The sequence below is a fragment of the Echeneis naucrates genome, chromosome 4 (assembly GCF_900963305.1).
Source record: "Echeneis naucrates chromosome 4, fEcheNa1.1, whole genome shotgun sequence".
In the NCBI taxonomy this organism is placed as follows: domain Eukaryota; kingdom Metazoa; phylum Chordata; class Actinopteri; order Carangiformes; family Echeneidae; genus Echeneis; species Echeneis naucrates.
The window spans coordinates 11,574,339-11,644,133 of NC_042514.1; the positions used below are offsets into that span (position 1 = coordinate 11,574,339).

The 69,795-nt window shown below is 39.9% G+C and overlaps 6 protein-coding genes across 11 annotated transcripts; 3 read left to right on the forward strand and 3 right to left on the reverse strand.

The window, feature by feature from the left end:
* The first annotated feature begins 4,376 nt into the window (after positions 1-4,376).
* LOC115042599 (protein shisa-like-2A) lies at positions 4,377-8,375 on the forward strand. The gene is made up of 3 exons (XM_029500937.1): positions 4,377-4,558; positions 7,937-8,097; positions 8,209-8,375. Exons 1-3 carry the CDS (start codon positions 4,377-4,379, stop codon positions 8,373-8,375), a joined length of 510 nt encoding a protein of 169 aa, XP_029356797.1.
* Positions 8,376-12,473: 4,098 nt separating this feature from the next.
* c4h19orf44 (chromosome 4 C19orf44 homolog) lies at positions 12,474-17,849 on the forward strand. 2 transcript variants are annotated; one of them, XM_029499482.1, is made up of 10 exons: positions 12,474-12,660; positions 12,887-13,051; positions 13,145-13,275; positions 13,390-13,876; positions 14,679-15,036; positions 15,488-15,567; positions 15,835-16,327; positions 16,496-16,585; positions 17,029-17,195; positions 17,422-17,849. In XM_029499482.1, exons 1-10 carry the CDS (start codon positions 12,553-12,555, stop codon positions 17,509-17,511), a joined length of 2,169 nt encoding a protein of 722 aa, XP_029355342.1. In that variant the 5' UTR covers positions 12,474-12,552; the 3' UTR covers positions 17,512-17,849. The 2 variants fall into 2 exon arrangements, with proteins under 2 accessions (XP_029355342.1, XP_029355343.1); XM_029499483.1 differs by having other exon boundaries at positions 13,148-13,275.
* Positions 17,850-17,857: 8 nt separating this feature from the next.
* akr1a1b (aldo-keto reductase family 1, member A1b (aldehyde reductase)) lies at positions 17,858-21,197 on the reverse strand. The gene is made up of 8 exons (XM_029499485.1): positions 21,096-21,197; positions 20,217-20,336; positions 19,865-20,016; positions 19,390-19,585; positions 19,082-19,281; positions 18,596-18,668; positions 18,399-18,485; positions 17,858-18,143 (listed from the first exon to the last, which is right to left on the reverse strand). The coding sequence occupies exons 1-8, from the start codon at positions 21,174-21,176 to the stop codon at positions 18,078-18,080; spliced, it is 975 nt and encodes a 324-aa protein (XP_029355345.1). The 5' UTR covers positions 21,177-21,197; the 3' UTR covers positions 17,858-18,077.
* A 1,062-nt stretch (positions 21,198-22,259) lies between these two features.
* uhmk1 (U2AF homology motif (UHM) kinase 1) lies at positions 22,260-33,887 on the forward strand. Of its 3 annotated transcripts, none has more exons than XR_003840641.1 (10): positions 22,260-22,951; positions 23,630-23,759; positions 24,691-24,877; positions 24,969-25,166; positions 25,379-25,473; positions 25,611-25,687; positions 25,787-25,885; positions 26,296-26,384; positions 27,127-30,719; positions 32,972-32,984. XR_003840641.1 is itself a non-coding variant. In XM_029499422.1 (10 exons), exons 1-10 carry the CDS (start codon positions 22,669-22,671, stop codon positions 27,271-27,273), a joined length of 1,281 nt encoding a protein of 426 aa, XP_029355282.1. In that variant the 5' UTR covers positions 22,260-22,668; the 3' UTR covers positions 27,274-33,887. The 3 variants fall into 3 exon arrangements, 2 of the variants coding, with proteins under 2 accessions (XP_029355282.1, XP_029355281.1); XM_029499422.1 differs by adding an exon at positions 23,836-23,840 and having other exon boundaries at positions 23,630-23,740; positions 24,701-24,877; positions 27,127-33,887; XM_029499421.1 differs by having other exon boundaries at positions 27,127-33,887.
* Positions 33,366-44,785, reverse strand: mep1ba (meprin A subunit beta a). The gene is made up of 14 exons (XM_029500128.1): positions 44,743-44,785; positions 42,392-42,442; positions 42,246-42,289; positions 41,855-41,933; positions 41,629-41,746; positions 40,772-40,950; positions 40,396-40,614; positions 39,352-39,501; positions 37,567-37,782; positions 37,144-37,400; positions 36,332-36,542; positions 36,076-36,252; positions 35,691-35,953; positions 33,366-35,542 (listed from the first exon to the last, which is right to left on the reverse strand). Exons 1-14 carry the CDS (start codon positions 44,783-44,785, stop codon positions 35,498-35,500), a joined length of 2,052 nt encoding a protein of 683 aa, XP_029355988.1. The 3' UTR covers positions 33,366-35,497.
* Positions 44,786-44,953: 168 nt separating this feature from the next.
* Positions 44,954-57,172, reverse strand: s100p (S100 calcium binding protein P). Of its 3 annotated transcripts, XM_029499427.1 has the most exons (6): positions 57,114-57,172; positions 55,448-55,688; positions 47,382-47,489; positions 46,332-46,502; positions 46,027-46,222; positions 44,954-45,336 (listed from the first exon to the last, which is right to left on the reverse strand). In XM_029499427.1, exons 3-6 carry the CDS (start codon positions 47,429-47,431, stop codon positions 45,052-45,054), a joined length of 702 nt encoding a protein of 233 aa, XP_029355287.1. In that variant the 5' UTR covers positions 47,432-47,489; positions 55,448-55,688; positions 57,114-57,172; the 3' UTR covers positions 44,954-45,051. The 3 variants fall into 3 exon arrangements, with proteins under 3 accessions (XP_029355287.1, XP_029355286.1, XP_029355283.1); XM_029499426.1 differs by lacking the exons at positions 55,448-55,688; positions 57,114-57,172 and adding an exon at positions 50,485-50,635 and having other exon boundaries at positions 47,382-47,480; XM_029499423.1 differs by lacking the exons at positions 55,448-55,688; positions 57,114-57,172 and adding an exon at positions 50,485-50,635.
* Between the last annotated feature and the right edge of the window lie 12,623 nt (positions 57,173-69,795).

The window sequence follows — 69,795 nt, forward strand, 5'->3', positions numbered from 1 at the left end:
ATGGATTATATTTGCCTCTTAAATTTTCCCTGCTGCCATGCCAGACTCACCTCCATCCACGCCACAAATGCTTTGTAAGATGACATATCTGAGATATTAAAAAACATCACCATCACATCTAACCCTTGTATACATATTCAAATAGATAGAACTGACTCAGTGTTGTTCATAAATCTAATGGGCACCCCACCAAGTGTTATCTTTCGTAGTGCAGTTCAAACAATCTGATGATAGAGCACATATACATGAAAAATTCAAATCTGCATAGTTTGTCAAGGTTGTCGACTCTGCCTTTGTTCCTATTGTAATCCAGGACTGCATCTGCGTTTTTTTCTTCCCTGCTGCTCACAGCATCATCCCTGTGCAGAGTTGCCATCAGGAGCACATTTTTCCTTTTCTTTGGACAATGGGACACAAGCATGTGAAGGCAAATTTGGAGTAATCAGACTCTCACTGTCTCTGGGTCCATCTCTCCTGTTCTCCCTGACCAACATCAGCCCCTTGACCTGAATAGAGTCTACTGCCTCCCCCTCAGGCACATTTATGAGGCTGTCAGTTGATGTATTCAATTTGTCCTCTTTGGTCTTTGAGTTTTCTTCCATCTATTCTATCTAACAATTCTACGAAGAATTTCTGTTTTACTTTTACTTTACTTTTTTTTTATCTGCCCAAAATATTTATATCTACTTCTGTCACAAGCATGGCATGAAAACATTGCTGGAACAAAATTTCATATTGAGTGTCATGTTTCCACTTTACAATACTGTGGCATGTCCACAAAACAATCTTCACATTTATTTTGACTGTTTTCCTCATCTTGCTACAGAATTGGAAAACTTCTGAATGGCATCAATAAGGTCTGTAGGAGTTTTGGAATATTTTTGATGTCTCCTTCATATTAAACAGCCAGTAACTGCAGTCAACACTCGATCAAGCCTTGGGACTGCTACTACACATTCATGATTTCTTCAGGCGTTGTAATACCAGCAGCTCCGACACACATCTGGATAGAAACCCAGGAGTGATCTTTGGCTTTTACTGAGGAGTCAGAGAACTTGGCACTTCTGGCGCCCCCCATGACCCAGAAAGAGATAAACTAAGAAGATGATTGAATGAACTAACCCTGTCCAAAGGATATTGTTGACAACTCATTAGCTGCACCTGCACCTTGTGGCAGGGATACCTTCCCAAAAATGCAACTAGAAGTAATTTTATTTCATTGAACAATAAATAAGAGAGGGTCGAAGAAAATATCAAACTGTTGAAGCTAAATCCAATACATGCATGAACAATCTAAAGTATGAGTTCACATAACTGGTGCAGTTGGTGATAGGTCAGAATAGTTGACAGAAGTGCTGCTTGAGATAGTTGTCTTTGTGTGAGGAGCGGTGATGGCTGGCATTAGGGGGGTGACTCTGGGACGCCAGTGATCACTGTTTAGCCTCCTGGAGGTGTCGTGGGCCAAACTAGACGAAACGCCGGTGAAAGGAGGTTCCCACCTGATGACCCCAAAGACATGTTAGCTATCACTGCTCACTGTCCTAGTTGGATATTGTCTGTAGGGCACATAGGCAGGGCAAAGTTTGTTGTAAGGGAGTTAATCACCGAGTGTGGTCCATTTTTTTGTTGCGCAAGTTTTTGTGTTTTCTCTAAATTCAAAAGTAGCATAGCTAGTAACTGCTGTGAATAGGGCAGCTGACAACAAGGGGAAGACAGCTGACAGGAGGCAAAGACCCCAAAGCTGCTGCCGTGGACTAGCAATCCATGGTAGCAGTGGCATGGTTTAGCAGCCTTGTCACAACCAGCACGAGCTACAAGTCAGATAAGGAAATACCCCAAGGGTCAGCGAGAGCAGGGGTGGAAGATGACTCACAGGCAGACCACATGGTCACAGACACTGGGACGGATAAGACTACGAGTTGGATATGTGACTCAGTGAAGGATAGGGGCACGGACCTATTCTCTAGGACTATAAGTGGGCAGAATAGTGTGAAGAGCAAAGTGAGCGTGGCTGGAGAGAATAAAAATGGTAGGTTGGAGGGAAAGAAGCTCCAGGTTTGTGGTTTGAAGAAAATAACATCAGTTAGAGGCCTAGAAAAAGTAATAGTAGCTGGGGGCCCAGCAGGGGGAGCTCTTAAGATAGACAGACTTTAGGGAGAAGCAGAGGAAGAAATCCAGGAAGAGGAAGTGTATTTAAGTGGAGGGTGTGGCCTGTTTGAGGTTCTTTGAGACCAGGCCGTTAGTCCAGGTGAGTTGGCCTGTATTGGTTTGATTTGGTTTGATTATAGGACTGTTCAGGTGCGTTTGTTTGCTGAATCTGCTAATGTAGCTTGTCCTCCACCTCCTGCACCCTCTACACTTTCATGCCCCCTACCCGAACCAGGGTCTGTATCTGAGAGGTCAGAATAGTTGACAGGGCACATAGGCAGGGCAAGGTTTGTTGTAAGGGAGTTAATCACTGAGTCTGGTCCATTTTTTTGTTGCACAAGTTTTTGTGTTTACTCTAAATAAACAAATCACAATTCAGCCTGCCAACACCTTCATACAAACCTGTGGGAAAAGGCCCCATTGCGTATAAATGCAGCTGAAGCAGTTGGCTGCACTCAACAGGTGAAAAGAAAAACTTCTGGCAGTCCTTTATCACCACTGTTAATGGCTGTAACTACATATTCTCTGCCTAAAAAAATGATTGACGAACAGTAAGATAAGTATATCAGCGAAACCAGCTGGTCAGCAGAGTCTACAGACGGGATAGTCGCACATAAGTGATGACTGACGGCGGCAACTTTTTGTTTTTTCTTTCCAGAAAAATTGCAATGCAGTATCGTCAATGAGAACAAACTAAATTTTAATGTAAAATTGACAACTCTACTTATTTCAGCTAATTGCAGCTACAAATGTATTATTTTACAATGAAATGACATGATTTGCATTTTACATGGTAAATTTTTGACATTCTAGGTATTTGCAATGTGCACAAACTTATATGGTTAGCTAGAAAATTGCTCAGCGTAGGAGTAAATTACAGTGTTCTTTCTAAAATCTTTCAATAGAAATTGAAGTGAATGACATGATAAAAATTAAACCACATATATCGAAATCTTTGTGCTTCTTTTTGTGGCATGTCTGAGGACAGAGTGCTCACAACAGTTTTGTGTATGTCTATGCAACACGTGTCCAATGCGATTAGAAAACCAAATACCAGCTCAATCTCAATACAGTGTCCGACGTGGTTCTGCTTCACATTAGCACATACCCAACACGCTCCTCTACTCCTCACCACACTGGCTGTGCACTAATGGATTACCACAGTGTAGGCTTACACACCTCTGCTTGTCACAGCCTGGCCTCTCCCACAGTAAACACAAAAGGTGCTTATTTGGGTGGATCTACTTTGAGCATCACAAGATGATGCTCCATCAACCTTTAAATTCACGCATGCGGTTGTGAGACTGGAAAGTGCTTCAAAATATTTCTAATTCATAATTCAAATATAATTATATAAATAAGAAGAAATTTACCTCATTAAACAGCACACAAATGATTTGACTGTAGGAATACCTGCTTCATTGCAAAATATACCTTAGTGAGGTCCAAAGCAATTGTGTTAATATGAGCACTGCCAGTGCAATAATTGAAATTAATTTAACTATGACTGACTGCTCATTGAATAAATTACCATTAAACCTGAGCTGTTGGGATTTATTTAATTTTTTTTTAACGACTGATTTCATCCTCATCTCTGTGATTTTTCTTAGGGGGTGCAAATATCTGAATGTTAACAGATGCATGTAGATGTCAGTCACAGTTGCATGTGTTCTGCTTTAAAGGATAAAATTCTACAAAATTGGAGCTGGAAATATAACAGAAAACATACACAGTGCAGGCCAAAAGTTTGGACACGCCTTCTCATTCAGATGAATAGGAAAGTGTGTCCAAACTTTTGGCCTGCACTGTATACATATTTATTGAACAAAAACAAGCAGTCAATGCGTGAGGAGAGGGAGAGAGAGGGAGAGAGAGAGAGAGAGAGAGAGAGAGAGAGAGAGGAGAGAGAGAGAGAGAGAGAGAGGGAGAGAGAGAGAGGGAGAGGGGAGAGAGAGAGAGAGGAGAGGAGAGAGAGAGAGAGAGAGAGAGAGAGGAGAGAGAGAGGAGAGAGAGAGAGGGAGAGGGGAGAGAGAGAGAGAGGGAGAGAGAGGGAGAGAGGGAGAGAGGGGAGAGAGAGAGAGAGAGAGAGAGAGAGAGAGAGAGAGAGAGAGAGATGCAACTGATCTCAGCCCGACCCATCCACGATTCCGATTTTCTGCAGCTGCATGGGAACGGATGGGATGAGAGCTGGGCTTTCAAACATCTGTGTGCACTGAGCGTCCGACGGGATGAGCTCCCAGTGCGAAAGTTATTACAGCAATGAAAAGGTGTTTGTGGACGCGTTCACGTGTCCCAGAGGGGACAGTGACACCACGGCACTTTACTGCTGCGGCTTCAATGACCTGAAGTACTGTTGTGATGATCCCAACAGCTTTTACCCCTACGAGTATGGATATATGTGGTGGTTAAGGTAAGGGGTAGCTCACAAAAGCAGTTACATCTACTTATTGCAAAGACTTTATGTTTTTATTTTTTATTCTCACTATGTGTAATGGGAAGTGTAAGATACCTACAATTTACTATTATGCAGAATAAATATGTTTTCTGATGCAGCAAAGAGATAATCAGCAAAAAAAAAATATATATATTTTTTTTAGCTTTAACTGTGAATAAAAGCAAACGTGTTGGAAAAAAAAATTGCATACTGTTTATGTCAATGTGTTAAGATGAGAAACTGAAGGCAATAAAGACAGTCACACTGACCTTGGCTCAATATGTCGGGGAGTTGATGTGTTATGTTGTGACAGCAACGTAGTCAAATGTGCAGTCACTAATTCTTGAATTTTGCCACAAACAAAAACGAGCAATGAACCAGAATATGGACCAAATTATTGATCATAATAAAGGCAGAGTGTCTTACAAGGACATTTGCTTCAAGAGTCAGGTCTTTGAAGTTGATCAGGCAGCTCTTTCTCATTGTGTAACAGCTTTGGCTATTTATGGAAAGACCTTGTTAGTTGCCTCGTTTAAGTGCACTTCAGTGGTTTGTCCACTATCACACATACAGAATGTATCCACATGCCTGACCCTGGGGCATCTGGTTGGGGGGGTGCAAGTGTGAGCCATTCATTGAAATTAAATGTATTGTTGAAAGAGAAAAACATCGTTTTTGGCACTTAGAGGAAGGAATAAATGGAAATGCCTACCAGTTTAAGATCTTTCGAATCAGAGGAACAGTCACATGGAGTGTAACATTGGAGAAAAAAAAAACCAAAACAGTGGTGCACCATTTAAGCACGTAAGTCTGTACTTTAGTTGCTTTATTCCTGCTGACTTTGCTCTTACTTCCCTAAGGTTCCCAGAGCCATCACTGTTACTTGTCACTCCCCAAAGAATCAGTGCTCTCAAAGCTTATATACTGACACAGATGCTGTCGTGAATTTTGTCACGTTTATTTATTCTTCCAGTTGTCCTTGTAAATAGTCAGTGTCGCTTACTGTGACCTTAGATATATTTTGATAAAGCTTGTCTTTGGTTTAATTTATTCTTTCGAGCTTTCCTCCTTACAGCTTTTCTTTGTGTAGGTGTAATTGCAAACTCCAATTATTTAGGAAGTTGAAGTAGTGCTGCTGAAGCAAAGTGGCAATGAAGTCTTAAAATATTCTTTTAAAAAGTCCTGTGTGTGTGTGTGTGTGTGCGCGCGCGCGCGTGAGAGCCAACTGGCTCCTAGTAAGCAGCACTGCACTCTGTGGTCCATTATACTCAGTCCTACAGGCATCAAACCAAACAAACACTAGACCTGTGTTTTCTGGCTGGAACTGTATCAGCCTGTTGGGTGTTTGCTCCATTTTTGCTGGTCTTTTGAAACAATAAACAGATTTTGTTTTTTATTGACCGCATTACCCTGTTAAAAAAATCTTAATACTATTACTATCAGTAGTTATAGTAATAGTACATTTATTATCAAATCAGTTTTGATAATAAGTCCAGTAAACATGAGATACTCTTCAAGTCAAATAAAATGTATCCACATTTCCAAATCATAACAAAGTTACATCAAGGCACTTTACACAAGTAGCAGTCCAGTAATTGCAATAGTTACTGTACATTTACAGAAGAATGGCTTTTGAGTACTTTATAAAAGACTGCTGGTGGCTGTGCTGAGCAATGGATCTCAAAGTTGGACCTCCTGATGAAAGGTGGTGATGGTGCAGATGGTCACAAAGTGATCATGGGGCTGGCATGATAGCAGAAAGCGATAACATAAAGTTTGACGGCTTACAGGTCTATTTGTAAGTTTGGATCCCCAATCAATTGACACCAACCTAACAACTATCCTTCCTGGCTTTAATTCTGTGATTGTACATCTTTCCAAACTAGAGTTTTCACTTTCATCAAGCATTACGCCATTCAGATTACTGTGTTCTTTATGTGGATATTTGAGACATCTTTGAGATTTATGCAGTCAGTGTAAATACCTGTGACCACTTGTGTGTAAAATGTTCAAAACATGCAGGGAGCTGTACATTTTTACACATATTTTGATTGGTGTGGGTCATGCTGGTAAGCACACTGCAAAATGCTGCCAGGCTCTCTCAGCGGACGCTTTGGTGCAGTAAAAGCAGTTGGATTTGGAGGGCATAAAGCAGGTACATCTACATAATTATGTCATTGGGTGTAGTAAAAATACCACTGGAACTGAAATTCAGATCACTCATAGACCCCGACGCGCCATATTTTAAGCGTACCAGAAAAAGAAGATAGCAAATATATTTTTCAACATTTGTAAATACAGTTTGTAGGTACCCTTTATGCCCCCTACATTGGGCAAGAGCGGGGTAGACCCCGGACAGGTCATCAGTCCGTCACAGAACCCACAACCATTTTGTTTTGGGGCAACAGCGCTAACCGCTATGTTGCTGTGCTGCCCACGTTTCTGCTTATTTAAGAATATTCACAAAACCACAGTCTTAGTTTGAGAGCTCAACAGTGGCTATGCTGCCATGCTGCCCGAATAAAACATGGTGTTTGCTGTTACTCTATATAAATACAGAATAGTGCTAATAAATAATCCTACTAAGCAACCAACACCTGGCTCATCATCTGGACTGGAAGGAAGAGATGTAGGAAAGTTGGTCTTGCGTAGTTGTGGCATGTGTGATAAGAGAGTCCAACCTCTTTGTGAATTGAGGGTTAATATATTAATTATAATGTTTGTTAATTTACCTGCATACCAAATTAATTCCTTCCAGACAATTTACTAAGAACAGCCATAAACCAACAGGAAGCCAGCCATTTTTTTTAATTTACTGTTCAATTTTGGCATTGTTTTTGCCCCCAACAATAACACGTCTTCAGTTATTGTATTTTCTGTGTGTGTGTGTGTGTGTGTGTGTGTGTGTGTGTGTGTGTGTGTGTGTGTGTGAGAGAGAGAGAGAGAGAGAGGGGGCAAGAAGGGCTTAATGAATGTGCTGTGCAAAACTCAAAAACAAAAAAAGTAGTCTGTCGACATTCTGACAAGCCACCACCACAAAAAATTAAAAAATAAATAATATCAGCATATGAATCGTCTGCAGACATTGGTGTTTTTAAATTAATACAGGAACCAGAACTTAAATGTCAAATGTTGTTTCAAGGAAAATTAATAACTAGGCTGCGTAACAGGGTTTTTACAAAATGTCTGAAAACAAGAAAAAGTCTCATAATGGACCAAAATATGATCATCACACATTTTTAAACTTTGATTAGTACCAACAGGTTTACAGAGTCGGAGGATATATATGCTTTCTACTGGATTTTCTTCATGGGGAATCTGATCCCTCCTGCTTTTTTGTTCTGTGTTTCAAAGTCTTGGAGCCCTGGTGGGTCTTTCTGTAGCAGCTGTCGTTCTTCTTGCCTTCATTATCACTCTGTGTGTCCTCTGCTACCTGTTCATCACCACCAAACCCAAAGGTCTGGATAATGGGCTACCCCTGCGAGCACAAGGTACCTGGGGCGGTGGCGGTGGTGGTGGTGGGGGGGGGGGGCGTTCAAGCCACAAAGGTTTGAAACCAGCTAACCTGGTTCTCTGTGTTTGAGGTGAACCAGAAATAGTTTCTAACAGAATTGTCCTCCTTCCAGGTTCCACAATGGATAATACCAGCACCCCTGCCAGCCCTCATGGCTTCAGGAAGCACTTCCTGAGAGGCAAGCTGGACTGTGACAACCAGCCCCCAGATCCTGACCGCATTTTCCAGCGCTGTTTCATGGCTACTGTGACATCTATTGACGTCGAAGGTCCGGCATAGTCCATTCGACATTTTGAACAGTTATTTTCACTTTAATTGTTATTTACAGGCTTTTTAACTTTTAATAAAATTAGCATCCATTCTCTTCAGAGAGCTGCACGTTGAGATGAGCATAGCATTCAAGATGATAAGAAAATCCCAAGAATTGTTCATATTTAAAAAGTCCAAAAGTAATCTCTGAAAGAGAATCTAAGATTTAAACTTTAAGGTTAAAGGTTAACTTTAAACATGCAAATGATTTGTCTCAAAATGTGTTTTTGTAATGTAACTTTTGTAGATAGTTGCTTTAATGAAAGGGAGCCTACATTGTTTGTGTTGTATGAAACCAAAAATGGAATAAACCTTCTCGAATATGCAAAGATAAACTCGGCTCTTGTGAAAACTAAAGAGCAGTTACTGTCTGGTTCAAGCAACCACCACCTGTCAGATTCTATGACGTTAGATAGTCGTTTTGATTAGTTCTTTGATTCTTTTTGTGTCAGTTCCTATTTTATTTGAAAGTATCTGTCTTGTTTGGTGTCATCCCCCATCTCAAGCTGCACACCTGGGTGACAACTGGACCTAATGTCTTAAGATAAGACTAGATAAAATAAGATAATCTTTCATTAATCCCTCAGCGGAGAAATTTGCTTACATCTATGTGTTTCTCTTCCTACTTGTGTATATGAGGTGTGTTTACATCCCTTCCGTCTTGACCCCAGTTATAGTTGCCCAGACTTTGTACTCTCGAATGTCGCTGGTCTTTCTTAGCTAGCCTTTCTTGTGTTTTTCATCATGTTGCCTGATTGTATCTGCTTTGTGAGTACCAACTGTCTGTAAGTCTGTCTGTAAGATGAAAAATTAAAATGCCATAAGATGCAGTTCTTCAAATGGTCAAATGTTCAATTTTATAACAGAAATAAACATAAACATGTTAATAACTTTTTAAGGAAACAGGTTTTGATCCTAATAGCTGAATTCCTCATTAATGATAATTGACCCATGAGGGCAGAAGAAACTGTAGCTTTACATTGTGGCTGTAAATTCCATCTTGTATTATGGCATGTCTGCTTTCATTCATTCATTCATTCATTCATTCAGTCATCTTGTACTGCTTATCCATTTCTGGATCACGGGGGTGCTGGAGCAAATACCAGCTCAAGCGGGGTGAGGGCAGGTACGTACCGGACAGGTCGCCTGTCCATCGCAGGGCAAACACACAGAGACAGAGACCAACAACCACTCACACTCACACTCAGACCTACAGACAATTTACAGTCAGCAATTTGGGCGGTGAGAGGGAGCCCACATCTCTGCTTATTTAAGAATATTTTAAAAAAACCAGTGTCTTAGTTTGTGACCTCATCAATGGCCTCATTGTCATATATGGTTTGTCTACTAACCTTGTACTTGCAGTAATACATGTGTTTTTCAAAGGTATTAAAATTATTCCCAAACATGTTTGAATACCATCTCCTTTGAGCCTCAAATTTAATCTTGCCGAGGGATTCAGCAAAGCCTTTGCGTTTGATTTTCTTCCTACCTTACGTAATGCATATTTCATGAATGTACCAATTTTACTGTAATACCCTCGAAGCGCTAAGCTTTCCGTCCAGTGAATATGAATGAACGAACGTACACACTTTTATGACATATGTAAATATATATAAAAAGACGTGATCTGAATTTAATTGATTTTTTTGGCAGCAGCTCAAGTCTGTTGGCTTTGATCTTAAAGCTGCAGAGCAGTACAAAATCTAACAGTAAGGGCAAACAGTGGCTGGCTCCTTGACCTTGAGTCCAGGTAGTAGTAGATCAAAACACACATAAGGTCTCTATAGCTTTTTCTCATCCACTATACACACAAACATGGAAGCTTACTATTTAGAGATGTTTGGAAACCTTTGTCGCAGAGGAAGTGTATAATTTGCTTGTTAGAAACTTATTAGAGGATGATAGAATATATGAGGAAGGAATTTTGTGCACAGTGCCAACCAGCTAGATAAATTCCATGAACAGAGGGGAAAGAGGCTCTCAAATGAAAATAGGGATATATATATCTACAAAGAAAGATAATGAGGACATTGCCATTATTCGGAATTAATCAAAAATTAATTAGTAACAGAATAAATGGAAATATATATATGTATACCAGTACAGAAGAGGAAGCTGAAGTTTGCTAGGATTTGAAAAGTACCTCAATGAATATTCTCTAATCTTGCACCCATATCGAAAGAGAGAAAAGTGTTTTAATACTACCTTTCAATAAACCTGGTAAAGAGCTGAACATTCGTAACTATAAACCCATAACCATGACCTCTCACATATGTAAATATATGAAGAAGATATTAGTCAGAAGACCTATGTACTGTCCGTAATGTAGAGGACAGTTTGCGTCATAACAATGTGGTTTTCAGAAAGGACGACCAACAATGGATACCTTTGTAAAAGTGAATAAAGAGATAGAGAAGGCATTTAAAATGAAAGAATTGAGTTTGTGGATATTGAAAAAGCTTATGATTCTATGTAGAAGAAGGGTTTATAATTAAGCTGAGCAGGAAGGGAAATTAGAGGAAGGCTCTATAATTGGGTACTTGATTTTCCAACTAATCAAAGTTTGTGCATTAAATTGGGGTCAGAGTTGCCTGAAAATTGAATTATTCATGGAATATCACTCGGCCTAGGCAGTGTAATTTGTCCAGTTTTATTTAATATGATTGAATTATTACTTATATTTCTGTGACTCTGGACAGAAGGATGGTTGCAGGTTTTGCTTCCCAGGCCTGGAGCCTTTATGTGTGGTGTTTATATGTTCTCCCCATGCCTGTGTGGGTTTCCTCCGGGTACTCCAGTTTCTTCTCACCTTTCACAGACATCATGTTTGGGTTAACTGGTGACTCTAAATTGTCTGTAGGTCTGAGTATGAGTGATTGCTTGTCTCTGTCTGTTTCTGTATGTTGGCCCTGTGATGGACTGGCGACCTCTCCAGGGTGTACCCCATCCTCACCCAGTGGAAACTGGGATTGGCTCCAGAACCCCCCATAACCCAGAATGAATGAATGAATGGATAGAAGGATTGGGCAAGGCCATATAGGCAAGGTGATGATGAGTGTAATGTGTAAAATCTAAGAAACAATAAGAAATTGATGATGCATGTATATTTATAGGGATTGATGAGGTTGATAATCAATTATGGTATTGCTATGTTTATGGTGCTGCAGCCAAATAACATTTGGGGAACTTGATAAAGTACTGAGGACATGCAACACCAATTAAGGCAATAATAAAGGTAGAATAAGGAGAAGCCAGAACTGCAATTCTGTTGGGTACCTGCTCATGTAGGAACAAAAGGGAATGAAGGCACAGATAAAATATTCAAAAAAAAAAAACAAAAAACAAAAAACCAGAATTAGTGATATCATAGATATACCTGTTGGGAAGGCGAAGCAAAGGCGATAGTCATGAAAGAAATTATGAAATAACAAGACAGAGTCTCAGAAAACAGCAGAGGTCAAAGCGAGCAGAAAAATATGAAGGGATGTATAGTGGATTAATGTATAGAATGTGTAGAATTAATATATGGGATGTATAAAAGATTAACATTTTGTTTTGTGAAAAGTACATCAGATAAATGTTCGGAGTATAAATTAAGAGAGGATGTTGAACATAACACTGACACATTGTCGAAAGTATTGGGAATAAAGTGGAAAAAGAACCCAAAAGACAGTTAAAACAGAGAATGTAGTACAGAGTGGAGCCTGTATGATTATTCTGGGAACATACAGTTAAAATTAAATGAACGATTATTATTTGGGCTACCTAACTATGGCCAGTCTCTCACGCGACGCGCTCCGGTACAGTAGGCGGCCGTATGCACCCGGTACGACATTTTTGCAGCCCACCATAAAAACAGACGAAGAAGAACGCTGCTCCATGGAAACAACGGACTCCGCGGTGAACGCGTCGTTATCTTACAAGTACTATTTAAAGGGATAGAAGCAGGTTATAATGCACTCCGAGTTTAACCTAAAGTAGCTCACGAAACGCTTCCGACGAACCTTATCTTGGGCTTTTTTTTTTTTCTCAGCTTCAGTTTAACCAGCAGCTTGGTCACGAACTAGCTAACACGGGCAGGATGGAGCAGCGGGGCCGAGCTTGTGTAAAAACGGTGTGTTGATGTAACAACGTCGGTCTAAAGATGTGGAAACGAGGCAGTCGAAGTTCAGCTCTGGACCGAGCTCAGGCTCTGCTTTCCGCCAAGAAAAATGGCCCAGGAGATGATGAGTTCACACAGGAAGCACCAGCAGTAAGCCTCCAACACGTTTACTGAGCATCGATCTCAGAGAAGGCTGGTTCAAAGAGTGTTTTAGAGTCCTGTTACTTATTATGTGTTCTGAAGTCTAACAGTGTTGCATTTATCTTTAAGTATAAAGGAACCCGCAATGGAAAGTATATCAAAATGGTATTTGTTTTCCATCCATAGTCACGCAAAAACAAAATTTCAGATCTTGTCCTCTCCTTCTTCTCCCTAGGGTGCAGTGGGTGGGCCTCTGAACACTGCTCTCCCAAATACCCAGATTGTATTCTCAGATCTGAGTGACCTGTCCTCGGTCAGCTCAGCCACTAAGGATGGAGCAGACACTGCCCACTCTGTTACTTTTGAGAGAAGGCAGGGAAAAGAGGCATGCTCCAACGAGGTATATATAAAAAAAATAAAAAAATCTAACTGTGCATACTTGATATTGTTTTGCTAAAATCATAAATGCTGACCTTGCCCTGTTTGATGCCAGCAGGAGCTGAGACCTCAGGGCTCTTTGGTAGGTGGAGGGAATAGATTTTTGAAGAAGGCTCCACTAAGTGCAACAAACAGCAGCCAGTCACCTGTCAGCAGGAGTCGACTGCAACAGAGACCTGAACCAGGGTACAGTTCTGATTATATATATATGATTATATTTTCTGTAGCTTAATTTCAACTCAAATCGGTGCTGAAATTAATTTTTTCTTTTTCATGCATCCCTCTCACAAATCTGGCCAGCTATGTGTCATGTTCCCGCTCTGGCTCCCAGGCTGCTGCTTTGAGCAAATTGGCTCAAATTGAGAGCCGTTTCCGCAGCCATATGCAGGTCCAAGAGCATGCCAGGAAGGGAGCCTCCCCACAACCACCAGCAGCTCTCCAGTCAGTGGAGGCCTCTTTGCCAGTGTCAGCACAGTCCAGCAGTGACCAGGGTCTGAATGGGAAACGTTTCCTGAAGAAAAAGACTCCTGTAGCTGTTGAAAACACCAACACTGCTGCTGCTGGACATCCAAAAAGCCCAGATGTTGGTGTCAGCTCCAAGTCGAGAGCTGCTGGTACTGTAATCCCTTCCGCAAATTTGGAGATGAAGTCATTGAGAATACTAAGTGGCGTGAGTTTAGAAAGTGATGAAGAGGATATGAGGAAACTGCTCGGAGACTCTTTGGATTCAACAGAAGACAGCTTGTTAAGACCAAGGAGACCTGTTTCCGCGAGATCAGTGCACAAGGTATATATCAATATTGCATCCTGAGCTGTTAGGCTCTTCTGACAGTCACCACGTGTATTAGATAGGCGTCCTCTATATTTTTATTTACAGAATAATATCAGGCTTATACCATCAGTTTACATGCCAGTGGTTCTAAACACATTCAGGAACAGTTTTTCTAAAAAAAAATATATATATATATATTCATAAATAAATAATAAAAAGCTGCAATTCTAAATCATTTTTGATTTCAAAAAATGATTATCATTGACATGACTTAAAAATAAAAACATAGTGTGGACAAGGTTTCTTTATTTTCTTTCTGTTTCCACATTTTTTGCATCATATGTACTGTACAACCCAAATGAGGCATCGTACACCAGAGTTATAAGACCCATTACTGATGTCAGAACCTTTGTTCTGGTCAAACATGTACTGATAGTATCAATGGTTTGAGTTTGAGACATGATATCCCATCACAGTTCGGGTGATACATAGAATAATGCAGTTATGGAGTCAAATACATGCTTTTTTTCATAAGAATTCACAATGCCTTTTTCCCCACTGTGAATTTCTTTGTGCAGGGGATTGTAGTGCAATTGTGTACACTCAAGCACATTCAAAAATCATGCTGATGGTAGTGTGAATACTGATGCAGATACTGGGAGTTTAAAGTCAGAGTTGCAGGAAAATAATTTCATAATCAAGAATCTACTCAATGTTAGGGGGTAGTGTGGGACTGGGACGCAGCCATTTGGGTAAGTTGTGAAGGCCCCTCCATCCCTTCGGTATGCACTAACACTATGCTTTTCCTCTCTTACAGACATGGAGCAAAGGCAGCCAGAAAGTCCACTCCCCACCCACACCTCCTCCAGCATCATCACCCTCCAACACACCACCACCTCACTCCCCTGCCTCTCCACTTCACCGTAGTTCACCATTTCGATTCACTGGCCAGGCTCAAGCCCGCTTCAGCCCCTCTGTGCGCTCTACATCTCCCTCCCCTCCCTCTGTCTCTCCTCTTTCAAGGAGAATGAGCTCTCCTCACAGGGCAGATAGTCCACAGAATTCTCTTTCCATTATGTCTGGTCGCAGTGAGGTGGTTTCTTTGGAGGAGCTCTTTCCTGTAAGGCCTGACTCTGAGGATCCCTACAGTGAAATGAGTTTAGCTTCCTCTGAAGGTGAGATGAAGTGGAAGAGACTGGTTAGCAACAGAAAAGTAAAAAGAATATGAAACCAGTCTAAACACAATATATATATTTTTAATAATTTCCTGCTGTCAAAAAGCTCTGTCTGTCCTTTTGCTGTGAAGTAATATGGTTTGTCTGTTCATTTTCTAATTTTATCTCATGCATCCTAGATGGACCACAAGGTACACAAATCTTCTGTTGAGCATTAACAGAGTTGTCTTTCAGAGCATCACAATTTGAAAATGACATTAAGGCATCATTCTCATGTTTTTAGGATGATAATAAATTATAAAGGACAATGAAATGGGAATTGGTAGTTAAATAGATGTCATCATTTTTTGTTTGTTTCCAATGTATATTTCATGCATTAATAGTAGTTGTACACATGACTGTTTGTGTGGACACATACAAATTCTGTTATCATCATTTAATTATACTGCAGAGTTCAAGATAAATGTGATGACACTCGATGACCTTCTACCTGCCCCCTTTGGATTTACAGAGGAAACACCAGGAAAGAAGGTAAGAAATGACGGAGGAGCATAATAAATCAAGTTGCTGTAATATATGATATAGTTTAAGTTAGTTGTGGGTGTATGGAGTGGTTATAATTAGTCATCTGCTGTAATTGGAATGATTAATTGTTTAGATTATTCTGCTGTTCACTACTCTCCCTAACACAATGTGAAGTGATGGCTGCTGTTGGAAAAAGTTTGAGGCATTTCTTTTTTGGCTCAGGATCATGTTGGATTCACTTAATTTTTTTCTTGCTTTTTGCTCCATTAACAGAGAGAATATGAACATGGTACTTCTGTTCCTGGTTCCTTAAACAGACATCAGACGCCACCAAGATTGACCGAGGGGAAGAAGGAAGAGCAGCCAGATCAGGAGGAGGATGTGCTGAACTACCAAAGTGACTTTGAGAGTGAGAGCAAAACAGAGCCAAATTGCAGTGTGAGCCAGGTTTCAGAGCACTTGCAAGGAGACGAAGATGAAGAAGAGTTACTATCGGAGATCAGAGAGAATGTATCAAATTCTGACATATCCCGCGGGAGGACAGAAGATGATTTATCAAATACCTTCTCAGAGACAAGCTCACATTCCTCAGATCGCAGCCAAACATATCATCCATCCAGCAGAGGTGGGGACTCCAGATCTTCAGTGTCGCATATCCGCCAGACTTCATCTCACCAGTCGAGAAGGAGGTCTTCAACCAGAAAGGTTTTAAAGGATGCAGCAACACAGGTCCAGCCTGATAGCACAGCAATCTCATGGTCAGCTGGTTAGTCCTTTGTGCACAATATATTAGATTATCATATCATATCTTCATGTTAATTAATAATAGCAATATTTGACAAAGTGCAGTGTGTGTCAGATCCAGTAGGTATGAGCCAAGGTCAACACATAAAAGAATTATGTGCATCTCTGACCCCTGACTCCCTCTTTGCAGGTATGGCTACATCTAGACCTTCACTGGGCATGACCAATTCAAATCCCACACCGATGGCTGTTCATACTCTCAGTGCAGAAACAGTAGAAGGTAAGACCCAATCAAAGAGACTAAGATGCAACATAATGAAAGGTTAAATTCTTGAGAGCACGGACAGTCTCTCTCAATTAAGATGATTTTTTTGTTTCTTTTTTTCCATAAGAGAAAGTGTTCAGTAGAAGCCGCAGCAGATTATCAGGCTATGTCCAAATGCACGGAGATGCACAAGAGTGCCATCTACTGTTGAAACATATTTATGGAATAAATCTGTCAGGCACCTTCCTTGCATCTGTGGGCACATAGTTTAAGTACAGCAAAATAATACATTCATGTATGCAGTGCCACTGAAAAAAACTCTTTAACTGGGTGCCACATTGCACATTGTAAGGATTACAGTATTTTTTCACTGAGTTCAGTTTTGCTATCACACATGCTGTCACTTCACATTTTGCTGAGTTGCTCTTTTTTTGATGTACCCTATGTCTCTTCCTCAGCTCTCAGCACCTACAATCCATCTGCATTTGTACTCAATGAGTTTCTGAAACAACAACTTGAAATGACGAGACGCTTCATCGAGCGCAGTCGACACCTTCACTCGAGCTTGGTACAGAGCCTGGAGCCCCCAAACTACAGATACACCACGTTGGAGGACACCAAAGAGGTAAAGCATATCGCTTATACATATACATACTGGAGTTGCAGTTAAGTCTTACTTAGCAAGTGTATTATTCTGCTTGGAGGGAATCTACTGAATACAAACCTCCTGCATTTACGGACTGTAACTGGTTTCTGGTTGTAGTTGAAGATTAGCCAGATATTAGATTCATACAAAAAATAAAAAGGAAAGCTGCAACTAACTAAATTTTCATTCTTTTTTCTTTTCACAGCACATACGCAGGCAAATACCCCCAAAACTTACAATGGAGAAAGCTTTAGAGGAGGTACTGCAGGAGATGAGAGACTGCCAATGCTCATGATAGCTGACGCAGTCAAACTTGATTACTGAGCCCAATCTGTAGAGCTAGAAGTATTGTCTCATTAGATTTTATATGCAATTAAATTCAAATTTTGTACATTACAATTATTTTGTAATCATGCCAGGGAGATTTCAACTGACTCTTTTAGAGATCTTCATAGTCAAAAAAAATTACGTCTCACATTGAATTTTAGAAAGTTGAGTTTAAATCATCAGATTTTTCATGTCAGTGTATCAAATTTTTGAAACGGATTTACTGTGTGGTGAGGTCAGTGATGTACATGTAAAGCTTGGACTTTCATACATAAAGATTACATTTTTCAAATAAAGACACTACCAAATTAAGTAACAAAATGTTTATTTAAAAAATTACACCTACAGTATGTATACAGTCATACCAGTCTTCACCACAAACAGTAACTTGAAATGTTCTAATGATACATGCAGGATTTGACATGATCCAAAGACAAATTCCAATGCCAGGATCCAGCAAAATGTACTTTTGAAGTAGGAGGGTGATATTGATTTGTTTGTTGAAGGCACAGATTTGGGCTGCAGTGTAAATTCTCAGTAAGGGTCGTTGAAGGGGTAGTGAGGATGTCCTGCATCCCTGGGAACCAGATCTCCATCCACCTGCAACATCCAAACCAAAGCTGAAACATTAGCCTCTCCAAATCGCTGCTTTGTTTATCTTCATCTGCTCAAACCGGTTTTTAAAACCAGGCTCTTGCTTTTCCATCTGACAATATAACTGCTATACAATTAACTTCTTGCTGGATTAGTATTTAATTTGTGAGAAAAGTGAAATTCTATCAACCAAAATAGGCAAGAAATTAACATACACACTTACACTGTCCACAAGAGCGACAGTACATAAAAGCCACTTACTTCGATCATCGGTACAATGTAGCGCCAGCCTTTGTTGAGTGCAGAGATGCTTTTAATTTCCTCTGGCTCGAGGGTAAAGTCAAACACCTGACAACAGAAAATAATATCACCATCGTCAAATCTGATTGAAGGCGACCATTCATAAAAAGTTTTGTGATATGGAAATGAAGATTTATTTCTGTGAATTCAAATTCCACCTGAATGTTCTCTTTGATCCTTGTCTCTGTCACACTCTTGGGGATTGTTACTACTCCTCGCTGCGTCTGCCACCTGCAAACACAGACTTACGGTCACTGGAGATTTGGTCTGCTTTCTAAACATGCCAATATTAACTTGTAAAAGGAGAGGAAATTTTTTTTCCCCTCTGCAAAAGTAGCTGTGTTGTCATTCTGAGCTTGTGCTTTCATTTTAACTTTCATTGGATCACAGTTTAAGAAATTTCAGGAATATCAGCTTGAATCAGTGTAAAATGCTGATTACAGAAACACCAGTCGTCCATGCTTGTTGGACTAGACATACATTATGTCAAAACTTCAATTGTTTCAAATGCTTCTGTTTAAGAACTTAAGAGTTTTTCCTGATCTGAACAATTACAATGTCTTCAAACTTGAAAGATACACTGTGGAAATAAGTGTATTGTTTGGTTAGGAAAAAAAAAAACAAAACTTAACGACAGAAATCACCTCAAAATAATCTGAGCTGGGCTCTTTTTATATTTTTCTGCAATAGAGGCTATTGCAGGCTCCTGAAGCAGAACGGGTTCTCCTGGATGTTTCCAGGCCCGGTCAGGGGAGCCAAGAGGACTGTAGGCCGTCATCACCAGGCCGCGGTCCCGACAGTGGGCCAGCAGTTCTACCTGGGACAGGTAGGGATGGCTCTCTACCTGTCCGACAAAAATACAGGGATTCAGGGAATTTCTCACCTAATGTGCTTGGTGCAATTAAAGTAGCTGTTTTGGGTTTTTTTTTTTTAATCATTACAAACACAGTACCTGGAGGACAGTTGGTTTGATGCTGGCAACAGACAGGATGTCATCTATTTGTCGACTGTTGAAGTTTGACAGGCCAATCGATCGGACAAGACCTTTCCCCACCAGCTTTTCCATGGCAGCCCAGGTTAGCTTGTAGTCTATGTCATCGTAAATCAAAGAACCATCCTCCTTTCTGGGGAAAGGAACATCTCCTCGTCTGATAATTACAATGAGGGAGTGACAGAATGAAGGAAGTAAGAGGACAGCAGTGTCATAACTTCATTCTTTTTCCACATTTAACAATTTATACATCATAAAAAATATTTTTAAAACCCATAGTCAATACTCAAAATAATTAGCTTATTATAGTCTAACAGTGAACTAAAGATCTTGTTATTTCAGGACAAACTAGATGTTTTCTCCTGACATTATCTCGTTATCTCAAGAAAAAGTTTCTCAAGATAACCAGTAAGACCTGGGAGTGGGTTGAGCTCACTGGAAGGCATGGGGCCAGTGGATGAGGTAGAGGTCCAAGTACTCCAGCTTCAGGTCCTTCAGGGTCTTCAGCAGAGCTGGCTCCACATCTTCTGGGTGATGCCGGGTGTTCCACAGCTTGGAGGTAATGAAGACATCCTCTCGTCTCAGCGACTGGCACACAAAAAAAAAAAAAAAAAAAAAATCAGCTATAGTTCAAAGTTTTAATTTCCTTAAGTCCTTAATTTTTAAGGATCAAAGTGAAATTTCAAGATAATAGGGATGAGAAAGCACAAGCTCAAATCTGAAAGACAGACATCTATTGATGGTGATCATTTTTGACTGTTTGAGTTTCTAAAGTGATTGGATATTACCTTCCCAGGGCCTAGAGTCTCCTCAAGGGCTTCTCCAATCTCAACCTCATTCCCATAAATAGCTGCACAGTCAATGTGGCGATATCCTGCCTCCAAGGCCCAAATGACTGCTTGCTTCACCTGTGATTAATGTAAAACAGGACTATTGAAATTAAACAGACTTAAAAAGTAAAAAAGGCAGATTATTTAGTGACAGGAGGAAATACAGGAACAAACATACACACACCAATACAGATTTTTTTCATATAGTATATGCAACAGTGAAATATTATTACCTTGTAAAACTGATATGATACGTTTATTAGTGACATTTAGCAGACATGGAGCAACATTAGCATTCATTTATAGTAATCTAATGTAATACTGACTCTTTTTGTTTTTGTTTTTTGAGCCTGTGTTTCTTTTTGGGAAAGCTGTTCTGCTAAATTTGCCATTTCATCACCAGTTAAGTCACCAACTCTGCCAGTTTTATTTGATGCGATGCAGTAGCATCCACTACACTATTCTTCCTGCTGTGGCAGCGACTACATCGAGAGTGCTGTCAGACTAGAACAGCGGGTTTGTGGGGAAACCATTACCATAGCTGAACGATAATAAAACACACCATTGAGTTTGTAGAATGAGACATAGATGGCAGAGTCTGGTGATAATTCCTTCTGAGCACAAGCAAGCAACATCTTTATCATTACACAAAATAATTTGATCTATTGTTCGTGTCAAAATGGATGTTGATTGTGACTTAAAGTGATTTAATGGTTTAAACTTTGATATATATTTCTGCTTTTGGAAAAAGGACATAGAGGAACGGAAAGGGCAGAGATTTTCAAGACAAATTAATCATAACAAGACATATCATTACAATAAAAGTGCATCCTATACCTTTCCAGGCTCACTTTTCCAGGTTCCCAGTCCAAGTAAGGGCATCTTTCGCCCAGTGTTGAGAACTGCAAAGTCATTCATGCCTTTCAGAATCACCTTAAAAGGATGATGAGAGCATAAGGGGCGTTTTCTGCCAACTGTTCAAAAACACCACCTCATCTTGTTGATGTTTCCCTTTCCGGGACGATGACTTGTGTTTCCGGTGAAGAAGAGGAGGAGACATCTGCCTCAGCCGGGAAAGTGGAATTTGGTTTTGCGTCTGATAGATTTATCAGTTTCTTAATAATGATGCATTTTGTGACGTGAAGAGGCAATCTCATATGCCTAGCAATGCAGTACTTGGATATAGGGTTTAGGAAATGGTGGTTCAGATGTTTTCAAATAAACCAATAAAGCATGTAAAACAATTTATTCTTATATTTAACAATATGAGAGCCAAAAATAGAGCGATTATATATATATTATATATATATATATATAATGTAGTGGCGATGCATAGTCATCCTGTCCTGATGACGCAGTTCATGCTTTTGTCCCCACAGGAGGAGTGAGAAAGGATGATCTATTATAGGCCTATAAATAGGGAAAAGTTCCCATATTGACATATTTGGGTTTTAATGTCAAAACCTGCCAACTCTGCAACATGAACCCTATAATTGAAACATGTATATCTTTACATTAGGTACAGCGGTTTAAGTTAGAACTGTAAGTTTGAGAGCTGGACAGAGTCACGGTGGGTGGCCATCTGCCTCAGTGGGGTTGAAAGAGAGAGAGGAGAGCTAAAGTGAGAGAAATATCTTCTCCAAGTTCTGACGATGATCTTTCCACTTAACTAAAACCAAAGATGAGATATGACAGGAATAGGACACAATATGTTTCTTTCCCAAATGGACCAAACGCCAGATTCATTTGAATCTACTAATCATGAGTGACATTTAAAGGTAAGACTTCTTACTTCTGCGTGTGATAACCTACAAAGCAACAACTCATTTAACTCTATGTAGTTGTGTTTATTTGTTTACTGATTATTGTAGTGTAGCAAACACAATGGTTCACAAAGTTCAAGTTGCGTGATTTAGACGCCTTCGTCCGGGTGCACTCCGGGTGCACTCCGGGCCGGCAGGGGGCGCCCTGCAGGGCAGCACGGACAGCGGACGTGCGGGGAGCGGAGCCGAAACTGGAGTTAGATTAATGTCAACAACCCGAGTTCACAACTCAACGTGAAACTCGGCTGAACTCTCTGCTATGTTCAGCTGAAATGCCGTAATAATGTCCGGTCGCACAATGGGGGACAGGTTTGTGTTTTTGTGCCAGTTTAGCCATTTGGAGCAGCTAAGTTAGCTAACTTTTCCCCAATTAGCCGGAGTTGACTCACTCTGAGGAAACGGTCGTCTAATATGCACAGACGTTGCTCCGTGTTTAGTTTTATAAAGGTTGCGGGTGTAGCTGTCGAGTCGTCCTGGTAGCTTTTATGTGGCGGTGGTAGAGCCCGGTAGGATCGCAATGCTCCGGCAGCTGCTCCCACCTGTCAACTAGCCGCTTCCCCCTCCGCTCGTCTCCCGTCCGCCGCCCGATGGCTCACTGCGGCCCCTCCGAGCCCGGCGCCAAGACGCAGGCGGCGCCGCAGTGTAGCGTGGACCAGAGCATGAAGCCGGTCCTCTTCGAGATCTTCGGCGAGATCTGGACCGTCCAGTCCCGGCTCGGCCAGGGAGTCTCGGCCTCCGTGTACCGGGTCAGCTCGGGCAGAGCCACCACCGCCGCCGTCAAGGAGTTTCAGGCCGACACTCAGGGAGGAGATTACGGGTATCACAAGGAGAGGTCCGTGCTGGAGGACATCCAGGGACATAAAAACATCGGTAACTTTTTTTTTTTTTGGTCCAAACTTGTGAAGGGAAAGAATGGATTCAGACAACCTCCATCACATGAAAGTCAGCTATCGAGACTAATGATGAGATGAAATTTATTATAAACCTCTCTGTAACAGAAAAACGCCAGATCCAAGTGAACAGAGTTCCCATTTAACATGAGCCTGCTTATCATCAGTGGCTTATCAGGCTGTGACACAGTTATACATAAAGTTTTTAACTATGTTAATTTTTGTCAACGTCACAGATTATTGTAGTTTAGAAGACACAGTGGTTAAAAATGTGATCCTGCTGTTGAGGTTTTAGACGTCTTACGTCAGGAAGGCAGAATAATGTGATCCTCATAAGTACTTCATGACGTCAGTGCCTTTTTTTTCTTTTTTTTTTTGAGTCTGCATACTAGTTTCCCGCAAGATAAGGGAAATGTATTAATATAGCCCATTTCATACACAAAGGCAATTCAATGTGCTTTACATAAAAAGAGAGCATATAGCGATAAAGGAAATCAGGGCAGAAACAATAAAAGATCATGTTAAAACACAATTGAAAGGACATGCATAAAATCATGATACAGTATATAGACCAGTAAGGCTGGCCTGTTTGAGCATTAGAGGAATGTGCCAGTACAGGCCTCGGTCTTTGAAATGACAGCTTTATTTCTCCTTTCAGTGACGCTGTACGGGGTGTTCACCAACCACAGCTGTATGGGTGTTTCTACTCGCTGTCTTCTACTGGAGCTCTTGGACGTCAGCGTGTCGGAGCTGTTGGTGAGAGGCAGCAGTGGTACCCAGGGTGGTAGGTGAGTGATGTGATCGCTCCTGACTCTTGGCGGTGTGCCTTTTCATCAGACTAGCTCCACCGTGCACAGACTCCAGATAAAGTGTTATGTACAACAATCAAGTGCTGTGTATGCTGCATTTACACACTGCTGCACTTTTTTTTTTGCACTGTGCTGCGTAGTCACATGCTGAACCCATGGCCTGATTTCTGGTGTCTGTGATCTTTCTGTACGGGACAAAAGTTCAACCAAAGGGGAAAGAGGGAAATGTTACTGGGGTCTGTTTGAACTTAAATGCACCTGTAAATCAAAAACTATGTAGACGAATGAATGTCTCTGATGTCATTTCTTATTTTCTCAGTTTTGTATTAAAATTTCAGCATCATCTCCATCATCTCCCTTTCCTAATATATTGGAGATACATAGAATGCTGTCTCTGCTCTTAGAAACCTAAAAAAAAAAAAAAAAATTACGCAATGGAAATTGTATAATAAAGCATTGTATCAATGGTCAATTAATTTCTCATTTGAAAACAATGCGTATTGCCCCCTACTGGTACAACAAATACATAGCATATAGCCTGCACTTTCAGTCTATATTCAGGGCTTAAAATTATTTATATATATATATATATATATATAGGCTCAACTTGGGGGAGGGGATTCAGTGGAAGACGGTCTGGACTCAAATAGCACTTCAGCCAGCTTTTTTTACATTAACTCTAATTACAGTACAACATTGCAGTAATTCCCTTCAGGGAAGTCCCACTTAATGTGTACTTAATTTGCAGGATACAAATAAAATATGCATAATTCCCGCAAGCAAAATTCAAGCCCTGACTTTCTATGTAAAGCCCCGCTATTTGCTGGTCAAGAGACAACGAAGGGTCACACAGTTGTAGGCTTGTGTTAGTCATGGAATTATTTAATCAGAAGAGCAACTTTGTTTGCAGACCTCAGCAGGGCCACTCTATGTGGCTTGTTCAGCACTGTGCCAGAGATATCCTGGAGGCTCTCGCCTTCCTTCACAAAGAAGGATACGTCCATGCAGACCTCAAGCCACGCAACATCCTCTGGAGCGCTGATGATGAGTGCTTCAAACTCATCGACTTTGGCCTCAGCTTCAAAGAGGGAAACCAGGTAAATGTGCCTGAAAATGTTCAGGCCAGCGAAATAGGAGCTGTGCCGATTAAAGTTTAGTATTTCACAGTGACATCATCTCATCCTCCAGGATGTGAAGTACATCCAGACAGATGGATATCGCGCTCCTGAGGCCGAGCTTCAGAACAGCCTCGCTCAGGCCGGAGTAGAGGTAGACGGAGACTCAGGCTGCACGGCTGCTGTGGACCTGTGGAGCCTGGGCATCATCCTGTTGGAGATGTTCTCAGGAATAAAACTTAAAGACACTGTCCGCTCGCAGGAGTGGAAGGTATGACATAGATTGAAGAGATTTGATGGGATCATCAGAATAAATATTTTAGGAAAAAGTTGCGGCCTATAATGGGACCTGACCGAGTTCCAAATAAATAAATAAGGTGAATAATTAGAAATACATTAACATTGTTTTTGAAAGCTTAAGTAAGTGATGCAAATATTTTTTGGATTCTTTCACTTTTTTTTTTTTTCCCCTCTCTCCTTTAGGATAACAGTGCTGCCATTGTTGACCATATCTTTGCGAGCAACAGTTTGGTGTGCCCTGCAATCCCAGTCTATCACCTTAGAGACCTTATCAAAAGGTAAATTAAATTTAGTATACTTTGAGCTGTGTTGTACAACCACATAATCTTGGCTGCTGAGTAAAGCGAAGGACTAAGGTTTTGTCTGTGTAATATCTTCAGTTATTGACTGTGCCTCTGTTACCTTGATTTTGCAGCATGCTTCTCAATGACCCAAAGCCAAGATGCACAGCTGAAACTGCCCTGCTGAGCCCCTTCTTCAGTATTCCCTTCGGTATGCGTCAATAAATGTGACATCCACCAAGTTTCCTGGGCATTTCAGTGTGTCACGTTTCCTTATGTAATAAGGGTGTTTATGTCGTTTGCACCGCAGCTCCTCACATTGAGGACCTGGTACTGCTGCCCTCTCCTGTTCTGCGTCTGCTCAACCTGATTGACGACAGTCATCTGCACAATGAAGAAGAATATGAAGGTACTACATAGTTTTTATTCTTCTCTTTATCTTAATTTAAATATTATATTTCATTAACTATTTCATCATGTGTAATTATCATAATGCATGTATATTTTGATTTACTAGGTATATGCTTATTTATTTTGTTTTTGTTTTTTGATGTTTTTTAACGACACTATATTTTTATATATCATTGTTTCTCTATTGGAGTACTCTGGCACAAGGATTTTCTTCAGGACTTATAAAGCCTTACCTTACCTTGCTGTACTATGAACAGATTAACAGATCAGTTTATTTCTGGACTGTTTTCTCTGTCTTACCTCGAAGTACATCTTTTTTATCCAACAGCAATGGAAGGCTTGTTGCAACTAGGTTGCTTAACACGCTGTTAGTCTGAAGTAAGTAAAATATGTCATTGTTGTTCCTAGACATCCTGGAGGACATGAAAGAGGAGTGCCAAAAGTATGGCTCAGTGGTTTCTCTGCTCATACCCAAGGAGAACCCAGGGAAAGGACAGGTGAGACTATGTAATCCACCAGGATCTAAGTGAAGACCAAAGACTACAGGGATCCTGAAGCTTTCATTGGATAGTGACAGAAGAAACTTTAGGCACATTATTGTGGTAAAAATAAGTATTAAATATGTCTTATATTGAGGGAAAATAGCTCAATGCATTCTTTTTTGTGCTGAACTGGGGCTCTAAAGATAAATTTTTTAGGTTTAGTTTCAGTCTGTGCAGTTATCATTATTATACCATTCATTATTTATCATTTCAGCAGATCGCGTACTTCTGCTCCACTGATAAAATGTCCCATCTATATTTACTTCCTGTGTCCACTGGGTCCAGTTGCATTGCCTTTCAGTTCTGTCTGGGGTTCTGGAGATGACTCTCTACCATTCACTTTTGAACATATATGAGGACTCGACACAGTTGATATTTAAAGTAATAGAAGAATGCATTTAGTTAATTACTTATATTGTCTTGGAAAGGAAAGGTAAAAAAGACACTCAAACACGTCTTTTTTTTTTCTAGAGCTCTAATATAGATCAAATGATAAAGAGATAAGCCAATTTGGCGGTAGTGACTGAACTGTATAAAGCAAAATGAGAACATACACAACACTGAACAGGGTAGAGTGCTACTGAGCACAGAACCATGGTGCAGAACATGGTTACCCACATCCCGTGTACATTCAGCTTTAGATACGCTCACCCAGATTTAGTCACTAATTCATCCATGGCCTTTTTGTGTCCACCAGGTGTTTGTAGAGTACGCCAACTCCAGTGACTCCAAAGAGGCTCAGAGGTTGCTGACAGGCCGCACATTCGACGGGAAATTTGTCGTGGCTACTTTCTACCCCCTCAGCGCTTATAAAAGAGGTTATCTATATCAAACTGTGCAGTGAAGTCCTAAAGTTCAATTTACACCTCTGCTTTGTTCGCATGAAATTACACAACTGCAAAGGGCACCACATGGGAGAATTCATTTTCTCCCTATAACAATCGCCGGACCTCACAGTTATGAGTGGTTACCCTGCAGTAAAAAGTGATTCAGTTTTCGATAAGTGTAGTATAAAGTTCTGCATGTTAGCCATGTGGTTTATTACCGTAAATCTGTGTTGCATTCAGAGTGTAAATTTAACTAGGTTGTGAGGAGCATATAGCAGCACTTAATTTCTGCTGTCTCCAGCTGCTCCTTTCAGTAGACATCCATCTAGCGCTTCAAGGTGAATCGCATTTGTTTCAGAATATGAGTCTGGCCACAGCTCCTGCTCTAGTTTCCATTGAACACTCATTCATTATCACTTCATTCATAGTGATCACCATGCTGAGAGAATGTGTGATTACTAGAAAAATCTATAACGTGGGCAAAAGCCTTTATTGAAAGAGTAATGCCTGAGAATCTGTGCTTTAAATTACATCTAAATAGGTGCAATAGCTAGATAAAATTGAATGAAACACTTTATCTCATCGGTTGAGTCAGGGATGTGAATATGAACGTATCGCAGCATAACACTGATCTCCCAGTTTCACGTTTCAAACCTATCCCTCGAAACACAAGATGTCCTCTGATGAAACTAGTTTTCTACCTTGTAATAATTGTAATGAATGATAATAGTTATTGTGTCATTGTTGCCTATTTATATTTGTCACATCTAATAATGAGAGGGAATGGTGTGGTATGAGAGGACACACAGGTTAGTCGTTGCTGGCTTCTCTATTAGAAGTAGTTTCGAGTGACCCCATCTCTGCCACGATCTGAACAAGCCAAGGGCCCTTGTGCCCTGTGCGGTAGCCTTATGCTTTGTAGCTTTTTAGTTTCTAAATTCCACATATTGAGAGAATATTTTTTTTTTTAGCATCTGCAGACATGCTGATGTCTGAGAGACCATGCACTGGGTTTTTGTGTCTTGACTGCAACATTGAAGGGGCGTACAAAGAAGTTTTTCAGAAGTTATCAGGCTTGCTACAAATAATGTATGATGTTAATTAAAATCCCTGAGTCTGTGAACAAAAAAAGCAGTAGTTTCAAGTATGGTAGAAAAGTGTGTTCCTTTAACAATCTAAAGCCAAGCACACTTTCATTTTATTTCATAGATTAGTGTTAATTGAATTGAGTTTATCGCTGTTGACAGTCTCACCAAGATGATAGAGAATGCAGATGCTCAGTGATTGTTGCTCTGTCAGGTAAGGGGTAGTTTAACGCCACTGTGTGTCAAGTTTTTTGTTTCAAATTACTCTAATGGCATGCTGTTTTCACTATTCAGTGGCTGTGAAGGGCAAGTCCAGTGGCTACAGATAGTGGAAGTGTAACGGTATCCAATTTTCCAGTTAGGCTCTTAGTTGTGAGTGGAAACGTTGACTCCCAGCCCAACAGTGTAGCACTATAGTCCTGTGGGAATATTTTTCAGTGTCTTTGTGTTTGAAGTGCCCAAAATAGAGGACATAAAATCATGCATGTGACAAAAATGTCATCAAATATACAGTCCTGATTTTTTTTTTGTTTGTTTGTTTGTTTGTTTGTTTGCTTGTTTGTTTGGTTTGGTTTTTGAGACAACGTAATCATATAATTTTGTAGTTTTGTTATATTTTAGGACATTGATGTATTTCAGTGGTTAGCACTGTTGCCCCACAATAAGAATGTCGCAGGTTTGGTTCCCAGCCTGAGGCCTTTCTGTGTGGAGTTTGCATGTTCTCCCTGTGCCTGCGTGAGTTACCTCCCACTGTCCAAAGCCATCATGTTTAAGTTGATTGGTGACTCTAAATTGTCCGTAGGTCTTAGTGTGAGTATGAATGTGAGTGGCTGTTGGTCTCTGTCTGTCTCTGGTGTCTTGGCGCTGCAATGGACAGGCGACCTGTCCAGAGTGACCCCGCTCTCGCCCAGTGAGAGCTGGGATTGGCTCCAGCACCCCCCCCCCCCACACAACCTGAAAGTGGATAAGCAGTTGAAAATGAATGAATGAATGAATTGATGGATTTCCTAATGAAGTCCAGGAATGAGCATGCTTAGGTTGGAAAGCAGCGGTAGTCAGCAAGCCTGACATTATTGCAGTGAATGTACCTTTTGTTGTAGACCCATTAATTCCTTCGCTGTCTTGGATCTACTGTAACAGTGAACATCTCGTACCAGTTGATCTTTCTACGTCACGCTGAAGCATCACACACTTACTACACAAGTGCCCTATGATATTCTCAAGCTAGTTTGCTAACTAACCAAAATGTTAAGATCACAACTGGTCCTACTACACCTGGGTGCGACAATTCCTTACATATCAAAAGCCGTTGTAGTTGCCTTAGAAAACATTTCTTCCAGCAGATGCAAGGCTGCCCAATAGCAAGACCTACAAGTGTTATGGAGAATTAAAAAAAAAAAAGCTGCTCATAGCTCAATTTTCAGTCAGACTAAGTAATTTTTCTGTGCCAGCAGCCACAGCAGGAATGTGAAAGTGATTGCATAATACTAATGCTGGTATGAGCTAAATGCTACATTAAATGCAAAAGTTTTGTTAACATTCAACAATACAGATTAGTAATTCAAAAAGAAAATGAATTGTACTTGTAGCTGATTTAGTAGTCTGTTTCTGATATTAGATGCTACTATAAGTTAACTGGCTAAACAAAGCCAAATAATGCTGTAGCAGCAAAACCCCCAGTCTCTAAATTAAGCAAGGGTGTGTTTTATTACTATGAATTGAACTGTCATTAGTGTAGGAGGAAGAATGTGTCTGAATGTTACATAGTCTTGCTTTCAAGTGCAACGTGTAAAGAACTGCACTAAGGTTGTAGAGCACAAAGACAGTCACACTCCTCTGAAATGGATTATGTGATTTAAGAATGTGAGAAAGCCTAAATGTTCAAATGTTGCACAAATTTTGAAGCTTATAAATCTTTGTTTGTTTTAGATCTGTTCTAATTTTGATTGGCTGGAGCACAACAGTGTTGCTGGCCATATAACCAAGAATCTGACTGACTGACTGACTGACTGTTTTAATGAATCACAACTGAGACATGAAGTTAGACCAGTGGCACAGTTTGGTTTATTTGGATGTTTACAGTCTGCAGTATTGCTGACCTTGTACATTTGTTGCTAGAAAAAAAAAAAGCACCAAGCAACAAATCCAACTACCTTATCTCCTTTTATATGGGAGATTCATCAGTAATGTTCTTGGACATTATGTCCAGTGAGCAGCAGAGAGGTGGAGCAGTAGGTTGTTAACCAGGAGGAACCGGCACACTGTAAAAGACCAAATAAGGAAGATATTGTTTCTTCTCTTTTTGCATCTCTCTGAATGATGATTTTACAAGTGAAGGACAATAATTTATATGTAAGTGTGTGTGTGTGTGTGTGTGTGTGAGCAGTGTTTCAGTTACAGGTTTAGTCATTTGTTTTGTTGTCTGGCACCAAAACAGGAAAACATATAAAAAAATAACAACCAAAGAGCAACTCTTTTGGGCATTGGGCTGTACACTATTAAAATTTACTATGACATATCAAAATTCTGCATCTGAAATGATAAAAACTAGAGGAAATTTTGGCATATTGTGTCATCCAATGAACTCAAAAGACAAAAATTGTCCTGTTAAAGCAAATTGCACAGTGTCTGCTCAAGTCAACCACTAGAGAAAAAAAAAATCTTGCTAACTTGAGTTAAACTTAACCCGCATGACACGCGTTTAATTTAGCAACTTGTGGTACATAAGAAGGTCAGTGTTGTCACTCCTAACCAGTGACATTTAAATAGAAGCACCAGGCTGTCCCTCAATTTGTCAAGGATCTGGTACATACAAATTAAACATTAATAATGTCAAGATATTAATTTCAGGCATTTTCTATAGCAGTGCAGCTATTATGGCTCCTGACCGGGTGCTTTACAAAAATAAACTCACCACGGTCGGTTTGCACCATTTTAAAAGCTTCTGCAGTCTTTCTGTGGCTTACAAAGCACTAAAGGGAGAGTCAGGTCAGGAGAACTTTGCTTGTTTATGTGTTTTTAGGCCTGACAAATGAGTGTGTGTGTGTGTGTGTGTAGATTATTGAGATTGAAGCATGTGGGAGAGAGAAGTATGTCACTATGGTCTCTGGTGGAAATCAAACCAGAGACCCAGCAGTTATATAATATCGCTTGGTCACCCTTTTTGTTGCCCATGGTGGGTTCACTTTAAAATGTCATCTCCCTAAATTTCCCAGACTGTTTCTAAGATGTAGGACAGTTACAAATTGTGGCACAGGAAATACGTTAAAAATCGTTACTTGAAAATGACTCCAATGAAATTCTTATTTTTTGATTTAGATTTTTTATTTTATTTTACCCCCTCCCCTCCATATAGCCACATGTACTTAATGCATGTGGTCCTTCCTGCCTAAACTGCCTTGTTCCATGTTAATAGCTGATGGTTTTTCTGGCAGCATGAATGCAAAACTACAATAAGTGATAAAACGGATGCAAAGAGCCTAAGTCCAGAGAGATCTGACCGAGGACTGAACCAAATGTGACTACTGCATCATTGCTAGTGACATAATTAACAAGACCATCCACTGAATCCACTGTGTAACGCTTCACTGCCATAGTTAAATGCACTGAAACATGATCACTTTATAATTGATACATGTCTTGGTTTGTTTGTCATCTTGTGTCACAGACTGAAGGATGGTACGGACTCAGGTTGTGTTTGGTGTGTGTTCATTTTAACTTTAGGTTAATGGTTGTTTAGACTTGTGGTTCGCACTGATTTTAGTTTAGGTAAAGCAGATATAGAAAGCACGAAGTGGCCGTCCTGCCTTTATGTTATATGAAGAATTCTAACTAATTAAGTCAAACAACTTTTTTTTTTTTTTTTTCATGCTTGCAACCTTTTCTCCTTCAACTCTGTATTTCATAGCTATGCATAACGTAGCCTGTGCTTCCATCTACCATCTCAACGCAGGTCAAGCCAATAGATAGAAATGTCTGTGAATCACATGCCTTAAGAGCTCTGTCTATTAATGAATCGACAGCAATTTTCTTCCTGCTATAATTTGAATATTTGCTTAAGGATGTGTGGAAGCTGCCTTTCCTTCACCTGTACTGGCTTCATGCCAACAGGACAGAGGGATCTATTGTTTACTGAAGTTTGTTGTTCTGTTTGTCCATATATTTACCTCCAATTTCTTTCTGCCTTCCCTTGGGCTGCTCCATCATGGGGTCTGTGGCTGCATGAGACAGGTTTTCACTGGAGTTCTCATATGTTTGAATTAATATCTGTTTTTCTTTTCCTGTCTTTGTGTAAACCAGAGGGAAATAGTCTCTGCTCACAGAAAAGAATGGCAAAATCAAATAGTCTAATGCAAATGTAGCAAAATGTACTCCATGCTTTCTGGATGTTTTATCTTTGCATGTAGAACACCTGCTGCCATTTAAGTCTGCCAGTTAGCTAAAATACAATTTTACGTCAGTTTACCTTTCATTTACCTGTCATGTAAGGCTTACTGTTTCTTTTTGTCTTTGCTGCTCGTCGTGGCTCCATAGTGCACATATAGATTCAGGGTTGTGCTTTAACTTTAGGCCTAACTTTGATAAGCTCTGAGTACATTTGTGCATTAGTGTGTGTCTAGATTTGGATAAGGTGTGTGTGTGTGTGTGTGTGTGTGTGTGCTCACATTTAAAGAAGTACAGATTTTTTTTTTTTTTTTTTTTTTTTTTTTTTGAGAATGCATTTATCAGTTCAAAAAGTTCTCTACCTGTGTACTTACAAAGTGGATATGTAACACTGTATGTTTGACAAAAAATGTTTCTCCTCCATTAGCATGTAATAATTATTGTAGCTGGAGCAGGTTATACCTGTACATTTGCAAAAGGCAACCTGAAATCCTTTTTTAAATAATAAGGATGATGAGTTAATCAGTTTAGATTTGAAGACTTAATATGCAAAAAAACAGCCTGTCATTTCTATGCTGTGTGTGTATTTATTATCCATTCCTGTTAGCCAGCACACACAAGACGGGCTTACCTTGAAAATCTTTAGAAGAAGCAAAATAAAAGATGCAGTTCAGTGGTAAACAAAACTTTAACTAAAGTTCGACAAGAGTGACAGCTTTTTGATGAAATAGGTCAAAGAAAGGTCATTCATAATAAAAGCAATGACAATTTCATAGAAACTACAGTGAATAAGCATTGAAATTCACTTTGGTTGATTTTTCAGCTGCCATTGCAATTCATGTGTAGCACATTGACACAGTGTTGTTGGTGGTTTAAAAAAAAGCACCATGATTTCATGTGAATTATGATTTTTCTCTAATGGTTCTGACTTAAAGCTACAATTAGTTTAATAGCTTTATAAGCCAGAAAATGAAAATAATCCGAAACAATGAAAAAAGCTGGGCAGTCTAAAGCTTAAAGAAACTCTAAAGTTGGTTTATGTGGTTTTCTCACTTGGATGTGGATTTAATCTGCTGCTAATAGTATTGACTAATGCAGCTGTATGTGTCTGTTAGGTCGGAATATCAAGGTGTTTTTACATTAAATGGGTCTGTGAGCCTGAACTCTTGAGTAATTCTGCAACATAATTTAAAACCAAATATGACCTGTTACTGTTTTCCAATCAAGTTTGACATATGATCCTGCACAAGCTCTGTGAGCCTAGAAATACCAAAATCCTGATGGGCCCCCCAGACAACCAAAACAAAATGTTTTGATGAAGAGGGAGAACTCGCACAATTATTGTTTTCATTTGAAGTCTCAACTCTTCTTCAATGTAATGTTTCAAAATATCAAGACAATCCTTTAGAAAGTTAAACAAAAAGAAAAATCATCCTTTTGGTTTCAACCACTTTGAATAAGGAGTAGTTGCGGGACATTGGGAAAGTGGGATGTATGATTGGATAAAATAAATATATTTTTTACTGGAACATCAAACATAATTTCTATTTCCAGCTAATAAATCTTCACTGAATGATCCCACTTGATGAAATGTTCCTCAGGTCAACTGGATAGTTACTTTTTGCTTTTGGTTCCTGTCAATGTTTTGCTCAAAAGTCAAGGAAGGTCATTGTGTGCAAGACAAACATGTTTTGAAATAGTGTGAGTCAGTCCATGCTTTACAGCCTTTGAGTTAAGAATGAATAGCACTCACGATGCTGTGTTTGAGTATCTCATAATAATAAAAGCGATGCTTGAATTGACTTGACCTGATGTTTGTCTTGTGTTTTAGGCACATGGGCTGGAAAAATTGTATTTTGTTGTGTAAAGACACATAACGTGTGAAGTTGTATGTGCCTAGAAGAGTCTTTCACTGCATTTCTTATTTCCTGCAGCCTTGTCACAGAGAAGTTTTACTTTTAGTTTGACAATCAACAGAGGATTTGCAATTTACCTTAAATCATTTGTCAGGGCCAATATGAACTATGATGCATAGTACAAATAAGACCAGAAGACAACATTCCACAATTACAAATTCAATACAAGTTCCAGACAGTATCTCTTTGTATTTACTGCTAATCTACATTTTAATGTGAGGAATTAAAATGAGTGTGGTGCCTTTCTGTGGCTGTCTCTGGTACTACACTCTAGTGAATGAGGATCCGGACCTTGAGCGCAGCTCTGTGCTTAACCCTACCACAAATCTGACTACAACTGAAGCAGGTAATGCGTATGGTGAAAACTACTTTACTAGTTATATAAAAAGGGTTGCCATACAAAATATATTTCCACTCACTTAATTTGTCGGTAAATGTATTCAAAATTCTGTCAACGTTTCGCTCAGATTCAAATACATTTATGAATGAAATGTTGGAGGATTGTCAAGTAGTTGATGTGTGGTAACTATTGCACCGGTAAAACAATGTCTTCAAGTAAATACAAAATGAATATTAATTATTTTTAAGTCCTTGAATCTAGAGGGATGAGCCCTTCCTGAAATTAAACTTAGCGTGAGTTTCTGCTGCGCTTCAAAGCAAATGACAAGAAAGTAAAGTTGGCATCTATCTACAGCTGTTAACTGGAAATTAGCAATCTCTTTGAATACTTTGTGTACCTTGTAATTTCATTTTCATTTTCAAGTTTTGTTGATGGGGGAAAAAATGAGATAAAAGCTGTAAGGTTACATTTTTTTAACACACAACTTTAGATCCATTTGTTCCCCCTCTTCTAGACGTTATGGAGTGGTGAGAGGAGCAGGTTCAATTCCAGCTGACTTCTCCTGTAATTGAAAAATCGCATTCATTAGCGAGTCTTCTCAGACTAACAGAGTGCGTGACAGCTAGCTGTGGTGCATTGGTGCTAATGAAGGGCTAGCTTATATGTAGTCTTAATTTCGTCTGATTCTTAATAGTACGACTCGTACTCACTTCCATGAATCCAGGCATGTCCCGTATGATCACCACGTTGTCGCTCTTCTGCTGTCTTCTTGTCCTCCTCCAGGTGCTCACTGCAATCAGTGTGGAAACCACCAACACAACTGCTCCCACAGACACGGCCAGAGTTGTGACAATAGTGGGGTTGCTTGCGTCTCCCTCCTTTGGAGCATCGTGGTCTCCCGCCTTCAGTAGTTTGACCTTATCAAGGAGTGCAGCATTGGGCAGAGGCTGAGGTAGAAGCAGGCTGGATATATCTGTAGATGAACAGACAACAATCATGATGTTTCAGAGACAGAATGAAACTCGGATACTAAGAGTAGTTGTGCGTCATACTCCGATCCCGCCCAATCCACGGGTGTCTGACTGACTCCCATACCTTCCAGACTTAAGAGGAAGAAGGCATCATCTCCTTTGATGAATTTGCTGCTCCTCAGTCTGCTGTGGGTGATGAAGGAACTTGTTCCAAAGCCTGGGCCTCGATAATAATAGCTTCCATCCAACTCGGTCACTTTGGAGCCCACTTTCCTTGGACTGTCCCAGTAGTATTCGCTACCTGAGACAAACAGGTGACCAACTCTAACTCGCTGTCCAGTCGAGCTTGTTCCACCAAAACGTCGGCCCCGTTCTCTTACCATCAGATGACATCTTGTTGGGGTCAGTAGTGATCATTCGGTGCATGTTCATTTGGTGTCTGATGTCAGGCTGTTGATCCATCAAGGCCATGGTTGCCTGATGCCATGGACATGGCCACTTGAGGCTGTGGTCGTTGGGGCCTGAGGTCAGGTGGAAGTAGACGGCCACGTAACCCGGACGGCTGCTTGTGCCATTTAGATACACGCCGACCTGCAGACCACACAAAGGCAGTTACTTTTCTACATGTAAAATTGAAATTTTGTTTCAAAATTATAATATACTAATGATGATATCCTAGTGCCCAAACAGACTTTATCAGAGTTGGAGTTCATAAAAATATTATGCTTACAGTAATGTAAAAAAACAAGAAACACAGAAAGTTTTCAGAGATTCTAGAGACCTGGACCGGCCACCTCCCTCCTGTATCTGGTCTGTTCCTGCACCAGTTTCCCAAATCTTTTTAAGGATGACATCATTTTATGAACTGGTCTTACCTCTGACCTCATACCTCACTGTGCTCTGCTTATGGCTCCAAGAATACACTCAAACCATACAATGTCAGCACTATTTGTTCATGTGTACCTCCGAGTGGCTGTCTTTGAATTTAAAAAGCATTTATTTGAATTTATTCCAGTGTGTTCCACAGCACCACAGTAAATTAAGGTAAATAAGAGAAGAGCAAGAAGTTTAAATCAATATATCCACAACGCAACACACAACTGTCATTTTCTGCACCATTAAATTAGCGATTACAGTGTCACACTGTCTGTTTCACTAAGATGGGTGTTTCCTTGTGCTGTACTTCTTTTACCTGAAAGGAATAGCCTGCGGGAGACAGGAAGCGGGGGCTGTAGTGTTTACGTCCTGCTGGTGTGGTGGCCATCAAGCCGGTGATGTTGCGAATGTGCCAGATGTGCTGAGGGCACTTTCCGGACGACACGTTAATGTCATCCAGAGCAAAGCCCCCCTTCAATGGACCCTTTCCTCTTACACCCTCAAAAACCACTCTGGCCTTCTTTGTCACGTTCAGAAGGATATTATGAAGTTCCCAGGAGCCCATGACACCTCCTGTAACCGAGAGAGAGTAGATATAAATCCTGAAACTAGATTAAAGGTGGAATTGTTAGCCTGTATATGGCACTGCTGTGTCTACTCTGTTTTGTAAATTAATCTGCTGCTGCCATGTTGCTACTCAAAGAGCCTTTACCCTGCAAACACGTGATATTCATTTTACCTGAAACGCTCTTGAAAAGTTTCAGTTTACCGCCGGGACTGGACTTGTCATACTCTCGCACCCAGATATTGAGAACATCATCAGCAGCTCCGGCGTTATGGAGGAAGAACTGCAGACACTGGGCTCCGGGTTTGGGGAAAAGCCAACGACTCTCCAGAAATGCCTGGTCACCAGCTTCAGCCAAGGCTGTGCTGAAGTGCATGAAGAATCCGTTCCCTTGGCCAAAAGAGCAGGTGATATTAAGCATCTGAAATTGTTCATCACAGTGATCTGCACAATCAGCTGTAAACATTTTGTGTGTTTAACATATTTGCTCCTTCTGTTGTGCATACTGTATTGAAAACAACCCAGGTTGGTGCGTAATATCTGTGTCTGAAGATCTAAAATATTTCTCATGCTGTTTTGCCTAAAATATGAGTGACAGTTATTCACAATTATTTTATTGTTGCCATATAATGAAGATGGAAAATCTATTGGCCAGCCCAGCACTAAGGTATAAATAAAATTGCTGCTGTTTATCTATGGATAGATAAGACATCATAAATTTTATAAGGTAATTAATCAAGTCCTTTCATGTTTATCTTACAGCATCAATATGAGTTTAAAGCCTGTCTGTACTTTGCACAGGTTGCTTCAGCTGCTGCCAAGGTCAGGTATCCACAAATCCAGATAAGAGGAGACGCAGTGTTATTCATATTCACCCAAAACAACACAGCTACGTGCTGATTACGACACACACTGCCCACTCAGGCCGCAGCGGCCATGGGACAAGTGAATGGGAGACTCTGGACCCAAAGGCCCGTAGTTATGAGCCGTGAACAAATCACTCAATGCTACACTGAGCCTGCACTATCACATTTATAATATCGAAGTAACATATTATTGCACATTCCCCCCAGAGACTATGCACTATGAACTGGGATTCAAATGAAAGTACAGATGGAGGTTGCTGATCTACCAGTTTGCCTTGGCGTAGTGGTTAGCACGGTGATGTAGTGGTCGCCCCTCAATAAGAAGGTTGTGGGTTTGATTCCCGGCGTAAGCATGTCCATAATGTGAGTGATGGTACGTGGGTGTAGTGGTTAGCACAGTAACATAGTGGGCGGACTAGACCAGACCCCCCTCCCCATAACCATGTGAATAATGAACGAAAGACCCGAAGACCCTAATTTCGTGAATGAATGAGCCATTCCTACACAGAGAATATGCGGCAGAAAGTCCCGTTTGTGAACGAGTCTGAGCCTGTGGCGAAAAAAGGAATGAATCACCCACTGAAATGACTGTTACTCCAGAGTCATACAAAAGATTTGTTCAAAATGAATGAATCTTTCACGACACACAGAGACCCTTCCTGCTTTGTATGTATAACTACATAATGTTATATTAGGAGCCAGGTGGTCCCAACATTTCATGAGTTCATCATCAATTCTAACGTTATCAATTCTAACGAGAATTTAGAAATAAGTAAATATCAAGCTCGTAACTCAAACAGTTTTATACACATAGAAATGTATTACATTTATTAAAATAAAATATAAAATAAGTAATCAAAAGTAATAACAGTAGCCTACTTGTTATGAAAAATATTTTGTTACATATGCTACCGACTGTACTTTAAAATATAACCCTTTAAATGCAGGAGCTTGCTAAAGGTGGAGCTACATTTCAAATATGACCAAGATAAGTATTGGTAACTATAGCTATTAGAGTTAATGCAGTAAAGGTAGAAGGAAAAAAAAAGACAAAAATTTCCCAAATAACGAGACAAGAAGACGTGTTTGTCACCTTTACATTGTCCCATGGTGGTGAAGTCAGTCTGAGGCCCACCGCTCACACTGCTGTGGCGTTCCCAGTTTGCCTTCCCAGGGCCCTGAATCATCCCACAGATGCTGTCCTCCTCGAAACTGCAGCTGTCCACAAAGGTCGATGACTTCGCTGCGAAGAGGAAACAGTTGAGAGGGAACACTTTCATCAAGACACTTCAGGAAAGCAGATTGGAAAAGATGGTTTGTTTATTTTGTTTCATCTGATTTATGGCCATTTCTGTATTAGTCCTAAAATGATAAAAAAAAAAAATTATCAATAATAATTCACATGATATAAAAAATGAATGAAACAAAACACATTTTCATCCCTTTTTAAATATTATATGACCTCTGCTGATAATAGACCCATTAATAGCTGTTGCAATATGTACAGTGTCAGTGAGGTGCTTCAGTCTCAATGTTGATTTGATGGAAAAATCTTATGTAAGAGTTTTGAATTAGGACGCATTCAATCAACTGTTATCACATATCCAGTATTAATTTGTCCTGCATGGGGAAAGTAAGAAAATGTGCATGATGTGTGATAACTAAGGGTGACCTTTTAGTTAGAAAGCAAATGACCTGAATATAAGGAAATATAGACAAAGACCGGCAGTGATCAGTGATTGTTGTAGTTAGATGAGCTCAGAGAGGACGCTGGCAAACTGCAACCTTTCACAGAGTAAATTATGTACTCCGGATCAAAGGAGCCTACCACTGGAGGTTTATGCAGCCCACATCACGTATACTTTCTTTTTTTCCAATGAGATTTTTCCAAAAACGAAAAATTATTATTATTATTTTTTTTTTTTTTTTTTTTTTTTTTTTTTTTTGGTTACGTAACATTAACTATTATTTAAGTTTTTTGTAACCACACTTCGTCTCACCATGTGATGCTTCTCATCGTTTGCTTTGTCTTTTCAGTATGAAATTGTCAATAACCTTTGCAAGACAACAACAAAATCACTAGCAAAGTAACATATGTTCTAACTGATGTGCCAAATGCCAAGGTGAAATGCCTTACTGCAGTTGTAGAGACGGTTGAGTTTGGTTAGATCACTTGCACTGAACCCCATCCTTTGACCAATCACATCCGAGAATTGTGGGATCTTGGTGACAATGGTGGGCTCGGAGCCGATGTTGAAGGCCGTCTTACTGTAGTGCATTACAGAACCGTAGTCGTACGGGACGCCCAGAGCACTGGATACTGTGTCATCACGTATATTGAAGTTGTGCTCTTTCCCTGAGAAAGATGTATGTATTTTTAAATGGAAAATAAATTAACCATTAACTTGGATTTTGATGTATATGGATGAAGCAGCACGTGTTGCTTCCTGTGTGTGTAGAAACGCAGGATATTGTACCAGTAAAGCTGGTCATAAGGTTGCAATGTAATTTACCCGGTTCAATGAGATCCCACATGATGTTGACATAGTCATCACGGTCAGCTCTGGACTGCTCGTGCCAGAATCCAAGAGCGTGCAGGAACTCGTGTTCGACCGTTCCCAGGTGATCACAGTTCCTGCCAATGGAGAGCTGCTGTTTTCCCACATGCTGGTTGCCTATGAAGGAGTAACATCTGCAGGGGGGGGGGTTAGGGTGTGTGAATGATGGTCAAAGCCCTGGATGCAAGGCTGATATTCAAATTCTGTGTCAGTATGAGCATTGACCTTGAATTCAACATTAGTTTTAATCTGAAAATTCATCTGCATTCACTTGGAGTCGCGTTTCTGTTAACCTGACTACAGCAACAGAAACACCCTTTAAGCTCTGTTTTTTTTTTTCCCTGCGAAAAAAAAAGGCATTTCCAGGTGCTGGTTTAAAACAACTTGTCGGATTAGTCAGATTAATGAGAATGATGAGACAGAAAAAAAAATTAGCTGGGGGATGCTAAAATGCCCCATTTAGGATAATTGGTGAATCCTAATTGTCAAATGTGTGAGTGTGAATGTTTGTTTCTCTCTGTACTGTATATCCCCATATGTTGGCCCTGCAGTACACTGGCTACCTGCCTGGGGTGGACCCAACTCCCAACCAACATGCCAGCTGGGATTGGCTCCAGCACCCATCATGACTAATAAGTGGTTGAAAAAAAAAAAAAATTATAATAATAAATGCTTTACATGAGTAAACTGCAGAATTATAAGATTATGTCATTAAATGGCATCCCAATAACATCACACATAATAATACTGTAATCTCTCAGTACGAAATGAAAACTGAAAACAGCATTTTTGGATTCATGGGCTGAACTCACCCGCTACCTTTGAAGACAGAGATGTAGTTCTTCTCTCCTTTCCAAGGTGTGAAGTCGATGCATGTCTTCAGTCTGTACTGGTCAAACGCCTTCAGGATCACTCCCTTTGCATTCATGTCTGCATGTTGCAAAGTGCAAGGCAAAAGATCATGATACTGTATGTTCTCATTTGGTGTTCATCCACTGGTATTTGATACAATTTTGCATTTTCGTAACGGTGTCTCACCCAGACTGTCCTCCAGGTAGTAGGGAATGGTTGTTGGCCAGCGGTACTTATCGTCAATCACTGTGTTTCTGTGGAGCGTCTGACAATGACAAAAAATAACAAGATGCAACAAGGTTAAAAATCAGACACTGATGAAGGCCAAACAGAGTACTAACTTGATTGATATAATCCATGTGTTAGCAAAATACCGACCTTTTATAATTTTTTGTAAATTTGATGACATAAAAACAACATGGATTTCGCAATACGTAAGCCTGTAGTTTTATAAAATGTTTAAAATGATATTATAGGGTTTGATATTAGATCCCATCTTACCCACAAAGTGCAACATTTAAATTGGTCTGAAAATGCCCATTAATTCACAGTATCGGCCTTTGGTGTATTGACATACTTCCCCCTGTTCAATATCTCCCTCCAGCAGGTCCAGCCCAGCAACTGCAAAGGAAATATTATCAGTTAATGAAGCTACTCAGAGACAAAGACACACACGCGTATAGCAAAAAAAAAAAAAAAAAAAAAAAAATAGATTCTGCAAACCTTCATTGATGTTGAAGATGTCCCAGTCATGATCTTCATCAATATCAATTTCTGCAAAACATGATTGATAATAATGAGATTTCAAAACAATAACTCACACTCTGCTTTGAGCAGTACAATTTCATGAGGCAGACATGGGGACTTGAAATGTATTCAGCATTTTAATATATATTTACAGAGAAACCTACGTTTAGTCTTCAATTTTAATGATTAGATTCAGCCTCAGCCTCACCTGTTTCTCCCGTTAACTTGCCATATGTCTGTAATATCAATTGAAAATAAAATAACAGATTAAAAAAAAAAAAAGTTTTAGTTTTAAATGTAAAACTTACGTAGCTCCGAACATTGAATAAAAACGGGGGTGTTGTATTTACATACCAAACACAAGCCAAAGAGCAGAATAAGAAACCTGAGTGGCATCGCTCCAGCAGCAGGCACTTGTTTCTCTATTCAGCCTCCGTGTGTCTGAGCCACGGCTGTGGATTAGTTCTTGTACAGGACAGGAATGCAGCAGTGCATGCAACATTCACAAGGTCCCAACATTTTTATGACTTCGAAGCGATTACCTGGATGATGAATTATTAATTCAGTAGTCATGATTATCTTATCAAGGCGATGTAATCCCTGTCATAATCATACAGTACAGCTTTACACAGACGTGACCTCAGTCAGATCTGGGAAGGACACCGTTCATATTCTAATGGAGTCGCATGACATATCATTTTAAAATTCAATTTAGGTTTGATCATCCGAGAAGCTAGATGGAAAATTTAACTGGTCGTCACGATGAATGATCCCCTAATAATGCTGCACAGTTACAGAGAAAAACAGGTACAAAGTTTAAATGGTGTGTAAACAGACCCAGAGGTATTCTGCAGCAGCTCAATATTAGTCAATGTAAAACTGGGGAATATAAATGAGCCAGTACAAAAAAAAAAAAAAAACAACATTCAAAATAATTTTGCTCCATCCTGCTTTACTTTGTGTGCTGCTGAGTCTGTGTTGTTGTGAAACTTGTCGGCAGTGAGTCTTGATATTAGTGGCAAAAGAAAGTATAAAATATAAAAGAGGATTGTTGTCATTTATCTGACAGCCCAGCACTAATTCACTTTGAAAGATTCATGCTGCTTTAAAAGCCGAGCGTCTTTCCCAGGCTATCTTCCTAAATTTATTGTCTTCACTGTAATGCGATTCTATTCTTCTTTAAGTCATCCGACATTTTTCTTTTCCTCCAGATCTATTGCGATAATATTGTATTGACATTCCAGCCAGCCACTCTGTCAAGCATTATCAAACGGACTACAATTGTGAAATTTCAGCATGTCACACGGTGACTATTGCAAAATAATGAATAATATTATGTGTTCATACAACAAGTGACAAAAGGAACAGCGTCTTTATTGGACAGTAAACTCATTCACATAAAACGGGTTGGAAAGGAAATCAATGGAAGGCAGCAGTGGCCTCATGCATGAAGCTGCGAGTGAAGCTTAAATGAAACCTGGTTGCAGAAAACAGACTTGGTTGGTATTGTTTTTCTTTTTAGGTGCCAATTAGTTTGTTTAAAGCAGCTGTAACTGTGCAGAACAACAAACCCAACGTAACCTTTCTTCCTGCAGCTTCGGCATGACACGATGAATAGAAAATACTGACTGTAGAAAGACAAGTGACACGAGAGTGAGCTGCTTCTTCTTTCAGTTTGTGACTGTCTGTTTGTGTTTTCACTCTAACTAACAATTCACATTCTGTCATCCCAGAAACAAATCTAAAAATGTCAAATCAACTAAAAAAACAAAAACAAAAACAAAAACAAACAAGCAAACAAAAAACATTTTCAGTGAAATCGTGCAAGTGTGGAAATACCGAGCCACTACCTGGCAGTTAAGTCAGAGGCATAAGTTTTAATTTTGGATTTAAAGGCCTCAACAGAGTCAGACAGTTGAGTTCACAGTGTTTTTTTTATATATATATATATATATATATATATATATATATATACATAGGGCCCAAACTGCTAACCTCTAGCAGCACAGCTAGAGTAAAACATTAAAAGAACGTTGTTTCATGGACCAAGATGGCTTAAAATATATGTTTTGGTGCCAAGCTACAATTTAGGTTTGATTATTTGTGATATCCATATTTCATAAATCTTTACAGAAACACACTGGGAGTCAAATTCATGGACTACAACACATGACAACAATCACATTACTAATGGTAATTGAGAAAAGGATGTCCCATAGTGAAAAACTGTCAAATTATGGAAATAATTAATAATGAATTTCTTCCATTTGATCAAGATGTGTTGCTGTTTTAATGAGCGTCACAGACAGTTTTTATCACTATTATACTTGTTGACACTGGACTCTTGACTCTCGCCTCTCGCCTCTCCATATACGAATGCAGAATAGCAGCTTCACTGAGTTGTGTCCCATGTGCGTCTATTTTACATGAACGTTACTGAGCTTGGACCACCAGCACCCCCCCCCCCCTCCCCACCACCACCCCACCCCACCCCCACAAAATCTGCATATCAGATATGTCTGAAAGGCAGATGCTTCTTTTTGCTGCTTTTGCATTATCACAGAGAAACCATCTCTGGCCCCTTGAAACTGCTTCAGCTGTCTCCGTCTCCACAGAACTCACAGCCTTTCTAACCTTCACCTCTTGATGCGGCTTAGGCGCTCGCACATGATGGAGAGGTACTGGGTCAGCTTCACCATGGCGATGATGAGGGTCCCTCCGATCAAGGTGCAGGTCGGCCAGAATAGGGAGTGGAAGACGGCAACCCTGCCGTAGAGCTGAGTCAAAATGGCGCTGTCCATCCTGTCAGTAGGATCCTTGAAACACTGGACTGTGTGCTGAGAGCGGAGACGCTCAGAAATGTTCTGGACTATGGCATGAGTGGCTGTATAGTCTTTATGGCACTTTGGGATGTAGAAGCACTGATGCAAAAGGACAAGAGAGAAAGCCAGAGTGAGGCAAGGGAGGGAGTTGTATTTGATTTTTCCCAATAATAATAATAATCCAGAAGAGTTTTGGACGTTCACTCTTTGAGTTCGCTGTTCAAAATACTTAGTGTAGATGTTAAAATAATTAGGATTGTTTTCTACACGTTTCCTCATGTATACATTCTGAATAAAGATCTGTGGCCTGCAAATCAAACATTTAAACTACATTACTCTTTAGTTATTAAATTGTCGGACTTGTTGAGTGCTCAACATGTCAGCACAGTTCTTACTATGCAACTGAAACACAGACTTGCAGTGATATCAATACTGAACTAATACATGATCCAGTAAGTCATGTCATCAGGATTAGCAATGACAATATTAATCAGGAATGATTTTTTGTTTTTGTTTTTTTCACACGAAATCTATAAATCACTATAAATACTTTGTATTGTAAATATAATGTTGAAAACAAAAGAGTAGCAAACTGGCTTAGTGGGACACATAAATATATAATAATTATAACAACAACAATAATAATACTATGCATTATACCGTATATAATAATATTATTATTGATGTTGGTGCTGTTACTGCTATTGAGCTCCTTTGCTGTTTGAGTTTTTCTTGGTTGAGTGTCTGTAAAAACATGAACTGACATCATTTCAAAGTTGTGTTTCAGACCTCAGGATTGCTGTCCTGCGTGTCCTCGTTGTGCAGGAGTCGCATCACCTTTCCTGAGGAGTTGAGGCTGACGTAGACCTGGAGACAGGGGTAACGGGAACTCCTCCAGCACTCTGCCCCACAGCTGTAAGAACAGTTTACATCCCACGTGATGCTCGCATTCACAATAGTGCAGGTGACCTCATCTGTCCACACACTGTGCAGAAAGAACACCCGTGTGTGAGCATGCAGTTATACACAACATTTTATCCAATCATCACAGGTACACACAGACAAAAACTCAACACGCATCTGTTTCTAGTCACCTGTCAGAGTAAGAGCGCAAGATGGTGATTCCCAGGACAAAGTACATCATAACAGAGAAGAAGACCATGCTGAGGCCCAGCAGTATGGCTCTGTCCTCTCCTGCCTTCAGAGCCGTCACAGTCTTCCTCTTGTCCAGGACGTCATACTCACGAATCCTCTGGTAGATGGATCTTAAAAAAAAAAAAAAAAAGGTTTACATAAAAGCTGACCCATCCTTTGTGATTGTGTTCGATTACATAAGAACATGATTTTTAAACTTTGGACTTATTTCATATAAGTATATAAATACATATAAACAATGTTTTACATACTTGTGTGTTCGCTGGACACCTTCTTAAATTATCAATTTAATTTATCAGGTCCTCAGATGAGATAAGACTAAATGTAGAACGAACCATTTGCCTTCTTGTCAAATCACTTCTCTTTTTGTTTTTCCTTACAAGAAATAAACCTAATCTTAATCTTGAATTCATTATCCAATTGACTGCATTTTAATTAGATATTTGATCCTTTTTTTATTCCTATACATGAGGTGACCATCTGCTTTTATCACAACCCTTCAGATGATGATTTGACTTTGGTCCACTCTTACTTTTCAACTGACAGGTGCTTAGACACCTCCTAAGCACCGACTGACCTTTGGACTCACTTTCACCCTACAACCTACTCTCCTACAACTGTCACTGTACATATGACCAGACACAACTTTCCTTGGCACTTAAGCATAAATTGGAATTGTTTTCCAATTTTTCTCCAATTTTTCTCTGAAAATGACAGCTCTTCCACTGCTTTTCTAAAATACAAACAGTGTTTGGTTTTGAAATTAAAACACAAATCAAATACTCTTTCAAGGACGCTTTAGATCTTGTCAGCGCAGAAACTTTAACTGACTACAACTCAATGAACATCTCACACGCCAATAAGGACATTTTAAGGCGTTCACCCATTTCAATGTGGAATTTCCAGCAAGTTTCTCCGAAAATTTCCCCTTTTTTGAGTTTATATCTTCACTTTATATATTAACACTGATGCAAACACAGATTTAGTACCTGCGGTCACTTCTTCCTTCCGTTGCCTTACTTCCTGCCCACAGAAACATCCTATCTGAGGCATGTGGGAACTGTAGTCTGCTGCTGCTGAAAGAGGTGCTGACCCACCTATGAAACATACAGATAAATTTATGTTATGAATCTAAAGCCTCCAGATCCTATACAGAACATGAGTCCAGTTGTTCTGATGGTCTATGCGACAATCAAAACAGGCTCAGATTTGCAGAAAACAACGGTACAAGCACAAATACGTTTAGCACCTACAGTAAGTTTTGCTTTTCTGATGACGCATTTAAATCAAGAGCATACTTTCATGTTAACAATGGCAAAACATATCAGTGCATTTCTATCATGGTCATACATCAGTCGTACAGGAGTAAACAGACTTTGGGTGATGTCAAAAAGGTGAAATCGTGCCCAGCTGGCTGTCAAGATGTACCTTCATGTGTCAGCACTGGCCAAAGACAACATGCCGCATCGTTATTTAGAGGCCGGGCCAAAGAGGTTTCTTTCATCAGTCCATCATTCCAGTCCGTTGCTCACTCTGAATGTCAGCGAACAGGACAAACCCTATTGTCAGAGAGTCCTTTAACCTGTTTTCCTACATGTGACTGCAGCAGAGTGGTGAGTGAAACAACTCACTATAGAAAAAGACCAACACGAAGATGACCGCAATGCTCTGCATACTGTGGCCATTACTGCTTTGCAAGAGTATAACATACATTAAGAGATGGTTGTGGTTAAGTCCACAGCAAGAAATTGTGGTGAAGTTGAATAATATTTGAATTGCAGGATAAACAAACTCCAGTCAGACTGAGGACACACCACTCAACCACCTTGGCCTCCATTTATGATGATCCAGTTCAAAGTTATTGTCCAGTAGAAGAAAAACAAGGTCTGTGTTAGAGCATTTCAATCTGCCTGCATACCTTTCCGTTACAGTGGAAAATTGTGTAACCTAAAATAAGTAGAGGGTTGCCATGCGAGTGTGGCATGTCTTTCTTGAGAACATGTGCAGCCTTGATTTATCTGAACTGTGTATGTTGACTGGTTGCGTGCCTAAACGTGTTCCTGAGTGTTATATATGTCTAAAGAGAAAACAGGGAAAAAAAAACTAAGCAGAACACTGACTGAAAAACTAAACAGAAACTGTTTAGTTTTTCAGTCAACGTAGACACTTTATCAAATAGAAATTAAACATTGAACATTATGATGTCAATTTCTCACCTCTGAAAAAAACAAAACAAAACATATGACATCATTGTTTTCAAGCCTGTAAGGGAGAAATTAGACACAACTCTTGCTACTTCTCTTTGAAACATCAAATCAATTGATGACCTTAAAAATGCTTGACAGAAAGCCTGGGAGGACAATGAAAGATGAAAGTGAAGCATCAGTTCCTACAAGCAAATTTGTACTTTATATCATTATTGTGTCATTAAAATGCCTCCTGGCTCACATTCACGTCCGTGCTAATACATTGAAGGTAAACTATATTGTTGACATGCCTACGCTTGACTGGTGAAAATCTCCTTTTCTTCTATAGTTTAAAGTCTGTATTACCAGCAAAGTTAAAGTAATATGTTGACTGTAAACCCTTTGAAAAGTGTATGGTTGTAACAGTAGGAGGGGAATACTATGAGCATAACTTACTGACACTGACTGTATTTTCTCCAGTTATTGCATCTCTTTAAGATAGCTTGGTTGCATTTATTGCACCTGATTTAAAGGTTATTCGAATGCCAAATACAACATATTGAATACTTTAGATTAGGCCATACAGGCCATCTGTGTATATCTAGGTTAAGGGTTTGGAACTAAATAAATATTTCCTTAAGATTAGAGGTCCTTCACCATCATGATTGCTCAATATAATCTTTTCTACTCTAAATTACCTGACAGCTTATATCAATTATTATGTCCAGTTATTATCATTGTTTTTATTTTTGGCTTTTATTTGTTTTTAAGTTATCACAGTTTACCTCTCAATTTCAACATGCTAAATTCCAAAAAGTTGAACTGACTCTGGGAGACATACTACATGTCACTTTCAACCAATATATCATGATCAACTATGAGATGCTGATAAGAATTTCCAATCACTTTGTAGATCAGTAAGGTTTCACATTTCAGACAAGACATGAATCCACGTTTCTTTCAATTCATCACAGCATACCTCGGAATTTTAACATGTTAAAGTCACACAAGTCGGTCTGAATCCCAGAGACCTTAAACACACTAATCAATATCAATCAATACATCATTATTAATAGTAGGATGCGGACAGAAATTTTCAATAACTTAATAGAGCAATACGTTTTCTCATTTCACACAAGACATGAATCCATGTTTTAGTGGATGGAGTGCAGAGAAAAAAAAAAGACCAAAACACCAGGAAGCTGGTTTCACCTGGTTACTAAATCAGGGGCGGTCAACTTGACAGGAATAAATATTGATTCAGTACCCACACATTCACACACAGACATGCTCAGTCTATAAAAGTAATAGGGCCGTGAATAATGTACCGCCTGATGGGTCCCTGAGTCAATATTTGCTTGTCCTGTATGTGCCTGCTGTGTTGTTGGTTGTTGGTCACACTGGAGAGGTCTTAGCTGCAGCTTAGTGACACCAGAACTGGTGAGGACATAGATAATACTTGTCGGGAAGGAAAGTGACTCAAGAAAAGAATCCAAACTCGCTCTTAAAAGCCATTTTGGTGACAAAAGGGGGTCAAGACTCACAACATGAATCAGAGGGGTCACAATATTAACAACAAAGCTGGGATGCATCACAAATGATGCTGCTAATTTAATTAATAATTCACATTTTCTCACTTTAAGCCACTTATTATAGATCTGGGCACTCTTGGTTGTCATGATAAAGTGTGCATATTTTTAGGCTGAAAAAGATAAGTTTGTCTCAGGTTGATGCAATTCTTCGTTCCAACAACAAATTTAATCAACTGGATATTTGAATTTTCACCAGTAAATTCAATGCAGCAGTAGAAAGAGAGTGAAATTAAAACAAAACACAAACCTGAGTGGAGTTATCATGTCATGGTTCAACACAGTCATATTTGTATTGGGAGTGAAATGGAGCTCACCTGATTTCTGACTGTGGTGTTGGACAGAAGTCAATGGTCGGACTTTCAGACCAGTTGTCGTCTAACATGGCACCTTCCACAACATTTCGATCCATGTGCTCATGGTAACATTTACCCAAACAAGTGCTGCCATTTCATTTACTAAGTCAGTACTGTTAGATAAAATGGCTCCCAATTTCAAATTTTAACAAGCTATGTTAACATTTTAGAGGAAAAGAAAAAGGATAAAAAAAAAAAACAACAACAACAACAACAAACTGCAATACCGGTTTCAAAAAGTTTCCAACAAATAATGCAAATCACTCACGAAAAAATTAGCAGAGAGCAAATTAGGTACAACTGAGGGAAAAACAGCAGCTGGTCAGTATCTGTCCATGGCAGAGTTTCCTCCACAGGTCTGTGGCTGAGGTGGAGGTTTGCTGACGGCTGCTGGTCTGTCTGATGTGTTAGGGGCATCTGCATCTGTGAGACAGGCTGGGGGAGGTGGATGGGTGTGTGTGTGGGTGGGAGTGTGGGTGGGAGTGTGTGGATGGGTGTGTGCGTGGGCTGGGGGTGAGCGCGGCATCAAGGCCAATTCCTAAAACACCAACATCCAGCTGGGAACTCTCACCATTCAGTATGAAATGCCTTTGTTATTATTTACTTTAACAGATGCTAAACTAAACTGGGCGGGGGAGGGGGCTGACTGAATGTAAATAAAGCTAATAAAACCATCTGTGACTGTCACTTAGTCATGTTAATTTGAAAAGTGATCCATGTGATGATAAACTTACTCAGATAAAATCTAAGTAATAATAGTTCAAATAATTAAGTGGTTTTACAGAGTTCTTTTATTTTTTGGGACTTTTTTGGGACTATACTGTCCCCGGTATATTCGATATATCTACTACATTCCCATAACCGTCTTCGTTACTCGTTACTTAAAAAACGACGAAGAAGAAAGTCAGCCCTCCCCCGCGCGCAGGTGACGTTGGACTTCATCTCGCGATAGCTAACCTTTGCGGAAACATGACGATGACGTGACGCTCTGCGGCTGCTTACAAACAGACTCCCAAATGAAGAAATGTGAGTCGGTATTTATTTTATTCACCAAGTTATTCATTAGTCCAAAATAAAATAAATGGTCCAAATAAATCCAAAATACATGGTAGTCTTATGGTTTTTGTGGCTGGAACTGTAACAACCTGTTGGTCGTTTATTTCATTTTTGTGTGTGTTGTTGGAAAGTATGCTAATTGGTAAGATGTCCTGAAAACACGGCTTATTGTCGGCATGAACTTGTTGAAAATACCTTTTTACTTGAAGTATATTTAATGTACATTTAATATGAAATTACTTTTGATACTCACGTACAGTAAACATCAGGCACTTTTACTCAAGTATGGCTTCTGGTTACTTCTGCTTACTATGCAAGACTGGGGAAAAACCATAATGGCGTTTATATATATTTGTGTGTGTGTGTGTGTGTGTGTGTGTGTGTGTGTGTGTGTGTGTGTGTGTGTGTGTGTGTTAGTTTTAGTTTTATTTTGTTTTGTTTTCTATGAATGGAAAAGTGGCATGCTTTTCCATTTGGGAATGCCCAAATGTGCACTGCTGTTGCTGCTCAATATGGCTGCCAGTGTTTCAGTTCTACCTTAAAAGCGTCCTGAATGTGTCCTGACATCATATTAAATTGTGAAGTTTATGAATGACTTGTAGTTAAAACTAGAAAAAACAAACAGTAATCTTGCTTGAGCAGCTAGAACACAGCTAAAAGTAATATTTAAAAGACATCTACCCTCCACACTGTCACATTCTGCTCTGAAATCTAATTGGCTTATCCTACAAACAAACATACGCAGCTACAAAGCTTTTCTGAGGTTACATTATGGCATTATGGCAGTAATTATAAGGAATACCATAGTTTCTGTAAAGTATCATCTTGACCCTCTACTTTTTTCAGGGGATGGGAGTGAATCTAGATTATATTGTCACCCTTTTTTTAATGTCACATTCCTGTGGAGAAAGACTGCCTTCTACATTGAAATGGATGAGAGGTATCTGAAATTATAGCTTTGTTTACATGGAAGTGTGGTATTTTCATTGTCAATGTAATTTGTAAAGGTGATGTAAATTGAGGGAAACTGTAAAAAGGAAACGGAATGAATTCACAGTAGTTGTTGCTGTGTATGCACTCAGTATGTACTTGTACGTATGTTGTACAGTTCTACAGCATACAACTGTTCGACAGTATGTGCGGTTGAGTTTCACCTTGTGTGCAACAGTTGAGGTCATGGGCAGCGGATTTTACATTGTTAAAACCACATGAAGAATGAAACGTAGGATGAATGACCACATGAAAGAACATGCTTGTACGTGCTACAGAGCCACATGCTACACTACATCACACACAGATTCATCTTCGTTGGTTCATGAGCCATTTGTCTCTCTCTTTAACACTTCAACCTCACTGCTTTCCTGGAAGGTGGGACTGTCAGGTGCCTGGGGGACGTCAAGGGTTCTCTGTGGCCGGGCTGGAGGATTCGCAGACAGATCTTTTACACACTCGTGCACACAGAGCATTTCAGAAATGACGTCATGGTTCTGTATCTGGAAAGTTATCTGGTGGGCAAGTGTTCAGCTATTTAGCCTGCAGTTGTCACTTACTCACTGCAGGACACAGTGAGTCTCTCTCAGCTGTTCATCCTGGTTTAGAATCAAAGAATTGTGGCTTAAGAAATAAAGCCGAACTAAAATGAACTTCTAATAAAACTAATAATGGAGATGTAATACAAACTGGATAGCTGCTGTCACTTTCAACCCCCTTACACTTGCAGTATTTAAACATGCTAGCCTCTGCTACGGTTAAATTGTAATCAGGCTAAACCCCAAAATTAAACTATTTGCTTTTAAATCTGCATTTAAACCCCTCCCAATGTATTTTGTGTTTTATGCGACCTAATTGAGTTTGTATCAAAGACTCTCTTTCCAGAGAAAGAAAGATGGACATCAGGATTAAATACAAATTAGGCTCCTTCTCTCCATTCTAAAACCAGTAAGTTGATTAACTACTAACTTTTACAAGATTTTGAAAGCATTGTCGGTGTGGTATAGTAATCTGACTTCAAAATCTCTGTATGAATATCTAGAAATAGCATATCAACTGAATCTGAACAGCAGAGTGGTAGAGAGAATCGGGCCATTACCTTTTTGAATGTCTCCTGTTCAAGACACACAGCAAGCATTTTTTTTCTAATCCTAGATTAAAAAAAACAATAGAAAAAGCATAAATTCATTCATAGGTGTACAATTTTTTTTTAAGAACAGGAGTGTGTCATGCTTTTTTCCGTTTGGCAATGACCAATTGTCTATTCCCGTTATTGCTCTATATTGCTGCCGGCGTTTTTATTGCAATTTAAAAGTCAATGTGTCGTGACATCATATGAAAAGATGTAAATCTTAAATGAAAGTGGTGCACAAGGGATCGCAGGACAGAAAAGGACAATGAGACATGGGTGGAGCCGGTGTAATGTACTGGAAATCTGACACATGTTTTGTTGTGGTGTTCGACTAAGTGCTAATGGAAAAGGAGTACAGGCAGCTGGTGTTAATGGTCCAGACCAGACTTTGGGGCACCTCAAAGCGAGGTACTGTTAGTGGAATGATCCAGGCTGCTGAGCAGTCACATTATCATCCGAGTAACAGTTTACAGTACTTAACAAAATTCAAATTTGGAGAAAGTTTTGTTTTTTTGTTGTTACTTTTCAAATTTTTCGGTATGTAATTTTCAATATTTGATTTAAAGAAATTCAATGAAATGGCTTAATATCAGGCCACAAGGTGATGGATTTAAAAGGCTGATGGCTCATTGATCCATGTGTACTAGCAGTGTCACAGCTCAGTCACTGGCCTCCTACACTTGACTCTTAAACATCTATTGCTATTATTTCTACAATTATCATATTCTTCCCCATCTTTCATTGGCTTACACCTTAATATTTGTAATTGTTGTACAGCTATATTTGCTGTTGTATTAACTGAAATAACATCACTATATCATTCAACCCTGCGTCTTTTCATTCCTGAAGATACTGTGCACAATTATTAGAATTATTAGCTTTTTTTTTTATGACCAGTTGGCGTTGGGCAAAAGTAGATTCTAATGTCATTTATGCCAAAGAACATTGTACAATGCAATGAAATAAATTCTGTAATCATTTGTAAGATTTATCTGCTCCAAATATTGTTTTGGGTGGTGATTGTTGCTTGAAAGAAGCTGTTGACCATTGTTGCGTTAGACAAGATACACCCTCTGAGCAGCACCAAAACTACTGGGAAGACTGGAGGCTACAGTGATTTGCTTATGGAATAAGATGAGATGGTAGTTGAATAGTTTGCTGATTTTAGTTGAAGTCTTAGAGAAAAGAGTTTACATTGGTGGTGCTTTCCATCACTTGAGACAGCTCTTTGCACCTAAAAGAACAAAGTTTGGTTTTGAACTCACGTTACCTCTACACTGGAGGTGTTGGAGTCATACAGTGTTGTTTTGCTGTTGTGGGTCATAAATCATAGAAGCTTTTTCTTCAGATGTCATCTGTCATAAAGCAGCCAATTAAATACTGAATATATAAGAATCAAAATAAGTTACCTTGGTGTGACAAATGCATTACACAACAGGGATTGAAGATGTTACTGAAAGTATTTCTTGGTTTGGTCTAAAGAAGGTGTGCCTGTGAGTTAGGTCTGTGCCAGCATTTGGACAATAGTATCATGGACATGAGCCTTTACACTTTGATTGACAGCCATTGTGCAAACAGTAAAGGGAGAACTACTCTTATAGTTGCCCTTCAGTTACACTCAGCACTTCCTCAGATTTATTGCCAGCTTAATTAAACACTTAAATGTATGCCAAAAAGCATCAGAGACATTAGACTCTACTCCACCAATGCCTTTTACCTTTTGTCATGCAGTCTATCTAAACTTACCTTCAAATGCTGCTGCAACAAAAACTTTCTTGGCTGCAGGTGTGCATGTTTTTATTGTAATCCCAACGTATGTTAAGAATTGTCCTCTGGGCCGAGCCAACATTTGATATCCTGTCTATCAGAGCAGGTGCAGCTCCAGCAGCCCTCAGCATGCCTCCCATCGTGCAGACTGACTGACAGCCATAATATCCACACTGCCTTTCACTGCTCACAGTTATAATCAGTGTGTGATGGTGATTGTCTGGGGGATTTGGAGGAGAGAGACATTGTTTGGTGAGGGATGGAAACAGTGAAAGTGTGCAGGAGCAGCTGAAAGACTGAGAGGGAAACAGAATAACAAACGGGATTGCCAAAATTGCTACAAAAAACATTTTAAAGATCTTCTATTTGTTTGCAGTTGAAGTATGTTGTTGTTTTTCTCTGGTTTTTTTTTTTTTTTTTTTTTGATAAGTTTTAAATGATCAAACTCCAAGGGCATTGTACGTTGTAACTTTCCCTGAGATAAGTTTCGGATTTGCGATTATTGAGGTAAAATGAATTGAAAATATTTGGAAGGCTGACCATCCCTGTAATCTTGAATGTCCCTGACTGACTGAATTACTGAATTTTCGAATTATTCACTGACATTACGTAGAGTGCTGTGGCAGAAAGTGAGGGATCAAACGCCGAGACACAGGTGTCAAATGGGTCCCCTTTTTTCATAGCAGCCCTACTAATGACAAAGTCGGAGATAACCTCAAAGTATTACAGAACCCAGAGGAGTCGCTTATACACTGACAATAGTGTGTGTGTGTGTGTGTGTGTGCGCGCGCGCGCGCTCGTGCATGTGGACTGGGCAGGCTTCATCCTGTTTACCAGATTCTCCATTTTCCAGTCCCAAGGGCACATGGCCCATCCTCCAAGAACATTTCTTAATAATATTTATCCTAGAGATACAACATTGTGTGTGTTGTGCTGTCCTTTGGACAACCTTAATGTCTTGACGCAAGTACAGTAGAGGAGGTTTACAGATGACTCAACACAGTGTTGTACTTTGGCCTGCCAAAGTTTTCTGGAATCTCACTGCACTGTTACACCAGTGCCCAGGCCATGGGGACCAATCAGAGTAATGTCCAACTAATGTCCTCCTGTTATTCAGTATTCTGATATTTTCATTGACTGACTGACTGTGTATGAGCCTAGTGCTTGTATAAAGGGTTAATAAGCTTGTTATAAGCCACTGTGTTTAGAATCTTGTGAAAATGTACGTATGATATTGTCTGTTTTGTCACATGCTGAATCATAACAGTGGGCACGGAGTAAAGAGTGACCACTAAAGCTCTATCAGACACTGTCAGGTACAAGCCCGCAAACAGCACAAACATATGAAACATGCTTCGCATCTGCTAGGTGCCAACTTTACTCCTCCAACCTCCAGAGGGTTCAGACAAATTCTGACCCCATGTATTGATTTCTAGTTTTATTAATATGATAATTTGCATTTCTTGCCTTTAGTTTAAGGAAGACACTGCGGCCAACTAATGACTAACATCTTATTCTATTTTAAAATAATAAAAAAAAAAAAAAAATCAAGCTACCACACATAAAAAACAAAAGTGTGTGCATCAGTCAGTTAGCTCCTTCTCTATTTTTGCTACTGGACATAGAAAGAGATCACTGAGCTCACCCTGAGGTGCAGTGGGCGCTGGCCTTTATGAAGCTCCTCTGGTTCAGCATGCTGCTGTTGTGTTAATGTTTGACTGTCTGGCAGGGAGGGCTACACACACACACAGTAAAATCACAGGATGAAGTGTAGCCCAATAATCACAGCAAAAGAGAATAGGAGGAAGTGGAGGCTTTGCTTTCTTTCCTGGTTGTAAGAGAGGGCAGCTGAAATTTAATGTTTCCAGTCCCTTCAAACAATGAAACCACCGTGAAATTCCTTTTATTAAAAACTACAGAACTTACACAATAACAAGTAGTTGGTTAATGTGTTACAAAGAGTTATATAAATGTTTCCTCTATTGATAAAGTGTAGATGATAATGACACTTGTATTATATGATAATACAATACTGCAGAGGTGTCATGGTCACAAGTTTTACTAAATCTGCAAAAAAAATAAAATAAATAAAATACAGTATGAGTATGCTGTTACCATTCCATTCAAATATTTGTATGAAACACATATTTGTAAGTGTGGATATCAATAGGAAATTGAGTTTTGAGAGTCAGGAAGCCAACCAAAATAATTTCCTCTGCTACAATGTATTGATTTGGTGCATTCAAGCACAGCTGAACTCAAGCAGCCAAGTGGGGTCATTCTGCCTTGAAAATTAATCTCAATTTACAATCAACTCTTTTCCTGTTGACCTGCTCCAGAATCACCACTTTACTACTTGGACTTAAAAAAATTTTTACATCCCTGTTCACATGGTTTGTTACTCGGATAAGTTTGTACAGACAAGTACAAAAGAAAATGAGCCCATTCATTTGACACTGCAATTGTTTAATGTATTAAATCTTTTATCTGTCCTGCACCTTTTTTGAGCTTGGTCCTTTACACTGGGATCATGTTCACCATATTATGAGCAGAATTTACCATGGGCGGCCTATCTATAATATTTCATCACTCAAATTTTAGGGTACTTACAAAAAACCAAAGTAGAAAAATAGTAGTCACAATGATGTGACACAGGACAGGAAGGATAAGAAATCCACACTTGAAATCCAAAATGAATCATGGCAAAAGAATGAAGTAGCTTCTTTTCATTAGTATTCTCCAGTCTGTAATCATCCCTATCTTTCAAACTCTAAAACCAGATTGTAATTTACTGCTGCCTACCACAAATTACAGGCAGGAGCGCAGACTTTTGCGTCACAGAAATTTTACAGGGTATTTGAAACAGTTACAAATTCATCAGCTGTACATATAGAGGCATTGGATCATTTCTGAGCCAAGATTCAGCATGTCTGGAAAGTATGGGTGGATAAATGTTGACAGAAGGCATTTGTTGTGGTCATGCTGCAAGAAGAAGCTTATATTTGATTAAATGTCAAACGATCCTGACCTAAGTCCATATTCTAACATCCTATTAAAACTGATAACTGATTTTAATAGCAAATGCTGTATGGCCAAATAACTCATCACTTCTAACACGATACATTTACGCAGGACAAGCTGTGCAGCTGCTTTCCACTAGCTGGAAGTAGAGAGACGATCTGACTAATTGCACGTTGTTGTATTCTTGAGCAAGGCTCAAGAGGGGGCAGTGCGGAGTCATGCATGTCAACATGGAGGGAATGCTATTTGTCCACAGGAGGCACTGTATCCTTAACCTTCCTTTCTCTCCCTCTCTCTCTCATAAACACACACTCATGTGCACACCCAGAAACACACAAGCAGTGTTTGAAAAAAGAGTTCACTCAGGGCTACTTACCTTGGCAATCTGTTTTATAACTACACCCTCACCAGCTCTAAATGCACTTGGTGACTCCACCGCACCCCCATCCCACTGTGTCCTGTGTGTGTGTGGGTGTGTTTATTTTAATGTGTTAGGGAAGTGGGAAAGAAGAAAAGACAGGGAGGCATAGGGGCCGAGATATCAAGAGGAAATGTAGGTCATACTAGATAGGGGGAAAGAAGAATGGAAACAGAGGGAGGCAGACGGAGGAGGACAAGATACTCAGCCTCCGACAACCCCTTGTGTGTCCTCAGGCTAATGAACAGGAGAGAGAAACAGAGAGATGGAGAAAGCACTGATTCGATCACAGTTGCACCTCTGTGTGTGTGTGTGTGTGTGTCTTCTGTCTGACCAGTGAAAAAAAACAATCTTATTGGGATGGTCCTTTCCTCTTTCGTTCCTCCTTCCACAAAGAGGTGACCTAATTACAAAATCCGCCAAACAACAAAATCTAAAAGATACCGATTGCTCTCTCTCGCTCTCTCTTTCTCTTTCTCTCTGTGGATGAGAGTTGCACGGGGGTTATGGTAAATGTTGCGTCAGTCATGAAAGCCATAGTACTGCAGCTCTACTGAGGCTTTATTCTCGCCTGTTGGCATAGCAACGACTGAGTCAAACCAGGATGATCAAAGCGGACCTGATTATCCAGTTTGTATGTGTGTGTTTCTATGTGTGCACATTTTGGCACACGTGTGTTTGAATAATGCACTGCTGGATACACATAGAGTGAAATTATATTATGTGCCAGCTATGTGCCATAGCTTAAAAACAAACGAGCTATGGTGGTGTCAATGGTACATCAGTGCTGTCATTTATAGTAGCAAGCTAAAGCTGTCATTTTCATCCAGTATTAGTTTTGAATTGTATCTCAGCAGCACAGCAAGACTCCGACATATTTATCATTCAGAGACCAACCAATCCCATGATTCATTATGCGTAATGAAAATAATATGGCAGAAAGCGACCTTGACTGAAAGCCTGAGGATTACACTTTCAGATGTGCTGAACTGGTGCTCAGCTGAAAAAGTAATATGTTGTCAAGGTTGCCGTGCCAAAGGACCGATGCTTTGTGATGCAGTAATAAGGGAGAGGGCTGTACAAATAAGGCAAAATCCTCTGTTGGCCATAATGCCTTGGTTTGGCCTTGGCAATGAACTGGGATGCATCTAGTTAATTTTTCCAAGCTGCTACCGATATGTTAAAACCACAAAATGAAGGAAATCAAAGATTGCTGTGGTTCAGATCAAAAGAAACTTAGCCTATGTGCACTATAATACTTCTTATTTTAGAAATCTTCCCATCTTAATAACTCCCATCTGTAGTCACCCTGCTGAGAACAGATATCATCTGACTGTGACCGTAGACAGTGGTGTGGAGACGAGGTTTAAAACAGCAACAATGTTGGGTTTTCAAACTTAAAGGTATGAGTGTGCTTGTAGTCACTGACTGTGCAGGACACAAAACATGGGCATTAGTTCCACATTCAAATAGCACATCCAAACATCCACCCTATAGCATCCGCTCCAGTGCTTCGTACAGCAGAACAAACTATTCTCTAACGTTTATCGTAGTTGGCATAGCTGTTCTGCATGTTCTGTGAGGTTAGGGGCTTATTTTACACATTTTCATAGCTCAAAGAAGGCGCTGTCTAAAATATGAGGCAAGAATTTGCCACTGTGTGTGTGTGTGTGTGTGGGGGTGGATTCAGGCGCAGTTAATGGTATGATACGGTGCCAAGATGGAGCAGTTTGAAAAGAGACATAAACATGGAGGCATATAGATACAGATATATTTGACGGATCCCTTTTCAGTGAGAGGCTAAAATTCTACTCTCAAGCTTTTGGTCCCTGTACATCTTTTTTTTTTTTTTTTGTTTGTTTGTTTTTTGTCACTGGGATTCAGTACATGCAAATATAGTGGCCAACACCTTTGTGAGCATCTGTTCTCTCTCTCTGTTGATGCAGAGACTCAAAATAACACAGTGTTACTTCAGCACACTGCTCTGCCTCTAAAAGGTACAAATTATTAAAGAAGGTTTCATGGCTCAGTTAAATTTTCAGAAAGGCTATCTATAAATTTTGAGTTGTGTTTAGTAAAATCACACATTTGGCTCTTGTGGTGAGGACAATATATCTGCATCATCTATATTGTAATAATAAGCCTCATTTCCTGCTGCATTATCTCATTTCTGCAATACAATCAGCATGCACACAACTGACGCTGACCCTGTGACGTTTTCCACATTTTGGTTTGCAGTCTGTCCGTTTTCTCAAGCAGGTAACAAACATGTCAATCAGGAAGACCAGTGTTGAGTTCATGAACATAAACAGGTTCCTCGCTTCGGTCAGTTGAGTATAGAATAGAACTGTTTGTTTATGTGAAGAAGAGAAGCGAGTATTTTAGTGGTAGAAAATGTGTACGTGAGAGTCAAAGGGTGAGCCTGGTGTTAGAGAATTATCGGGAAAAAAAGAAAAACGTGCCATCATTTCTCAGAAACCACAGAGCTGGTTGCCATGGGAATGCTGCAGGGAGCTCCTCAGCCTCCCACCAATGGGCTTGGACGATTTGTTACCGCGGGAAACCTGGCTTGTTGCCTAGGAGACCAGAGGCTGTGTGCTCCTGCACAAATGAATAGTTGTTCCTGCTTGGCCATTTATTAAAAATGAAACACTCAGTCGTGGGGAAAAAAAAAGAAAGGTGTACACAGATATGTTGCTTTATTTATTTTTCGGGTATGGGGGGGGTATTGATCTGTTATGTGATAATTGGATATCAGCCAGTGCGTGCCATCTATATCCAAGCATATTGATTCTGTTTTTATTGTACAGTTTGTCAGTACTGTTGTATTCTGTGTCTCTCTGTAATAAGACCTTAAAGGAAGTGGTAAACAAGTAGCACGAACAAATTAGTCAATAGTATAAGACCCAATTATCCAAATTATGCTCCACACTTCAGTACATGCTAATCTTTCAGCCTCTAATTGAAAGCACCTGCTAATATCCCAAAATAATAAACTGTAACAATAAATGTGTCCAGATTCATCTGTTTGTTTGGTATAGCAGACATAAAATATTGCACAAGGCAAAATTTATTCATCTCAATAAAACCTCTGTGATCTGTGGATGGGCGCAGTCATGCAAATGAGTTGATTTGCCATTGACGTGACACTGCTGACTTTTGAAGAGGTTATAAATCTAAAGTAAAGGCGAGCTATGATACTTTAATAAGTGTTGCACCATCCTTAAAGTCTGTGAAACCTGTGAAGGCTGTTCCCCAGTGCACATGACCTTTTGCTCTGCCTCTTTCTTACAGTACCTCACTAACTTCATAATGCTGAGTGGAGTTGCAGAGAGCTGCCACGGTTCAGTCGGCCAACCGCCGAGTTCAGCCGAGTATCCTGCTGATATGTCGAAGAATAGGTTACAGGATATCAGGTTCGGGACACACAGTGAGATCAATTAACTGGTGGATTTGTTCTTTTTATTGGGAAAATACAGAATCACCAGACTTCCATTTCCAAATCATGCCAACTATGAATATGGGAAGTGTTACAGTTAGTCACAACACAGTCTTGACTAGTAAGAAATTGTCTTCCCTCTTTTCTTTGGTTTGAAATTACAACGTCAAAGCAACTTTGTGTTCCACATTCAAGGAGGAAGATTTAAAGTCAGATTTCACATTTAGATGTTTCAGAGCAAGGAATGTTAGCGTGAGAGAAAGTATTCAAAACACGATGAATTATTGATAAGTGAGCCATCTGGAGATGCAAATAACCTCCTACTAATTCACCAAGGACATCACCTGAGTGCAAGACAGTACTGCAATGCAGAGGGAAATATCAGAAAGTATATTATTTGACTGCCTATTAAAAAAAAAAGAAAGAAAGAAAAAACGGCTCAATTAACTTGTTTTCAATCGTGTATTTCACTGTTCACATCTAAGACCGGCTGATTGGATTGATTAATATTATGTAAATGTTAAATCAGCAGTGTAAACTACATTTTGTAAAAGTGGTATTTGTGTTCAGTATAACCTATTGCATTGGTGATTGTGTTTCTTTCTATTTACTGTTGTTAAAAGGTTTGGCCGAACAAATCCTTGAAATCTTTTGGTCTGGTTTTGGTTAATGTTCATTTTTATGTTTTGTCTATCACATGCCGTGATGTGTTTTGCTGCACAGTGCACACATTTATTTGTACCACATAAAAAAGAAATTGAAAACACCTTACACGTGTGGAAACATTATTTAAAAAATTTAAACCATCATGTTAAAATAGAAAAAAAAAAAAAAAAAAAACATCTATTCAAGGCATCGGACTCGAAAGGTCAATGCATCTGTGTCGCGTGTTTCATGAGAGATTTTAGCATGTGGTGCTCACGGAGCATTTCTGTTTTCACAGGAAAGAGGTCATTCTGCTCCCTTGAGTATTTTTCCAGTAAAAAGGAAAGCTGCTAAGGCTCAACTCCAGACCAGTGCATAAAGACAAAACTGCTGAACCATCCACTCCAGGAGTTCTGTGATTAGATGGAGATGCTGAACGTGTAGGAGGTGAGTCTCTTGGTCTTTTCTCTCCATCTAATACTGCTTCTCTGCGGCTGCTCGAAAGGTAAGCAGGTGTTAAGACACAAATTTTCATAAGATTTTTGAAAGAGAAGGAGTTGCCTATGTAAACTCTGCAGACCTAAATAGGAAGGACACATCCTTCCTAACGTAGAAATAAAATAGAAACAGTTTACATGAATAACTAGCAGTATGAAATGTGATATTCTTCAATTATGAACAGCATATATCTTATAGATAGGAGTATTAAATAAATAGCAGTCTTAATTCATAATTAAAGTGCAGTGTGGGAGTATTGCGCAAAAAGGGCAGTAATCTCTCAGTGCTCACTTGAGTGTAGTGTGTTAGAGGGCTCAGAAGAAAGAAGTTTTTATGTTCACAGACCTGCAGTTCCCACCAGCAGTTCAAACAGGTGTTGACCGACATGATAGTGGCTCTCCTGAGGTAGCAGGAGCTTGCGAAATCGTCCAGGGAGGACCACTAAAGCAGCCAAAAGTCATCTATGCTGCAGTCTCTGTCTCTGTGTGTTGGCCCTGCGATGGACTGGCGACCTGTCCATGGTGAACCCCTGCTCTCGCCCACTGTGAGCTGGGATTGGCTCCAGCACCCCCCGCGATCCAGAAACGGATAAGCGGTAGAAAATGAGTAAACGGACACTGGTAGCAGCTGAACACTGTCTGTCAAAACCCAAATAGTATCATTTTGTATAATTCATAGCTGTGGCTGGGTATTTATGGATATTTTCAGTGCTTGATTAAGCTCTTGATTAGGTTAGGGAAGGACTGTGGCCTGGTTTAACAGTGACTTGGTTGTCATTTCCCCTTCCAGCACGGACAGTTTTCAAATACACTTGTGGTCCTCTGATTGCCCCACTGGAGCGTTGGACTTAAAATGAGGTTTGTTGAATTGTTAGTCCATCGCTATCTTGCCACAGTGGAAGCAATCATCCAACTGAAACCTGTGCTTAACTCATTGGTACAATATTTCACTGTTGATTTAAAAGGCAGATCACCAAGAGTAATATGCACCTACACAAAGAGCAGTGTGGCACAGTGTTTTCTGTTCATCACCAAGACCACATTGTCCCATAAGACCTAAAACCTGCCATTGTGCTATTGTCATTATTTAACGTTCTTATAACAACTACTCGCAGCTCTCAGCCATGCTGTCTTGTTTTTTGGAGAAAACCTGGCAGAGGAGATGTAAAACTGTGCTTAGGTGCTTTTTGGCACGTAAAACCACAAATATATCTTCTTTTGATATCAACGCTTCGAATAAGTCACTGTGAATGTGTAAAATATGGGCTCCTTAAATGATCCTTGACAGTGGTATGACTAGTGGGGTGTTTGATCACCATGTAGTCATGTGAGAGGAACTTCGCTCTCACTGTTCCTATACCTCCCACTATTAGAGGTAAGGCGAGGTCATGCATTACTTAATGCCCCTCTGGACTTCATTTGACCTCTTTCAGACTGTAATAATGATTGGGGACTTCACAACACCACTTGACAGTTGGGTGGAAACGGCTAATGATGCTTCAACAGTTGGACCAAAGCTGTGCCACCGGCCTCCCTCTGACTCCCTGCCTCCTGTTGAATATTTCAGGTTATCACTAATGAAGGAAGTTATGTCTCTCACTGTGGCAGGAGCTTTAAATAGAAGTGGAACATCAGTTCGCTGCCAACATTCCCACAGCTCGCTCACTTCCTCTTAGTGTGTGTGTGTGTGTGTGTGTGTGTGTGTGTGTGTGTGTGTGTTACGCAACCTCACCAACTGGCCTGGCGTGATTCTCACACAAACACAAATGTCTGGAATTATTGAGCATGTGAAACTGATTTTTTTTTTCTGATGATATAAACTGCTAAGCCAAAATGAGGACAGAAATCAAACGGAAGATGAGTGTGAAGCTGTGTTCCAGATAAATGGAGAAGATGGCTCCCAATAAAACCCCACATAGGTGTCTCATTGCAAGTTTTTTACATTAAGACAGAGTTGGCTAAAACTTTTCACCTATTTTCAGCAGTTATGCTGAGCCCATCACATATTTAATGAGAGATTACTTTTTTTCTCCTTCGATTGTCAGAAACTCATTTAAAAATTGTCTGACAATGACTTTAAATGGAAACAGGGCCAGTAAATCAATGGTACATGTTAATTACACAAATACACTGTGGAATTTCTGAGCATTGGTGGTGTAGTGGTAGATTTCAGATGCATTTCACAAGGTTCAGTTTTTGTTTTTTGTTGTTTTCATTAAATGACTGATAGTGATTTTCATAAAGAAGAAGAAATGTGAGTGTTGTCAGTTGTGTGGGACTGAAATATTAAAAATCAATATGTTTGGAATCAGGGTTGGTCCACGCCCATGAACTGTTAATTCTTTTAATGGCATAAATATAAGTATGAAATAACATGAGATAACAGATAATGTCATGAATTTAAAACCTTCATTGGATGCATAAATGGATGCAACAAAGTAATATCTTAGCGATTTCTGGGTTGAGGAGAGAGAATTGATTCACTGTCACACTAATGGAGGATGCTGTAAATGCTGTATTTGATTACCCCAAATGTATATCTGGATGTGTCGTAAATACTGAGCATACTATTAAATTTTTTAAATTAAGCATTATAGAATTGGCAAGGAAATTCTAAGTATTAGGAACTTTATCACTGGAGCATATATCATCCAGGAGTCCACGGGCTCCATTCTCAGCCACATTTTAAAATCCCTTCTTAGCAGAGTTACGCAGACAATATGCAGCTTTATGGATGCCCTTCAGGCTCATCTGTTTCCCCTGCTGCTCATCCCTCACCTGCACCAATTCAAGCAATAAAACAACCTCTCTAATCAGTAGAGTTGGGCCACAATATCAATTCATATAAGAATCGCAATTCTCATTTACTACGATTCAGAATCGATTTAAAATGTCCCAAAATCGATTTTTGGACATTCTGGTCTACTCTCTGCAGGGGTCCGGTCTCTGGGGGGGTCCGGTCTCTGGTCTGTCTCTAGGGATGTCCAGTCTCTGGTCTGGTCTCTACTCTCTGCAGGGGTCAGTTCAAGTCTTTCGGGGAATCCGTTGTCTGGTCTGGTCTGGTCTGGTCTGGTCTAGTCTCTACTGTCCGTAGGGGTCCAGTCTGTCAGTCTAGTCTGGTCGCCGTTCACCCGGGAATCAACAGCGACAGCGTTAACCACTGCGCCACCGTGCTGCTTAGGTCACCATCAATTAACCTAGACATGTTCAGGTGCCCTCACCGGGAATCAAACCGCACCCATGGGTAGGAGGGCGTGCATTATTAGTGACCCCCTGCAGAACATTTTCCCAACAGATATGTTCCTTCACCTGAGGTTGACTTTCAAAAAGAGAGCAGCTAAAAAAGAGATCCTGATGTAGTTAGATGATCCAAAATATGGGCAACCTGAACAGATCCAAATGCACCGCATTGTGTAGCCTCATAAATCATGTTTAAATTCAGTGACTATAACAAACTCACTTTGATCCTCTCAGTTGCAGACATAAGCAGGTCAGTGGGCTGCAGTAATGCAGCCGGACTTAACCCACCCAGTTAGATAGGAATCAGATCTGTCTCTGGGTTCTGTTCTCAGTTACAAGGCACCAAGTGGATCTGAAAAGACTACAAATGGCACTCATGAACAACATCATCATAGTGGCTTTCAACGAGACCTTTAAAAAAATTGTGAAAAACTGAACCCCATAAAAGTCCGCGTTCTTTCTAAACCCCGACTGTGACTGAAACTTGCTTCAGTCTTCTTTATCAGCCCTCCTCCTTCCACCTAATCCTCTGTTTCTCTCTTTTTCTCCAGAGAGAGGGCAATAGTCTTCAAAAGTGCTCAGTATCCAACAGAGAGACAAGTGGAAGAGGCAGACACACGGGGGGATAGCTAGCCTGCACAGATAAAGGCAGGCAGAGAGGAAAATATGGCATTTCTGCAACAGAAAGATTTCCACTAGAGAAAAAAAAAATGAACAATGATTAAAAGAGAAGCCTGGGTGCATTAAAGTTCATGCAAAGTTAAGATGTCCAAGCAAAGTTCAGCGGAGCGCAGTGAACTGAGATGCCCTGATTTCATTTTTCCTTCTTTTTTTTTTAACTGTCCAATATCTCCCAGCCTCACAACCCAGTTTTGGATCTATAGTTTGACACTGTAGAGCAAAAAATCTTTATGATGTAATTCAATGTCAGACCCACCACTTCTGTTCAGTCCCTGAAGTAAACTTACTGTTCTCAGAAATAAAATATTAAAACTGTTGTGCCACAAGAAGGTTAAACAAGTCAAACCAGATGCCAACAGCTGAATAGGAACCCTCGGTCATTACTATGCAGAATCCTCAAGCCTTGCTGTGGACTGTGTGTGTGTTGTGGCGCGGCGTGTGAGCTCTAAACACCCCAGGCTACAACGCTATTTTTAACTGACATTGGCAGAGTTGCATAAGGACAGAGCAGACAGTGAGACAGAGAAGGAAATGTTCATAGTGACCAACAAATTACAAAACTGCCCCGAATTCTGCTTTGATGCTGAATTTTCACCTCCTTTTTGTTTAAAAAATGCTCATGTGGTGCAATCTCATCAGCCGCCATCCTTCAGTCCTTCAGGACAGAGGATTCACCTTGACTGATCAAGCTTGACAAATATTTCACAAAAGCCAAGTTAATATGATTGAAGAGAACATTATGTTGCCTGATGGAGTGGGTGGGAATTTCCTTTTCCCAGGAGCAGTATACCTGGATAATATCAGTCGTGTAGGAGTAACAAGTTGATTTATCTAAAAGCTTAATGCTTTGTATGCAGAGGTATTTTGAAAGGCCCACTGATCACTAATCTTTATGAATAGAAATTCTCAAATTACAAATAATTTGAGATTCGGAGGCTTGTTATTAATAACCTTCAAGGTTTATGAATTTAATTAGCCTCCTTTATCTGGAAGTCTTGATTTTTTTAAGCTTGAAAATAAAGCCGCGATAATGATGTTATAAGCTATATGTCATCTGCCCGGCAGCGAAGACCAGAAAGACAGTTAGAGCAGCCACAGGAAGGAATTCATAATAGAGAATTTGAACAATGTCACTGTGCTGGCCTGTGTGGCTTGAAAGGTGTAAGGCCGCACCCAGCATCACAGCTGGGTGTGACCATGTAGCCCGCTGTGATGTAGTGCAGTCCAACATCGTGCATCCTGTGCATCACAGCTGTGCTGCATGTTCTCACCACCAGCTGGCAAGGCAAACCGTATACGGCAATAAAGTTCAGTGCCATGTAGATATAGCAGGGAGACAGACGGAGTTCAGCAAGATTAACAAGCTGGTTCAGGGATTCCTACCCTTGATGCAATAAGCTGACATGCATTCACATTTAAAAAAATTCTAAAGAAGAAACCTAGTGGCTGGGATTTGAATCATGAAAGTTTTCGTGTCTCAACTTGCAGCAAACAGGCCCAAAGTGGGTCAATGGACTTAAAATAAATTGCGTAATGGATTATAAAAGAATGACACAGTGCCACTACATGCCAGGCGAAGTAATGAATATTGTTCTGTTGTTGAGTTCTTTGAGGTAGATGGTTAGACATTGTTCCGGACATAACTTTGAGTCCAGGTAAGGTTTCACATTTGTTTCTTCTGTAAAAGATTTAAATCAGTTCTCTTCTTGTGCCCTGTAATCTCTGGTCTCCGCTGGGAGAAGAATAAAATGATCAGCACTACTTTGGATATTATTAATCAGCATCTGAATTACTGTGTTTCTAATTAAAGCTCCGATGGGATTGCAAGTAGAGGAGGTCGCATTTCTCTTGACATATTAACTCTGCATTTGGGGGAAAAAAGACTGCTCAAGTTTCTGCATCTGTATTGGTAAAGCTGAAAATGGAGAGTGGCAGCTATGTTCTGAGGCAGTGAACACACAGGAAATGGCTTGTTCAGAGATCAAATACACAACAGCATTTTTTTTTTTGTTTGTTTGTTTTTTACTGAACTTCATATTCAAAACGTACAACATCAATATGAATATATTAATAGATACTTTTTTTATTATTATTATTTCTGGCAGCCTAAACGGGGACGGGGCTAGAAACCTGAAGGCATGGCATCTCCCTTGTATATTTTCACGAAACATTGTTCTCATGCATTTGTCCTGCTTTTAAATGGTTTTAAATTCAGTAAGTTGGTTTTAAACACAACCCCCCCGCAGGGCTCCCAAGCTCTCCTCTCTGCTTACACTGATAGTATCTCCTGCTGCAGTGAGGGAATGGAAGTTTTTAAGTATGCAGACAACATGGCCTCGTTGGCTCACATGACCGGCACGCTCTGTCCCAGTACCAGCCGGCAGTC

Excerpts from the sequence above, each read along its gene's own strand:
- LOC115042599 (XM_029500937.1), top strand. The coding sequence starts at position 4,377 with ATGAGCTCCCAGTGCGAAAGTTATTACAGCAATGAAAAGGTGTTTGTG. Across the intron at positions 4,559-7,936 it reads GGATATATGTGGTGGTTAAG|TCTTGGAGCCCTGGTGGGTC; the intron begins GTAAGGGGTAGC and ends TGTGTTTCAAAG. Across the intron at positions 8,098-8,208 it reads CTGGGGCGGTGGCGGTGGTG|GTTCCACAATGGATAATACC; the intron begins GTGGTGGGGGGG and ends TCCTCCTTCCAG.
- s100p (XM_029499423.1), bottom strand. The coding sequence starts at position 50,579 with ATGGATCGAAATGTTGTGGAAGGTGCCATGTTAGACGACAACTGGTCT. Across the intron at positions 47,490-50,484 it reads ACACCACAGTCAGAAATCAG|GTGGGTCAGCACCTCTTTCA; the intron begins GTGAGCTCCATT and ends TATGTTTCATAG. Across the intron at positions 46,503-47,381 it reads GAAGGAAGAAGTGACCGCAG|ATCCATCTACCAGAGGATTC; the intron begins GTACTAAATCTG and ends TTTTTTTTTAAG.
- akr1a1b (XM_029499485.1), bottom strand. The coding sequence starts at position 21,176 with ATGAATGACTTTGCAGTTCTCAACACTGGGCGAAAGATGCCCTTACTT. Across the intron at positions 20,337-21,095 it reads GGAAAAGTGAGCCTGGAAAG|GTGAAGCAAGCAGTCATTTG; the intron begins GTATAGGATGCA and ends CATTAATCACAG. Across the intron at positions 19,586-19,864 it reads CACTGGCCCCATGCCTTCCA|ACGAGGAGATGTTCCTTTCC; the intron begins GTGAGCTCAACC and ends TGTAATTATCAG.
- mep1ba (XM_029500128.1), bottom strand. The coding sequence starts at position 44,785 with ATGGAGAGGCGAGAGGCGAGAGTCAAGAGTCCAGTGTCAACAA. Across the intron at positions 40,951-41,628 it reads TCTGTCTTCAAAGGTAGCGG|ATGTTACTCCTTCATAGGCA; the intron begins GTGAGTTCAGCC and ends CCCCCCCTGCAG. Across the intron at positions 39,502-40,395 it reads CAACCGTCTCTACAACTGCA|CGAAGTCATCGACCTTTGTG; the intron begins GTAAGGCATTTC and ends TCCTCTTCGCAG.
- c4h19orf44 (XM_029499482.1), top strand. The coding sequence starts at position 12,553 with ATGTGGAAACGAGGCAGTCGAAGTTCAGCTCTGGACCGAGCTCAGGCT. Across the intron at positions 15,037-15,487 it reads GAGTTTAGCTTCCTCTGAAG|AGTTCAAGATAAATGTGATG; the intron begins GTGAGATGAAGT and ends ATTATACTGCAG. Across the intron at positions 16,586-17,028 it reads CAGTGCAGAAACAGTAGAAG|CTCTCAGCACCTACAATCCA; the intron begins GTAAGACCCAAT and ends TCTCTTCCTCAG.
- uhmk1 (XM_029499421.1), top strand. The coding sequence starts at position 22,669 with ATGGCTCACTGCGGCCCCTCCGAGCCCGGCGCCAAGACGCAGGCGGCG. Across the intron at positions 25,474-25,610 it reads CTTAGAGACCTTATCAAAAG|CATGCTTCTCAATGACCCAA; the intron begins GTAAATTAAATT and ends TTGATTTTGCAG. Across the intron at positions 25,688-25,786 it reads CTTCTTCAGTATTCCCTTCG|CTCCTCACATTGAGGACCTG; the intron begins GTATGCGTCAAT and ends TTTGCACCGCAG.